General features: G+C 42.6%; 1 protein-coding gene across 1 annotated transcript; it reads left to right on the plus strand.

Moving 5' to 3' along the window:
• Window positions 1-552: 552 nt before the first annotated feature.
• Window positions 553-27,979, plus strand: SCG5 (secretogranin V). Its single transcript, XM_075283013.1, has 6 exons — window positions 553-658; window positions 3,790-4,018; window positions 17,043-17,192; window positions 18,557-18,666; window positions 25,404-25,457; window positions 27,502-27,979. The coding sequence occupies exons 1-6, from the start codon at window positions 653-655 to the stop codon at window positions 27,589-27,591; spliced, it is 639 nt and encodes a 212-aa protein (XP_075139114.1). The 5' UTR covers window positions 553-652; the 3' UTR covers window positions 27,592-27,979.
• The last annotated feature ends 44,110 nt before the right edge of the window (window positions 27,980-72,089 follow it).

Consider the following 72,089-nt stretch of genomic DNA (forward strand, 5'->3'; position numbering starts at 1 on the left):
ATTTTTAACAGATTTTTGACGGGTCGGCTCGTGTCCGTGCTAATATCTTGTAACTGACAATAGCAACAGACACTACTGAGGGTCCCCAGCGGTAGTGTGAACGCCCCCTTACATATACAACATTGCAGCCACATTCTGCCTATCCATAGACCCCCACAATGTGATCACGTGGATTCCCTTGGGTGGTAAATTGACTTATTTGGTGATCCCATATATAGTATGTTATTTGGTATATGTCCTGGAGCATGCACCTATACTTATATACTCACGGGACAATCCCTAAGGATATATTCACAAGCTGCAAATTGTAAAAAAAAAAATCTAATCTGGACATCTGCATGGGGTTGCATGAATTTCTGAAAGTTGCATTCACCTAAGGGGAACAGTTGGTAAAATTTCTGCCACAAATCAGCTGTATATGAATTTAGTCTAACCCTTCTATTCAGATGCTGGGATGAGTAGAGTTTACGGTCTACATTATAGAGGAGAGGCAATAAAGCTCCAGGGCCAGCACTGATATCCGCCCCCCCCCCCTCACCTGTCACTGTATCTCCCCGCCCACATCTCTGCTCCATCTGCATCCATCGCCCCCCTCCCCACCACTGCTTCCTCCTCTCATTTCAGATCCTGCATCTCCCAGCTGTCAGCCTCCATGTTTGTAAGTCTCCTGATTCTGTTCTCAATGCACGACCTGATGTTTTTTGTCTTTCAGCTTAGATTTCTAGATGCGGCGAGCTCTTTATGAAATTGCTTGGTCAGACACGGTTTTGCAATGTATTGCAGGGGTTTCCTATGTTTGAATTTCATTGTATTTGAAGTGATGCTGGGAACTGTTCGGCTGCTTTAACCCTTTGCTCAATAGCGATGAGTATTATGATACTTGCTTGCGTTGCTAGTCAGCAGGAGACTAAGCAGAAGAAGGCCATGTATGTATCTGATAAGAATAGTGACGGAGATGTATACATCTATCATAAATATAAATAGAATTATAGCTAAAAACATCCTATTATACATTTAACTATCACCATTGCTCATCTCGCATGTCCCCCAGTCTGCACGAATACCTTCCCAAAAGACCGCCTCTTTGGAAAAGTCGCCCACCACATTTCCTATGACATGTTCAGTTTCATCATATACAGTGTTGCATACACGGAACATCCTTTTTGGGAAGATCACCTAACCTAGAAGACTCCTTTACAATGTGATTTTAGATGGTCATCTCAAAAAGCTTTTACCGTATATCTGGCCCATCCTAATATTGTTTAGTTTGTGCATTGTAAGGTCTGCTCTCCAGTGGAGAAATAGGGAAACTACTGCTAGATTAGTCCAATACTTGTTCCTTCCTAAACTAGATACATTTATAGATACAACTAAATAGTAATATTGTATCTAAAATAGTATAGTATAATATAGCATAGCACAATAAATATCCTGTAATCCTGCATCCCGTGGTCTAGAAATGATGCCTTATTAACACAAGGTTGCAAGATTAGCTGGAATTTGAGAAATTGATAAAAATCCTAAAATATTAAACCTACAAAAATACCTAAACACTAGAGCATGGAACAATACCCATGCAAGATCCTATAGACTACCAATATCAGTACCCAAATAATGTAAAAATCTTAAACAACCATTGTACAAATTACCAAATATAAATTTTATTCTATACAAATATGAGGGAAAAAAACAAGACCTATAATACAATCATTTAAAACCAAAAAGGAGAGTGGAGGTCGCAGGGCAGTATCAAAAATCTGATGATATAAATTCATGTACTGGAGCTCTGGATGTGTAATTATACAAAAGACTATTTAGTCTAGTGAGCAGAGCAAACAATATGTGTCTTTTTCTCTCTGGAAAACCAATGTTAGGCCGGGGCCCCACGGGACGGAAAAGCAGCGCTTTTGGTTACAGATTTTTCTGAGTTTTTTTGAGCTAAAGCCAGGAGTGGATTGACCAGAAGGGAGAAGTATCAGAACTTTTTATATATTTCTCATTCCTTTTGTAGCCACTCCTGGCTTTAGCTCTATAAACTGCAGCAAAATCTTTAACAAAAAAAGCTGCATTTCCGCAATGTGTGGCCTTAGCTTAAGGCTAAGGCTCCACATTGCAGCAGAGCAGTTTTTTGTTGCAGATTTTGCTACGTTCAGAGGGACACACAATCACAATTTATCATCTATCCAGGATAGGTGGTAAATGTCTGATCAGTGGGGGTCGCACCACTGGGACCTCTACCCAGGGCCGGCGTCAGCGCACGGCATAGTCGGGCAAGTGCCGGGGCCCACAGAGCCTCTGGGGGCCCCCCGGCACTTGCCTGTCACAATTTCAGCTCATCGGTGTCCGTCCGCCGATGAGCTGGAATACATACGCGATGCAGGAGCTGTGAGATCAGCTCCTGCTTTAAAGCTCCGGCCCGGCTTGCGTGTGTAGGCGCGATGACATCATCACATCACGCCTACACACGCAAGCCGGTCCGGAGCTAAGCAGGAGCTGATCTCACAGCTCCTGCATCGCGTATGTGATTGGAGGGAGAGAGAGAGGAGCGTCGGGAGATCGATGGAAGGTGAGTGATAGAAGGTGAGTGTAAGTGTTTGTTTTGTATTACATATTAAGGTGAAACATAATGAAGGGGGCCCATGAAACTGGGGGGCAAATGAAGGGGAGGGGGGGAACGGCATGACACTGGAGAAGATGAAGGGGGTGAGGAGAGAACGGCATGAAACTGGGGACAGAGATGGAGGGGGCCCAAAGAAACTGGGGGGCAAATGAAGGGGAGGGGGGAACAGCATGACACTGGGGCAGATGGAGGGGGGGAGAACAGCATGACACTGGGGCAGATGGAGGGGGTGGGGAGAGAACGGCATGAAACTGGGGACAGAGATGGAGGGGGCCCAATGAAACTGAAGGGGCAAATGAAGGGGAGGGGGGGAACGGCATGACACTGGGGCAGAGATGGAGGGGGACATGAAACTGGGGGCAGAGGAAGGGTGTATATGAAACTGGGGGAGAGATGGAGGGGGGCATATAATTTACGGGTGACTGTAGGAGGATTATACTGTGTGGGAGCACATAATAAATGAATGAGAATGGGTGGAATCAACATAAAAGTGGGTGGAGCTAAATTTGCAGCGGCGCGCAGAGCGCGCAGCACATTTTGCCCCTCTTTCTACTCTTTAAAAGATTGGGAGGTATGGCGTTGGTGATGCCACACTCCTGCATGACGTCACTCGCTTCATCTGCAACGCACAGTGTCTCGACTCCCCCACCTCCTTTACAAGGGGGCCCACTGAGGCTCTGTCGCCCAAGGGCCCATAAAAACCTGGAGCCGGCCCTGCCTCTACCAATCAAAGACAAGAGTTGTGTATCTCCCCTCCAAATGGAGTGACGGCCACACGTGGGCACTACCACATCATTCCAACTTGATGGTACTGAAGGAGAAGGCAGAATATACAGTTTGGCTATCATTGGTCTGCAGACTTTACATGGAGCAGCAGCGTGCATGCTTGACTGTTGATCTGTCAAACAGAGGGAGACCAGACCAATGTTCTTGTGGGGAAGGGGGGTCTCTGCAATGGGACCATCAATGCTCAGACGCTTGTGGATAGGTGATAAGTTGTGAGTATGGCACAGTGTCACTACAAATTATCTATTCATCATCCTATCTCTGATGTAATATTATTTTCCATGCATTGGCTATGTTCCAAAAATTGTGACTTTTTAATGATTTATTGCACCAAGTTGTGGCATAAAAATAATAATAAATTTCCCCTTTGTGTTTGTATTCAGGTAAAAATGGAGACCAATGTTTACTCGTTGGTCTATCCCGTCCTGGCCATAATACTCTGTTCAATGAATCCAGCTATGGGGCATAGTGTACGAAGCCCAGATCGAGTGTCGGAGGCAGATATCCAGCGGCTGCTTCATGGGGTGATGGAAGAGCTGGGTATTGCAAGGCCCAGAGTGGAGTATCCTGCACACCAGGCAGTGAACATTGTGGGGCCACAGAATATCGAAGGTAACCAACAACCTGTAATATTGTAGACATCTTTTTGTCCAGGAGTTATCCAGACTAAGAAATGTCTGAATTGGTGTTCAGTGGTCAAATTGCAAAAGTTATTCTTGTATTTTAAAGTAGGTGCATTGGCCTTGCATTGACTCATGGCTACTGTATAAGTCACATATGGCAGGGGAAAGGGGGCTAGGAGGGGAGACCTAACGGCCTACTGATCACAAAAGGAAATGTAACGTCAGAAAATGATCTGTTGCTTACATGAAGTTCTTTTACAATTAAAGAAAAACAATAAGATGTTTTCACATCACCATATCATAAATATGAAAAAATAAATCCTAAAATATTACCTTTCACACACCAACCACTGATTCTCACTAGCCTGACACATCTTGTTCTGTAGAGAAGACTTCTCAGCACATCTAGTTATCGGCACAGGCAGGATTATAAAGACAGGTATTGGCTATACAGAGATAACACAGGATCCACCATTCACAATAGATGATGGTCACAGTTCCCACCCCTCCACATTGACCTCTGTACTGATCACAGAGCAATCCCACAACACTCTTCCATACACATCAATAAACGTCTCCATTCTATAGTTCCTATAGTCCAAGATTCGTTATGTGTTTAGGTTTGGCAGCTCAGATCCCCGGTTTGTTTCAGTATGAACCGCACTTCAAATTGGCTTAAAATATAGTGTAGAACATTGATAGAATGTGAGAGCTCGGGGCTGTGTGTCTGACGCTATGATCTGTAGTACGGGGGCACCACAAGGTACAGTTCTTGCCCCATTTCTCTTCACACTGTACACTGCTGACTTTAAGGTGCAACTCATCTAGTACTCCGATGACTCTGCAATAGTAGGCCTCATCACAGACGGAGACGACAGGGAGTACAGAGACTTAAACCGGGATTTTGTGGACTGGTGCCAGCGGAACCACCTCAGGATTAATGCTGGGAATACCAAGGAGATGGTGGTGGACTTTAGTTAGCAGAGTAGAGCCCCGAATCCAGTGGACATCCAGGGGACAGGCATTGAGATAGTCAAAACCTATAAGTAATTGGATGTGCTCCTCAATAATAAGCTGGACTGGGCTGAGCACCTGGAGGCACTGCACAGAAAGAGTCACAGCAAGCTGTACCTGCTCAGGAGGCTGAGGGCCTTCGGAGTCCAGGGGCCACTTCTTAAGGCCTTTTTCAATTCTGTGGTAGCATCAGCCATCTTCTTTGAAGTGGCCTGCTGGGGGAGCAGTATATCAACCAGGGACAAAAATAAACTTGACTGGCTGATCAGAAGGGCCAGCTCTGTCCTGGGGAGCCCCCTGAACCCAGTACAGGTGGTGGGTGACAGAAGGATACTGTCCGTGGTGAGCTCCATGCTGGAGAACAAATCCCACCCCATGTATGAGATGGTGACGGCACTAGGCAGCACTGTCAGGGGCACTGTCTGCTTCACCCCACTATCTTTTTTATCTGCTATTCTGAGCTGGTATGTGTTCTTTCCTGTATTATCCATACTGCTGTAACACTCTGAATTTCCCCATGGTGGGACTATTAAAGGATTATCTTAACCTTAGAAACTTGGCTACCCAATTTCTAGCTGTATGAGGCAAACAAAGCCGTGATGCCGTGAGGAGGCCCAAAAGATATAACAGAAGGTGAGTATCAATCTTTTCCCATTGGCCTCCAACTATTATACTCTGGGATCTGAAGAGACTCCAGAGTATATAGCACAGCAGCATTTTAGTTTGCCCAAGACAAATCTCCATTTCTTGGTTTTGTAAAAAAAAAAAAAAAAAAGAACAATTTGGGATGAACCCAGCTCACTATGACCCGATTCACCCAACTCTATCGGTGTAGCTGCTCTAATGCAAATCTCAGATTGCAGCCCAGGCAGGTACTTCCTTACCTATCTCCGTACACCGAAATATGAAAAGGTTACTGGTACAGTTCTGCAATGCAAATAAATTTTTCCACATTTCAAAGTTTTAAAAGAAAAAAAAATAGATATAAATTTGGTATTAGCATGAACATACTGACTTGCAGAATATGTAATGTGTCCTCATTTTTACCACATTGTGAATGCTGTAAAAACCCATAAAAAATGGCAATTATAGATTTTTCCAATTCCACCCCAATCTGATTTTATTTTTCAGCTTCCCAGTACTTTGTATAGCTTATGGTCAATGGTGACCACAAACAAGGCCTTATACAGCTCTGTGAATGTAAAATGTGAAGACAAAGATTTAGGGCTCTTGGACTGTAGGAAGGGAAAAGCAAATGTATCAGTTTTGCACATCAAGAGACTGAAATTCTTGCCCATTCTTCCTTGCACAACAGTTGGAGCATAGTGAGGTTGGATGGAGACGTTTGTGAACAGCAGTTTTCAGCTCTTTCCACAGATTCTCAATTGGATTCAGGTCTGGACTGTGACTTGGCCATTCTAACACCTGATACGTTTATTTGTGAATCATTCCATTGTAGATGTCGCTTTATGTTTTGGATCATTGTCTTGGTGGAAGATAAATCTCCGTCCCAGTCTCAGTTCTTTTACAGACTCCAACAGGTTTTCTTCCAGAATGGTCCTGTATTTGGCTCCATCCATCTTCCCATCAATTTTAACCATCTTCCCTGTCCCTGCTGAAGAAAAGCAGGCCCAAACCATGATGCTGCCACCACCATGTTTGACAGTGGGGATGGTGTGTTCAGGGTGATGAGTTGTGTTGCTTTTCCGCCTTTTTTCGTTTTGCATTGTGGCCAACAGTTGGATTTTGGTTTCATCTGACCAGAGCACCTTCTTCCACATGTTTGGTGTCCCCCGGTGGCTTGTGGAAAACTTTAAACACGACTTTTTATGGATATCTTTGAGAAATGGCTTTCTTCTTGCCACTATTCCATAAAGACCAGATTTGTACAGTGTACGACTGATTGTTGTCCTATGGACAGACTCTCCCACCTCAGCTGTACATCTCTGCAGTTCATCCGGAGTGGTCATGGGCCTCTTGGCTGCATCTCTGATCAGTCTTCTCCTTGTTTGAGATGAAAGTTTAGAGGGACGGCCGGGCCTTGGTAGATTTGCAGTGCTCTGATACTCCTTCCATTTCAATATGATTGCTTGCACAGGGCTCCTTGGGATGTTTAAAGCTTGGGAAATCTTTTGGTATCCAAATCCGGCTTTAAACTTCTCCACAACAGTATTTCAGACCTGCCTGGTGTGTTCCTTGGTCTTCATGATGCTCTCTGCACTTTAAACAGAACCCTGAGACTATCACAGAGCAGGTGCATTTATACAGAGACTTTATTAGACACAGGTGGATTCTATTTATCATCAGTCATTTAGGACAACATTGGAACATTCAGAGATCCTCACTGAACTGAAGGGAGTGAGTTTGCTGCACTGAAAGTAAAGAGGCCAAATAATTTTGCATGCTCCACTTTTCAGTTTTTTGTTAGAAAAGTTTAAAATATCCAATAAATTTCGTTCCACTTCACAATTGTGTCCCACTTGTTGTTGAGTCTTCACCCCCAAAATTAAAATGTGATATCTTTGTGTCCGAAGCCTGAAATGTGGCAAAAGATTGGGGGGGGGGGCGAATACTTTTGCAAGGTACTGTGTGTGTGTATATATATACATATACAGGAAGGGAGCAAGTCAGGGAAGAACCCCTGGGACTACCTAGATCCTGAATAGATCAGATTCTGAAAAACGATACAGTGCTATGCTGTTTTCCATTGAAACTAGGGCTGCAATGTTTCTACTATTAAACTCCAAAATACCCCTAATATTCATCTGTGCACCATGTGGATCTATCCAGGCACAGTGGGATACTATTCTTAGTATGTCTGTGAAATATTTACTAGGATTGTACCATTTCTTTTACAGTTCATCTGGGCACTGTTTGCACTATTTATAGCACGTTTCATCTGGATGTTCTATACATATGGATACTGTATGTGACCATTCACCTGGCTACTGTATGCACTATTTATAGCACTATTTATTAGGATATTATACAGTACAGCTTGTCACTGTTCATCTGACCAAGAATGCAGAATATTGTATTATATTTTTGAGACCACTGAATTCCAATGTGTGTCCTTTTCATTTGATGTTGTAAACTCATTGACAAGAAACATTCTGTGCCCAGAATTTTGGATTGTTGCAAAATTCATAATCATTTACAGATCTGCCATGAGACATAACTGCATACAAGAGGATGCAAAAGTCTTTTTTTACACTGAATTATAAAAAGGCTGTCTGAGCCCCTTTTGGGTAGTGTACCTCTTTGATGAGAGGGCGTTTTCTGCCCCAGGGCAAACTTAAAGACTTTTGCCCAGTTGACATACTTTGAGTGGGAACACATCATTGAGTCAGTTACCAACTGTGTCTGGATAGATCCACATGGTGCCTAGTAGTGACACGAGGGACACTATACAGCTTACGCTAGGCTCACACTAGCACTCAGAGTTCATTCTCAGCTTTCCGTCTTCTGCATGCAGAAGACTGAAAGCTGTCAGACCGGATCCGGCCGCGAGTGCCGGTGAGCGTTTTATGTTCTCTACAGCAAAACCGTTTTTTTTTCCGCTTTTTTTTTCCACTGACGGCCGGACATCTTTCAAACCCATTCAAATGAATGGGTTTCAAAGAGTTCTGCAGGTTTCCGTCTCCTGCTCAGTTTTGTGCAGGAATCGGAAACCTGCAGAACAGAGACTGGGCGCAGATGTGAACAAGCCCTTAGGCTCATGCCTTGTTTGCAAATAAATTATTGTATAATAATAATTAATGACCCTGCCGTTCTATAGGGGGTATGCATTATTTGGGAACTATATGGCACAATTTATTTGGGGACTTCATGAATTATTTGTCTAGGTACTATATGGAAATATTAATGGTGTAGTATTTACAGCTTTATTCTATTTAGCTCTATTTAGTTGGACATTATAGCAGTCTTATGGAACAGGTATAGCCTTACGATTAGAGAAAATCTGAACACTCAAGAAGTATAGCCAATGAATAAGACAAAAAAAGAAAGTCAAAGGCAGCACAGCAAATATACAACCTTCTCCAGTTTAATGGGTGCAGATCCAAGGAAACTGGCTAACCTCCCTCTATATTAGAAATACAAATGAAAGCACAAGTAAATTGCTTTATTCCAGAGCAACGTTTCGGTCCATGTCTGAACCTTTCTGAACCTAATGCATAAGACATTTATGGCATATTGTCAAAATATCTGGCACCCCAAAAACAAAGTACTGTATAAAGGTTTGCATTTTGTCCATGTCATTTTGACAGAACTGTAGCTAGGCTTTCTTTCCATGGGGCAAAGATTCACTGCCCTAAGCAGGGGGGTAACTTGAAGGGGTGCAGAGGGTGCAGTTGCATCGGGGCCCAGGAGCCTTAGCATCTTTCATCTGGCCCATAAGCCAAGGAGAACCACAGATTACATTAACCACACTAAGGTGGATTGAACTACTTACCACCCGTAACCATCATTATCAAGAATTCGCTGTAGGGATGAGGAGACAAAAGATTGCACCGGGGCCTATAAGACTTCAGTTATGCCACAGGCCCTAAGGGTAAGTTATGGGGAAAAAAATTATTATGGTCACTGAATAATATCATGACCTTGCATGATGCTAAGCAACATCTTTCAGTGATGCAAGAAGCCATGTTTTTAGCCCAGCCTTTGATGTTAGAGAACATACACCCTGACTACCCTTAGTCCAGAGATCAAGAGTTTAAATCTCTAACTCCATTCTACAGTTGTACTTGTACTGTACCTGTGATTTTGAGGTTAGTGTGAGTTTTTGTAGCCAAGTGGGCAGGCTACCCTTGCCAGGATGACTCTTTTACGGCCACAGCAATAGGGTCAAATATAGAATCTAAAAATGTCATTTGCCGCCTTCATACAACAAGAAAGGATTCCATCACTAATAATCTAATAATACTTCCTCAAAGACTGAACTAAGGCAGCAAAAAGCATTGTCGATAGTTACTCGACATGGTCCACATGGTGGGATCTGAGACACCGGAAGGTCTGGTAACACTCAGACATATATTTGCTTTTCATCTCCTCTCTTTTGGGAGCAGGATTGCAGTTACGTCAGGTACATTAAAGGAAACAAAAGATTATATAACGCTGTCTGAGTCGTCTTTAGCCAGTTGGCCTTTTCTACAAAGGAAGAGATGTCTTGAGCACCAATTTGAGTACTTGAGGAAATGGCAACTTCCATTTACAGGGTGGTCATGGATGAACTTCATCACAAATCAACCATCAATTCCACTTACGGAAAAGAGCTGTCGTCCAAGGATGTTCATTAGAAATGTCAGTGCCTGCGTGCCTAGGACGAGAGTCATCAAGACGCTCACCTAATTACTTAGGATTATCAGCCATTAGTGATCCGAAGCATAATTAGTGAGTCGGATTATCGGGAAACATGGCATCATCGTCACATAATGCTAGCTGTTAGTGGGTTGGATATACTGTACGTATGTCTATCATCATTTTATCGTCTTCATTTAAGTCTTATGAGACCCTTGCATCAGAGTAATAGGACACAAAATCCGGCATTTATATACTGTATGACCTATATAGTATATTATGCAAGGTTTTTCTGCAGGCAGGATTATACGCCCATCCTTCCTAAATATTTCTCAATCCTTTTGGAAACCACTTTTCTTTACCTAAAAAAAAAAAACACACGGCAAAATCTGCAATAAAAGTTGCAGCTCCTCCACAAAGCGTGAGATTAACTTTTAGGATAAGGCCCCATGTTGCAGAAAAGCAGCGTTTTTCCAGTTGTTGCTTTTTTTTTTAAGTCAAAGCCAGGAATGGGTTGAGCATAAGGGAGAATGATAAGAACTTCCTATATATTTCTCATTCCTTTTGTAGCCATTCTTGGCTTTGGCTCAAAAAACTGCAGCAAAATCTGCAACCAAAAAAAAACAGGTTTTTTTGCAATTTGGGCCCTAAGCCTCAAAGCTTGAAACATATTACTAAGGTATAAGCGATTGTGAGGGTCTGTTAACAAATTTCAAGCACGTTGGTTGAGTGTGTGTGCTGCCAAAGTTAGTCAAGTCCTATGCTTGGTTATGTGCAGCAGTCCCATAGTATTTGATACCGATACCAGGTGGGTTTCAGGTGTCCCTTGCAAGGCGCAGTTGTACTGTATATTGATAATAATCATACAGCATATATACCAGGCTATATTTCAGTATCATATACTGGATAGATAATTTGATAAGATACAATAGTAGTATAGTGAATGCTTTACTGGCACCCCAGCCCGACACTGACTCCAACGCGGCCGTGCCAGTGAGAGGGCGATTCAGGCAAGCAGAGTTGTTTTCCATTTAGCTATGTCTGAGTGAATTGGAAAGCAATGTACCTGACTGGAAGATTTTTGGTGTTGTCTGGGCTTTTTATAGCCTGTAGGCCTTTGAAAGTCTTAGATGTTTAACCATGACATATATTCTAAACTTTACATGTTAACATTAATGAGCTTTCCTGTGCAATGATCTAAGGGATGAAATCAAGAGGACCTGATGAATAGGATTCCTGGAAACCAGGCGACCTTGACTCTACTGTAAAAAATCCTGTGCGTGAGGGTCCCTCTGATCCCTTCTTATCTCCTGGGGTCTGCAAATCACTGCAGACATGGGAGGGAAAGGTTTATATACACAAGCCCCCACTCCTTACATGACATAGTGTTTTGATGAAATGCGTAGGAATAGGAACCCGTCTGCTTTGTATTATTCACCATCACGCAGGGAAGGCATTTGCATATGATCAACAAAGATATCTCATTAACTTTTATCATATGCATAGTACTAGCTGTAGTACCTCATGTTCAACACAAGGTGGAGCTGCTGACTCTATATAGTGATAGGAGTTAATAATAGGAAGGTCTAGGGTAACAGATGTTGCCAATTGTTTTTTGGGTTGTTTTTTTTTTTTTTTTTTTGTAAGCCTGGAGCCTTAAATCTTGTTCCTAGAGATACTTGTGTCAGTGAAGGATTAATAAGAGGAAAAACAAGCCACAGAATTCCCTTTATCCTAAAACACACCGTGGTTTGTAGTATGTGATATCAATGCAGGCGTGGTAGAATGACGTGTGAAGTTGTCTGTGTAAATCCCTTATACTTACAGGGTGGGCACTTATATGATAGAGACCGCTCCTTCATGACACGTTACTTTCTCTCCAGGATTAATTTGACAATTGTGTTAAGTCATTGGCAGATGTGTTTTTACCCTTGTACCAATAAAAAAAAAAAAAAAAACTTACATCAAGCCATGTATTATTATTCTTATTTACTATGATATGTGCATTACTATTCCTGACTTGCTTCTATACCTGTATTCCGCATGAAATAGCGATATAGTTTTATATAGGGGCTATGTGTGATATTACAGTTCAACCACGTTACCATGAATGGGATTGTGCTACAAACACGAATGAACGCGACATCACTGACCTGTGAAGTGGAGCGACACTCACCCAAGCTTCACTGCCACCTTGATCTGTGTTCGCTTGAATATTGATGGCCTATTCTAAAACCTCTTTAACCTCATATTGATCTCAGTTTTACAAAAAAAATTTTATTCATCCACATTGTTCAGATCTGTTTATGGCTAAAAAAACATGCATGGGGCAAATGCAACCCATACCAAGGGTGTGAATGAATCCGTTGCATTCTTATAGACATAGCCCTAGAGGCCTAGACTTCTCTCAACCATGATATTGGATATATGGCCCTTTGAGGGACTTCTGTATTGCATTAGGGACCACCATAATATGGTAACTTGTCCACCACTGATAAAAGAGCGACTATTACAAATGATAAACATATGGGACCATGACTAGGGTATGAGAGCGCAGTAAATATCACACGTATACTAAGTAATACAGAAGCATAACATGCAGATCCTTCATTGTACATTTATACCCACATCCTAATAAACCTTCACATATCAATCAATAGACAACAGACAAGTGATAGGGGATGGGAACAGGGGAAATGGCAGGCCCAAAGCTTTATTGAAAGACGGGAACGCCAAGGGGAGAAGGAGTAGGCCAGTGGTATCGGTCCTCCTTGTCATTGACGTTGGGACAGTCCAGGATGGAATAATCTTTGATCAGGATGTGGCCCTGGATGGGTGCAAATGGCTACTGTCAGAGGAGGTGCACAGGTGTTTCCTCAGCAAAATGACATCGTCCACAGGCATGCAAATCGTCCTTTGGGTCCGTCCCCATGAATGGCCGTGCATGGCAGCTCTTTGTTCCTGTTTGTTAATCTGTGGATGCAGGATACAGCAGAGTAGGGATGCCCGACTTGTAATAACCCCAATAATCAGCAGCCTGAAGCTGCCATATGCGCCAGAACTCTAATATACCCCTTTAGAGGGGTGAAAGTTCTCTGTGAAGAGACCCATCAGGTGCATAAAAGTCAATTCCTGCAAGTCTCTGGTTCGGCTGACACAAACTAACTTGGATATGCCATCTCAGTCAGACGATTGTGGGGGTGCCGAGATTTGACCATCTCCAATGTATGTGACATTGTCTAGCCTAAGAGGCCATCATTCTAAAAATTCATGAAAAACCCTTTAATGGGAATCCTGATAGTGGATATTTTCTATATTTTTTCCCCCTATCAGTATGTCTTTGGAGTGTGGGAGGAAACCCAAGCAAACATGACGAGAACATACAAACTCCTTGCAGATGTTGGCCTTGGTAGGATTCGAACCCAGGGCTTGTAGTGTAGAGCTGCCCAATTTTCTGTATTTTCTATAGATGCAATGCAATAATGCAATGCGCAAACTACCATCATCTCATGAAGCGAGCTGCCGCAGTGACCTTTTATATTTGCAGACAGCGAGAAGAGCTAAGGATTGACGTTGCAATGGTTCCTTAGCTACAGCATGGAGACCCGGCTCATCTAAGCCTTGCTGTCTTCTATTTCCAAGTGCTTTAGGAGAGATGTGTTTTCTCAGTGGAAGGAATGCTGTCACTTGGTTAAACTTTAACTAGATATGTGTTAGCACCCTGGAGCCTGCTAAGTACCTCTGTTTTCTTTATGGGCAGCTCACGGTGCCACAGGGTCTGTGATGTGAGCATGAGGGGGATCCATGTATCAGAAATGACACATTGTAAAACAAACTGCTTACAAGTGGCGCGCTGCATATTGATCAGCAAGCATCGCTCTTACAAGGAGACTGTTGCTTTTCTATTTATGGAATTCTGACACTTTATCCTGACTTCCAAAGAACTTGAATAGCCATAAGGAGCAGCCATAGAGACTCCCTGTACTGCCAGGTGCTGCCTCCCTTCAGGACTGGTATTATTTGTCTGGCCTGGTCAATTTGTATCAAATGCCGCACAGCCAGTAAATTTTTGCAATTTTCTTTTCTTTTTTTTTTATAATTTTTTTTTGTGCATTATTGACTGAAATTATGAATGTAGTAATTTCTTCTGGTTAAGTTGACTATAGGTGTACACTGAATTTTTTATAGGCTGCATAACTACAGGTTTTGTTTCTTTACTACAGTTTATTTTGTAAAATGCTGCACTATAAGTTGGCACTATAAAAATTATTCCTATTATATTATTCCTATTATATTATTCCTATTGCATCAATTTTGTATGTTACACTAAGTTCACACGTTCAGGTCTACATGGAAACCCTGAAAGAAGGAGACCCTGTCCCCTTAAAAAGCGGTTACCTGCGGACCCCATAGAGTATAATCTTTACAGGACTTTTCTCTCCGCCAAGTGGAATCAGCAGTGGAGTCTCCTACGGGGAACCTAATGCAGATGTGAATCCAGCCCAGCAAGGTCAGAATTATGTGAAGCAATTGGCAGGAGAGTATCTAGTAAGGGGAAATGTACTAAAAATGTATGTATAACTAAGGACATTATAGGGGTTGTCTAGTTCAGACAACCTATTTCCTATTATAGAATTCTAAGTTAGTAAGATCAGAATCCTTAAGGGCTAGTTCACACGTGAACTGCCCGCGCGGGTTTTGACACCGAGAGAGACGCGGTGAGACGCGTCTCTCTCTGGTCAAAACTCGCCTGCTGCGACCATCGTGGTCGCGGCTTTCCCCTCCACTGTCGGCTCAAATGAATGAGCCGACATAGGAGGGTGCTGCCGGGGGGCGGAAGCCGTGCGGCTCAGCCCGCGCAACTTCCGCCTGAAGAAAGGACATGTCGCTTCTTTTCTCTGCTAGCAGCAGCCCGCCGCTAGCGGAGAAAAGAAGCCCGGCGGTCTGCATAGACCACCATTGTAAAGGGGAGGTTTTTGACACGAAATCTGCTGTCAAAAACCTCCCCTTTGCTCACGTGTGAACGAGCCCTAACTCTTAAGCCTGATTCACATCTGTGTTTGGTATTCTGTTCGAGGAGTCTTCTTGGGACCCCCCCCCCAACGCATTAAAAAGCGGTTAGCGAAGAAACCACACGGACTCCATAGACTATAAGGGGGTCCGTGTGGTTCCACACAAATCATGGGGAGAGAAAATGTACTGCTTGCAGTAAAACACATAGACCCCATTATAGTTTATGGGGTCTATGTGGTTTCTTAGCTCACCGTTTTTTAATGTGTTTGGTATTCCATTCGAGGGATCCCCAAGTGGACTCCTTGAACAGAATACCAAATGCAGATGTGAACCAGGCCTTAGCCAGAGTGGAGAGAAGCTGCAAAGTGCATCTGTGGCTCTGTAGGACCTGTCCTGACCTGCCCTACACAGACAACACTGATTACAATGGACACGATGCAATGTGCAATCTCCCCTGTGGTGGTGCTGCAGGGAAACTGAACACTTGCTGCCAGGTTTAACCACAGATTACAACTCATTTTTGGAAGTCTCAATAGGGAGAGGAATTTTTAATCTGTGTATTGTCAAGGGACCCATATAACAAAGTAGAGATTGCCAGAAACAGAGAATTTATTTAAAAAGAATGTTTCACCGGAAAATAACCTATTTTTAAGTTTTATAGTCAAAATTATTTCAAAAGATGTTTACCTATATTTGTATCAGCTCCTGCAATTTTCACTCTAATGACTAAGCCTAATAATAGACAGACATTTGCTAATTCTGTAGAAGTTTTCTTTGCAGCTATCACCTCATTTACATCACTGAGAGAAAATAACCCCTATATCCTTAACACTACTGATAATAGATGATGTCACAGTTTATCTATTTCCCCTTGCTGCACAAAGCAGTCCCGAAAACTCTCCCATAAACTTCAATGAATTGGCTCCAGACTATTTTTGTCTACAGCCACAAGACTGCTGTAAAGCATATCACTAAATGCTGTTTCCAGAGCAGAGGAGAAGCTCAGGCTAGATGGCAGCCCCCATAATCATGTACAGAATAAAAAAAAAATACAATAGAATAAAAACTAATTTTATAAAAATTTTTAAAAATGGTGATACATTTCATTAACTCTTAAGCCCGATTCACATCTGTGTTTGGTATTCTGTTCGAGGAGTCTGCTTGGGGACCCCCCCAAAAAAAAAATGCATTAAAAAGCGGTTAGCGAAGAAACCACATGGACTCCACAGACTATAAGGGGGTCTGTGTGGTTTCGCACAAATCATGGGGAGAGAAAATGTACTGCTTGCAGTAAAACACATAGACCCCATTATAGTTTATGGGTCTATGTGGTTTCTTAGCTCACCGTTTTTTAATGTGTTCGGTATTCCATTCGAGGGAACCCCAAGTGGACTCCTTGAACAGAATACCAAACGCAGATGTGAACCAGGCCTTAGCCAGAGTGGAGAGAAGCTGCAAAGTGCATCTGTGGCTCTGTAGGACCTGTCAGAATGTACAGAATACAGAATAAAAAAAAATACAATAGAATAAAAGCTAATTTTAGCAAATTTAAAAAAATGGTGATACATTTCATTAAATACTGACAAAATTCCCTCCTTAAGAGTAAACAACTGATATATCAGATTGTAGATTATTTGACTAAATATATAGGTTTTATGGCATTAATATTTTCTTTTGTTTTGCCACAGGTGGCGCCCATGAGGGATTGCAGCACTTGGGACCCTATGGTAACATACCAAACATTGTAGCAGAACTAACAGGAGACAACATCCCCAAAGACTTTCGTGAAGATCAAGGATACCCCAACCCACCTAACCCATGTCCTGTTGGGAAAACAGGTATAGTCGATTGTCAATGAATTTAACATGGTATTATAATAAACTGAAGCCCTCGTTGAATCTGTACTTATTTCTAATACACTGCATGCAAAGAGATCTTCCTTCAGGACGTGATTTACAGATCAACCAATGGTACTCCATATGCCACAACTCAAGCCCGTATTGACATCCTCATCGTGTACTATTATTATGCACAACTTGTGTAGAGTGTACTTGGCTTAGAAACCATGGTTAACCCTACCCTTCCCATGTGTATATGTTCTTTCTGCTGGATACTCCAAGATCCATGGTCCAGTATACAGTAGAGGTATTTGTGTACACTACGTACCCATACTGCTGACACTAGTGCACTATCCTTGTACTATACAGTGTAATGCTCTGTATTTCCTGCATTGAAATAACAGGGAATACAAAATGTTTCCATTATGGATCTGACATTCACCTGCTCCGTCCATTCCTTCCCACTTTCCTCCTCCTTGTGTACTTGTTCAGTGGCGTCCCATTGTCTGTGACTAAATGAACAAGTCATTAAATGGACCCATAGCCATTAACATTTTGCCAAAGGCACAAAGGGAAAGTGTACTTGGTAAATAAGTTACCATCATAGACAGCCACAAGGTCATCGCACCTCTGTGACTACGGCTGCATAGGAGGTTATCTATAGAATCACAGTCTGGGCAATGTATGGGCCATTGAGGTTATGGAGCGGGTAGAGTCTATGACAATGTGCAATGAAATATAGTGCATTATAACATTGGTAATATCTGTAATGTGGCGGTTTTATAAAATACACTATCACTACACTATAAAATATTATTATAGGTTTCCAACCTTTTTTCCTTGCGAGTCGCAATTCCATTTGCATGAACACTTAGCGCGGGTTCACATCTGGACAGGAGAAACTGGACAGGAGACGGAAACCCGGCGGTCAGTTTTCAAACCCATTCACTTGAATGGGTTTGCAGAGGTCACCACCAGTGAGCGTCTTCTGCCTCTCTGCGGTAAAACTTTTTTTTTTTTTTTTTAACAGGACACAAAGTCCTGCATGTCCGACTTTGTGTCCGGTTAAAAAAACAGCTTTGTCGTGGAGACTCACAAGACTCACGGGCGGTCACTTTGCAAACCCATTCAAGTGAATGGGTTTGAAAACTGACCGCTGGGTTTCCGTCTCCTGTCCAGTTTCTCTCGACAGAAGATGGAAACCCGAAAGCAGAGACCAGGTCGCAGGTGTGAACCCGCCCTTAGCTACATAAAACAAGTACCAAGCAGATTATAAAGCAGCCTATGCTTCACACATCTATTGTTGCCATCTTTTATCTTCTATTGATATGATTTTAATAGAATGTTTTCCTTTTGGAAAATAGGTGAAGGCTGCTTGGCGGATACACCAGACACAGCCCAGTTCAGCAAAGAGTACCAGCTGCACCAAAACCTGTATGACCCAGAACACAACTACCCGGGAGTGAACAAGTGGGTACGTCTCGAGTTATCTCATATGTTACAAACTAGCATCCTGTTATTAGGAGAACCAACTTTAAAACCTAATAATCCATTAGCTTTATGACTAGGGTTGAGTCGATCTTGATATTTCAGGATCATTTTTAAAATCCGATTTCCAATCATTTTCCATCCGAACCTGATCCCAACTCCGATCCTAATGCCAGTCAATGGGATTTTTTAATGATCGAAAATTGGATTTTGAAAACGATCCTATTCACTACACAGCGTGGAGCCCAAAAATTGAAGGCTTCAATTTTTGGGCTCCACGCTGTGTAGTGATTAAAAAATCCACTGGTTACTTAGTCCCCCCTGCTGTCCAGTTACCTGCACAGAACCGCTGACGCCTCCCCTCCCAGTGTGTATGTCACTCCCCAATGCTCCGGGCCATTGTTCTCTGTCCGTTTCTTTCTCCTCTCATTCAGACGCCGACAGAGCACCGTAAGTGCCCCCGCCTCGCTAGTGAATCACTCACATGTACCCCCCACACTCTCCTAAGCCACAACAAGCCCCGCCTACTCTCAGCATCAGTAACACTAGCCTAGGGAGGCAGGGGGCGCGCATGGTACTCTGCCAGTGAATGAGAGAGGAGAGGACAGAGAACAACGTCCTGGGGCTCCGGAGAGCGGCAGCGGTTCTGTGCAGGTGAGTTACAGTTAAGTTAAATTATGTTGCAGGTAAGGGTTGAGCGATCGGAATCCGATCACGATTGTGAAATTTGCTCGATCACCAAACGGCATCCGATCTTTTCCGATCCCGATCGCTCAACCCTATCTATTACACATAGGGTTCTCCAGAGCATGACAGGTCCACTGCTAATAGATGTAAGCTCTGAATGGGGTACCCTGCTTTATTGGGCAAATGATATTGATGAGACATCCATAGGATAGCAGCAGCAGTCCAACACGTGGGACCAGTAGCCTAGCGATAGGGGGTGCAGGGGTAGCAGTCACTACTGGGTCCTGGAGGGTGACGGGGCCCAAAGGCTCCTCAATAGGATAATGACATCAGTATTATACATAGCACGTGGTAAGTGGGAGCCCTGTTACAGATTTTGCATTGGGGCCCAGGAGGTTCATGTTATGCCTCTATTGCCTACCAGGAATGGTCAGAAAAATGACAACATAGCCAGATTTGTTAGTACAAAATAATACAATTTTATTCCCATACAAAAAAATGTAAATAACAAAAAAACTGAAGTAGGGAAAGGTCACGGCGTCGGGGGTATGTCACAAAGAGTATACAAATATATAGATGCATCTATACTACCATATTATAAAGTGCACCGTGCAACATAAAGTATGTCATTATTACATAGATGGATGCAAGGCATAAAACCTAGTACAGATATTATGGTTAAAATATGTGAATTGCCTATAGGTTATACCAGCCAGAGTACAAACTGTACTGTATAATATAGTATAATATAATATAATAGTCAGATATAATATAATATAGCACAGTATAATATAATATGATATAATACAATGCAATACAATGTAATATAATATAATTACATATGAGCGAATAGTATTCGATCGAAAAGATATTTGATCGAATACTAAGGTATTCAAGATATTTGATTCCAAACGAATACCATGCGGTAAACGCAGTAAAAATTCGTATCCCCTCCCACCTTCCGTGGCGCTTTTTATGCACCAATAACTGTACAGGGAAGGTGGGAGAGGAAGCAGGAGAACGCAGGCATCGAAAAAAATTGGAAAAAGTCATTGGCTGACGAAATCAGGTGACCTCCGATTTATAAGAATAGTGTGAGCCATATTCGCGTCAGATGTGGTTTGGATTGAGACAGGGAGAGATGTCTGATGAGTGTCAGAGAGGATTTAGCTTCTGTTAGGCAGGAAAAATTCAAACAGCTCTTTTCAGAGCTAAACTGCTCGAAGGGTGTATATATACCATCAGCATATACACTCATCCTGCAGAAATTTCACAAAAGCCCTTTTTAGGGCTCAAATTCCCTAACACTGGTATACAGTATATACCTGTCCCAACGGGTGAGAAGCAAGCTGTACACTTTGCATCCAGTATATATGCTATGCGTCCCATTGCTTCAGCGTGGATGGGCGAAGGGGAGGAGGAAGAGGAGGAAATGGAGAGTGACCCTTCCAGTGGGGGCAGCGAAGTCATGCCAAGTAACACTCTGGCACACATGGCTGACTTCATGTTGGGCTGTTTTTCCAGTGACAAACGCATTGTCAAAATCATGGAGAGCAACCAATACTGGGTTTTTGCAATCCTCGACCCCCGGTATAAAAATAACATCCCCTCTTTCATTCCGGTAGAGGGGAGGGCCAATCGCATTAATGATTGCCAAAAGCAACTGGTGCAGAATATTATGGAAATGTTTCCATCAACCCTCGCTGGCGGCAGAGAGGAGAGTTCCTCCAAGAGGCTAACAACTGCCATCTGGTCCACACTCACCAGGGGCACACTCTCCAAGGTCTGGGACAGGTTAATGGCACCCCCTCGCCAAACTACCACCAATGAGGGGCCTAGTGTCACCAGGAGGGACAAATAGAGGCACATGTTGCGCGACCATAGTGACTATGGCTGACCGTAGCCCTGTCCTCTCCGATCCCTCTGCGCCCTACATGTATTGGGTGTTGAAGTTGGACTTGTGGCTAGAACTTGCACTTTACACCTTGTAGGTGCTGTCCTGCCCTACCACCAGCGTTCTTCAGCGCAGTCGGTGGCATCATCACCAATAAGCACAGCCGTCTGTCAGCTGACAGTGCTGACCGACTGACGCTGATCAAAATGAACAGCCACTGGATTGACCCAGGATTTGCTTGTCAAGCACCCCAACATGAAGTTCCATGTTTGTGCTCCAGCTCTACAGTTCCTCCTCCTCCTCCACCATCAGCGTTGAAAAACTCTGCTACTACTAGGCTCATTTTACCTTAAGGGCCTAATACTCTGCTCCTACAAGGCTCAACTCACTTCAAGGGCATAAAACTCTGCAGGTGCAAGGCTCAATTCACCTCAAAGGCCTAAAACTCTGCTCTTACAAGGCTCAACTCACCCTAAGGGCCGAAAACTCTGCTGGTACAAGGCTCAACTCACTTCAAGGGCATAAAACATGGCTGGTGCAAGGCTCAACTCACGTCAAGGACCTAATACTCTGCTGGTACAAGGCTCAACTCACCTCAAGGACCTAATACTCTGCTAGTACAAGGCTCAACTCACCTCAAGGACCTAATACTCTGCTGGTACAAGGCTCAACTCACGTCAAGGACTTAAAACTGTGCTCCTATAAGGCTCAACTCACCTCAAGGGCCTCAATCTCTGCTGGTAGCTCAGCTTAAGGGCCTCTAACTAAATTTGGAATGGTTCACCTGAAGGGCCATAAAAGTAATTTTTGGAGGTCTCAGCACATCACACACACATACTTAATTACAGTTAAGGGTGGGGGCTCTTGGATTTCCCATTGCCTAGGCCATCTGTAGTTGTCATGGGCAACATGATTTCAAGCGGTGCATGCTAATGTTTCTTTAGCTTAAAATTTGTGTTTCTGTCCATACTAATGGAGAGGAAAGAAGGATTCCAAGTATTTTTCCACTTTCATAGAGATTTTATTGAGTTTGGAAAGTGTCTAGTTGATAGACTGTGATAGTCGGGTAATACTGGGACTTGGGAGTGTTAGATGCCCCCAGGCATGTTTCCCCTGCTGTCCCAGTTGCATTCCAGAGGTGTTGGCATCATTTCCTGAGGTGTCATTGTGGACTTGGTGACTCTCTTTAGTCGATTCTGGTTTCCCCTGAACGAACATTTTCCCCCCACAGACTATAATGGGATTCGATACTCGGTTGAAACGATTATCGAATATTTGACTACTCGCTCATCTCTAAATATAATATAATATATAATATAATATGCAGTCAGCAAAGGTCAGTAATAATAACCACATCAATAGTGCTGGCAAAAAACTGAGATGGTATAGCCAGGCAAGTATTCATACCAAAATAAGTGAATTGTGAGTCCACACATAGGGGATGCCACGACCTCCACCTGCCACCCCTTGTGTGTTTCACCCTCACTTCATCAGGGGTCTGCACTGTTATGCCTCTGCCTGGGAATCCATCTGTTCTTAGCAACCGTTATACGGAGAACAGAGATGTAAGCAGATAGTTCTGTTCTCCGCCTAGTGGCCGTGCTGAGTTACTGCATCTCCTATACAAGTGAACAGGACCTAAGGTGCAGTAACTCAGCACAGCCACTAAATGGAGAACACAGCTATCTGTTCTAGCTCTGGTCTACATATGATGACTACTGAGAACAGCTCAACAGGGGGCATTACGGGTAACGCAGCGCTTACCATTGAGCCACTGCACCATTTATATACCATGCCCATATGTAATAACATTCTGTTAATTTAAAAAAAAAGTAATTATAAGTTATATTTTAAGAAAATAATAAATTATAATTATAAAAAATATTCTAAATAATAATTTAATAATATTGTTTAGAAAATAATTCTAAATAATAATTAGAAAAAATAACTAATTATATAAAAATATATTTTTTTATAAAAATAATTCAAAAAATTAATAATTGCTTACATAGGAATCCATTAATTAAAGTAATTATTTTACAATGTTATCATTCGATAAATCCTACAGCACACATAGTCAGTATTAAGAAATGTCTGTTGTCACTTATCTGTAAACCTCTATCGGTTTTCTAGTCCTCGTACGTGTGGAAAACCCCTATTTCTCCAGCATAATCTTTAAGTCCAGACGCGACGGCGAGAATTACACAGATGTGAATCCCCAAGGCCAAAAAAAAATCCTCTACCCTTAAAGGGAAAATTGTTGTGAGCATTTTATAATGATCCCAAATTATGGAAAGTATCCCCAGATCTTAGACTAGATCCAGATTAGAAAGAGCAAATCAATGAGATCAGGAGACTGGCTCCAGATCAGTCAGACAAGGGGGATATAATGAGAGAAAATGCTCTGCCCCACACTCCATCAATTCCTATCTGCCATTGATTCTCTCGGGTAAATGGCACTATTAAACTATTTTAATAATTGTATAGACTTTCATTTTCTGGAGTATTTTCTGCAAATGTTTAGGAGAAAAACGTGCGCTGAAATCTGAGAATATAAGTAATTATGCATCCGAAACTGGCCTGTACGTAGAAAGTGGAGAAGCTAGAGTGGTCAAAGAATTTTAATATTTTTATGCATTTTTATGCAGATTTTTATAGCGTCTTGGTCTTGGCAATATATGAAGAAAATGTCAGGAAGATTTAGGCCTTAATAAGCAATCCCTCCAAAATATATAATCTGTGGTGTGAAAGAAACGTACATGAGATAAATTGTAGGGAGTGTAACCTTACCGATGGCTGTATGTGGGATTTACTGACTCTCATCTGGTCCTCAGCTGTGTCATGTGACCAGCAATAAGGACCCATTCATATGACAGAATCTGCTAATCTACTAATTTTGAAGCAGATTCCACCTTGATTCCATCTCCCATTGTATTCAATGGAAAATAGACATTACCAGGGGACACCAATTCAGCCGCAGCTCAAGATTACTGGTTCCATGGCTCAAGGCCTAGTGAGCAGAGCTTCAGCATTCGACTAGGGGATGGAAAATGAAGAAGAATCAAGGCGGTTGTCTACCTCAAATTCTTCTTTATTTTCCATTGTAGAACAAGTGCTTAAGCTCTTCATGAAGTTAGTTTCTTTATTCATTCCCACAAGACTCATTTTCATAGAAATAAATTGGGAAACTGATTTCCTGTTATCACATCAGATGTGGGTGTAATTTGGAGAGCCTTATTGCTGACACAGCTGAGGACCAGAGAGTAGTGAATAACTCACAACCACCGGTAAGAAGATTACCTTCATTACAATCCGTATATACTAGAGTATAAGCCAAATTTTTCAGCACAGATTTTGTGCTGAAAAAGCCCCCCTTGGCTTATACTCAAGTCAGCAAAAAATATATATATATTTTTTTTTTACGAGGGGGGGAGGGGTCTATGACCAGCCACAATATCAATATATAGAATCTCCCATAAAATAGTGCAAAAAAAAAGAGGGTTTAAAAAAAAAAAAAAAGTTCTAAATCCCTCCATTCCCTAGAATATATATAAAAGTAGAAAATTACTGTGAAAAACACACACATTAGGTATCCCTGTGTCTGACAGTGCCCGGTCTACTGAATATAGGGGATCTGCAGTGCTCCTGTTCCTTCGGGAAGGGGTTAATAGGAGCACTGCAGATCCCCTATATTCAGCCAGACTGAATTCCAAGTGGGGGAAGAAAAAAACAGTCCTCAAGCTCAGGGAAGGGGCAGACAGACAAACAAAACACCCCCTCCCCTTCCCCAGCAACTACTGCACCCAAAAACTCCGACCATTTTATTTTTTTGAATATTTCCAGTAGCTGCTGCATTTCCCCCCTAGGCTTATACTCGAGTCAATAAGTTTTCCCAGTTTTTTGTGGTAAAATTAGGGGGGTCGGCTTATACTCGGGTCGGCTTATACTCTAGTGTATACGGTATATGATATATCTTTGTAATGTACCAGAGATTACGTTATGGTAGGAGTGCTTCTTTAAAGACCATATATAGCATAACGAGAAAACTATTTCATATTAGCAAAAACAGATATTTACAATCCAAAGATATATAAAATGTTGTCACTGCCATCATTGTAATCTCTCATTTCTCTTTTATGCAGAATAAAAAACTACTTTATGAGAAGATGAAAGGCGCCTCACAGAGAAAAAAGAGGGTAATGCGGTTTTGGTTTTGCAATTTTATATGACATTGATAATGTTGTATTGGTATGGTTGTGTTCACACATCTTAAAGAGGTTTTCCCAAAAGGACAACCCCTTTAACAGTTTTGAGACAGCCTCTCACTCCTAACTGAAGATGTTAAAACTTGAAAACAGGACATGAATCTACTAGGGCAAGAGAGGGGTGTGGATATTTTGACCACACAGTTCAGTATTTGCCATTGACAAGTCAAACCATAGCTATAAGGATGGTAAAGAAGCCAGTGCTTATCAGCCCTTCTTACAAGTTTTGGAGGAGGGATGCTTTGGCACCTATGCACCCCTTCTACATCTTGCCTGGCATTGTTTCAGCATGTAGTGTCACCTTAAGGATGGGGCCCCTCGTTAATGAAACAGCTTTTTTTTATTGCTGATTTTGCAGTTTTTCCACAATGTGGGGCTTTAACCTAAAATAATTTCATGGTAAGGCCCTTCTCTATGTACTTGACTATAGGCAAAGCCACTTAAGATATTAAATTGAAAATATTGAGAATTACATATTCCAACAATATGGTCTTTCTATAGTTTTCTTGTATCCTGTACCCCTATGGGCCATGCACAGGTTTAACACTTTAAGTTACACTACCTAGAATGTTACAATGACTGAGTAATGGGTAACCAAACCGAATTTATAGTCACACTACCTGTGATACTAGAGATGATGTATCAGCATCCTGACATATCTGGTTTAGCATTCCCTATATTATAACAATTCTGGAGCCTATTTTATAACTCTACAATTTCTGTTATTCTACCTAGAAATTTACAAATAAATTGACAACCGGGAGTTATAAATTGGAGGAAATCTCTACTTTGCGTGAAATTATCCAGAGTTCCTAGTATCAGATTGTGCAGGGACACATCCCTTTAACAAGGGGAATGGTAACACCCAGTTGTCAATTGATTCATAACTTTCTAGGAAGAATAATAGAAGAACAGCACAACACAAAGATCATCCAGAATTCTATTTTTCATGGTGAATGCAAGTGTTTACTTAAAAAAGATAAGTCAGAAGAGGTGACAGATCCCCAGTAAAAAAAATTGTATCCTGATGAAGGGCAGAGGTCACCTTTTTTTTTTTTTTTTTTGCACGAAAAGTAGAATAGGTCAGATTTTTGTTAAAATAAATGTTTATATACGATAGCAATAGTGAGCACAGAGCAAAGCGGCTAGAGCGAGGTTTTATTTGCTAAGGGATCCATTTCAGCCCATCAATAGGCTACAGACTGTCTTAGGGAACTATTTTTAGTCTGTGTCCAACAGTACACAGTGAGAGTCCTCAGTTTGCTTCACAATGTATTGCAGGGTTTGTGTGACCCACTAATATTACGAGCAGCAGTCTATAGCTTGCCTAGGAGGCTAATTAAATTTTTTGGATCATTGTGTCATGGGTAGCTTCTTGGCGCTAGCAGTTTGTTAGATCCTGTACTACTGCAGTTTTATCTATCTATCTTTCTATCTATCTGTTTAAAGAGGACCTTTCACCATCTGGGGCACATGCAGTGTAATACACCACTAAAAAGCCGACAGTGTACTGAATTCCCTTTCGGCCTTCCTGTTCTGTGGCCCCGGTGAAGAGCTATCGGTGTTGGCACCGTAGCTCTTCACCATCAGAAGGGCATACCTAACAGTCTGTCTATCTTATATCTATTAATTTATCTAATATCTATCTATCTATCTATCTATCTATCTATCTATAATATCTATCTATTTATCTCATATCTATCTATCTATCTATCTATCTATCTATCTATCTATATGTAATATCTATCTATTTATCTCATATCTATCTATCTATCTATCTATCTATCTATCTATCTATCTATCTATCTATCTATCTATCTATCTATTTATCTATCTCTATGTAATATCCATCTATTTATCTCATATCTATCTATCTATCTATCTATCTATCTATCCCCTATCTATCTATCTATCTATCTATCTATCTATCTATCTATCTAATTTTCCCTCTCACCACCCACCTTTCCTCTTACAGATGGTGAATCCATACCTACAGGGACAGAGGCTGGACAACGTTGTAGCCAAGAAGTCTGTTCCGCATTTCTCTGGCGAAGAGGAAGAATAAGCAAAACCAAATGAGTGAGCGGTCTTTGCTGTGATCCGGCTCGGCGTCCTATCTGCTGCTCCAGAGCCCCACTGACTGGCAGCATGTTTATTATTTATAGACCTGTGAATGGGAACCAGCTGGATTTATAACATTATGTTGTCATAGGTAATAAAAAATATAGACTTCTGCTTTCTGTTAAATTAGGGGAACGGTATCTTTTTCTTGTGCATTTTCTGTGATGCTTTGAGAGGAAGTTTAACCAATTGCTTGCTGCCACATACTGTCAGTGTTAAGATGTAGTTACCAGTAAGACCCCATCTCCTCTTCCTGGCGCAGAGATCACTCACTATTTTCATGGATTAGTACTGTATATTAGTAATATCTGCAATAAAGATTTATTTCCCCCCATGTTTAGTAGAAGTTCACAAATTGAAATACAAAAAAATTATAGATAGATAATATTTATGTAAGCTTAAGGGGGTTTTCAGGTTTTTTTTTTTTTATGGTCTATTGATAGCATCAATATCTAACTGGTCAAAAGTTGGCACCTAGTTCCTGCATCAATCAACTGTTGGGGACTACTGCTGGACCCGGGACTATGCAGCGTACAGATGGCTCTGTAGATTGTATAGTGGCTAAGGCTAGGTTCATACTTCTGCCAGCTTAAAAAATGTGGAGATAAGAGTCCTGCAGGGTTACCGAAAAACGGCAACCTAAACGCAAGTGTGAACCTAGAGTAAGGGTCCATTCACACAGAGAAAGTTGGCGTGGATTCTGGCGCAGAACCTGTTTCAGAATCAGCGCTGAAAAGAAAAAAAAGACTCCCATTGACTTTGATGAGTTCAGTTTTCCTTGCGGAACCCATTTAAATCAATGGACAGCTTTTTTTCCCCATTGATTTCAATGGGTTCCGCACAGAAAACAGAACCTATTGAAGTAGGATGGGAGTCTTTTTTTTCAGCGCTGATTCTGATGCGGGTTCCCCGCCAGAATCAGCACCAACTTCCTATAATTGGACCCTAAGGAGGGGAGGGGTCAGCCCTCACTGATCTATTGATGGCCTATTCTATCAATAGGTCAAAAAAACTCCTGGAAAACCTCCTTAGGCTAAGTCCCCACGGGCCGTAATCACAGCGCTAAAGCGCTGCGGAAAGAACGCATTGCGGTTCTTTCTGCAGCGCTTTTAAGAGAAAGTTCACAGAGTTTTCCTCTGCGGACTTTCTCTTAACATTATATCTATGGGAAAGCCATCAGCGTTTCCATAGATATAATTGATGCGCTGCAAGTTGCAAAGCTGCAACGGCTTTGCAAATCGCAGCATGTCCGCACTGCGATCTTTTCCGCAGTCGGGATGGGATTCGCATGAATCCCATCCACTTTGCCTGCACTGTACAACGCTGTGATTTTTCCCGCTGCGGGCAAATCGCGGCGTTTACGTCCCGTGAGGCCCTGGCCTTAGGGTCCATGCAAACAGAAGAAAATGGTGTGGAATTTCAGCGCTGAAAAAAAAAGCCTCCCATAGACTTCAATGGGTTCCTCAGAAAAAGGAACCCATTGAAGTCAATGGGCGGCTTTTTTTTTTTTTTTTTTCAGTGATGAAATTCCACACCAAATTCCTCACTATTTTCCTCCGTGTGAATGGACCCTTAGCTTTCAAGAGGACATTGAACCTAATTGTATGAAAACTGGAACTGTGTCCTATCATAATTACCACAACTCTATTCACGCTAGGTTCATGGCCTAGTCATGACAACTATACTGACATCTGCTTTTCTGTTTTTGTATGGATCCTTATGAATTTTTAATGGATCCTGCTCTTTTAATGGGATCCATAAAGTTTCAAGTTTTGTTGCAGACAGCGCTATTCTTGGTAACACTTTTAGGATACAAGTGCTGTTTTGTATAACATTAGTAGAACTACATGACTATACCTTCCAGGACACCCCAAATTCTCATGGCTAAGTAACAGGACTTGTATACATTACTTTTATATATACATTTACTACAGAGTTTCCTAATTCTTCTCTAAGTACGGTACGCAGATCTTTCCGGTCACAGGTCATCTCTGTTTGACAAGGTTTTCTAAACACTAACACCTTTTTTTCTGTAGAAAATAATAAAAGTGACAAATAGTTAGCCGCACTATTTTATGGTCTTCACCAGTCACCGCAGCAGCTGCCACAGAGGTAACAAGCCAACAGATAGGACCCGGCGAGTTGTCTGTACGGCTGAGATTCAGGGATAATTTCTGATGCTCTACAGAGGGTTGAGATGTCAGAGACTGGGAATTGATGTTTTAGTTTTTTTATTTTTGGTTGTAGTTCTGTTTGTTGCAAACCTTCCCATCTGGCTTCAATAAGAGAACAACAACATAAGGGCCGATTCACACGGAGTAAACGCGCGTGTATTTTGGCAAAATACATGTGTAAAAATAAGACTCCCATTGACTTCAATGACATTTTTTACACGTGTAAAAAAAAAACACGTCAAAATACACATGTAAAATTTCATTGAAGTCAATGGGAGGCTTATTTTTATACGTGTATTTTTTACACGTGTATTTTGCCAAAGTACACGCGCGTTTACTCCGTGTGAACGGGCCCCAAGACTATACACATTAGGGCACATCTATCAATACTGTCCAACTTTGCACTATGAATCCCATTCACAGTTTTAGACATATTAAAAGGATTCTATCATTAGTTCCCGTTTTACACTAAACACACGTCGGAATAGCCTTAAGAAAGACTATTCTTCCCCTACCTTTAGATGTCTTCTCTGCGCCACCGTTCCTTAGATATCCCGGTTTTTGTCCATATGCTAATTGGTTTTCTTGCAGCACTTGGGGCGGTCCCCAGTGCTGTGAGAAAACTATCCAGCGCCGCCTTCGTCTTGTTCGCCTCCTCCACCTCTTCTTCTTTGTCCCGTCACTTCTTCTTCTTCAAAAAGCGCTGACTGCACATGTCCGTTTCCATTTTCCTGTACAAGAGGCAACAACCAGTCAAAAGAGTGCTGTCCAGATATGGGAGTCCCGGATTTCTGGTTTCTCAAAATCTCTGGTTATGTTTCAAGACTGTTTAGTATGTTGAAAATTTTGCAACCTATGGTAGCTACTATAGATGGCATTAAAGGGGTAGCTAAGGTTAGGTCAACAATATCAGATCTATAGGCGTCTGACACCTAGCATCCCTCCTGATCAGCTGTTAGCACTCACAGAATGGGGGATGATGCAGATAGCGCCGTGCTCTGTGTACTGTACACAGAGAATAGAGCTGTCTGCTTCCTTCTCCTTTCTCTGTGTATCAGCTGCTGAGAACAGCTAATGAAGGTGCTGGATGTCAACCCCCCTTATATTCTGATATTCGTGTCCAATCTTAGGCTAGGTCATCAACATTTTTAGCCTCAGAAACCCCTTTAAAAATAAGTGAATAAAAAAGTGAATTTAATGTCATACCAGAAAGTTTCATACAAGCTGCATTTGAGGAATGTGAGTTTAATACATAAAACAAATCTCAAAATCCTACTAATATTATAATCCTACTAATATTATAAATGTGAATGTTTGTGTGTTTGGATGTTTGTTCCTCAATCATGCAAAAATGACAGAACGTATTTGAATGAAATTTGGCACAGATAGTTTATAACCTCGATTAACACATAGGCTACTTTGTATCCTGATAAATGACATGGCTTAACAACTATTATGAATTTATGTTCACATACTATATTACACTGCTCTTGGCAGCAGCTTATCTCAGTTAATTGGAGATTGCTGATAAAGCTGCTCTGCTATGTCTGTATGTAAACACTCAGCTAACCCTCAGTCCATTCTGTACATGCATTTGCATATTATCTGATCTGCTCCAGTGCTGAGACTCTGGATGGGAAAACACCTTTAATCCAAATTGGCAGTTTGCCACTTTTAAACATCCGGGGGGAAAAAAATCTAATTTGTTGCAAAATTCTAAAACAATGAGAGCTATGAAGGTATCCAGAAGTCAACAGAGTTCTCCTCAAGTGGAGCTGATGGAGATCATTGGCACCAACAACACACTCATTATGTGGTGTCCCAGCTAGCTGCTGAGATGCCGGACAATCACAGGCACAGCAGGAGGAACGAGTTTAGCGGCAGGCCTGCTTGACAGATGCTGAAACGCTGGAGCAGGTGGATTATCACGCCAACAACACACTCATTATATGGCTTCCCAGCGAGCTGCTGAAATATCAGTACAATCACAGGCACGGCGTGAGGAACAAGTTCAACAACACGCAGGCGAAGTCGTGGGCAGAGGTTAGTACTATATATATACCTGGATGGAAACCATTGGCTATACTGTATAAATATTAGCTCACCAAATTAGCTTTTTGTAGGTTAGACATCTAGTTGCTTATTTTGAAGATGTTTTTGTTAACAGCATTTATCAATTTTGCTTAAAAACCAAAAGACCAGAAGATATATTCAGTGTATTTCTTGTATAAACCAAATTTTAAAAAATGTCGGCCTGAAAAGCTAAAGCGAAGGAAAATATGACAAAGATTGTCCGGGATTCAACCTAAGTGCATGCAGCAAAAACACTTTGTTGGGTTAGTATAAATTGAAACCACCAAAACAATTCATCTTAGTATTTTCAAGTTTGAAATATATTTCATCCTCTGTAAATTGTGTACTGGCGTCAAGATATCTGCTCTTGGTTTCCAGTTCTAGAGTATTTTTGGCATGTTTGGGCGCATAGATGACCAATGAAAGAAGGCAAGATTGTAAATAGCAATGACTCAAGCCATGAGCGATGAGGAGACGTTGTATACGACTACACAACACAACGGTCTCATGGCACCATTTCTATTTGTTATAGCACATTACTTAGTTATATGGGTATGTTTGTTTCTGGGAAAACTGGGTGACAACTTCATTGGGGACCTGTAAGGGCAAGAACGACTGTCCAGAAACCCTTACACAATTATCCTAAGTCCTATCACTGTCCAGTGTAAGAAAAAACAATGGTACCGCACACTCAAGATTGTTCTAGCGTGGTGCTAGCAGAAATAATGATCGGAAGCCCAGGAGAAGTAAGGGAACATAAAAAGCACTGTTACTTACCTCTCTTGGCTCCGGGCAGGCTTCGGCCCTACTTCTCCGGGCAGGCCTGCGTCCTGGATCATGTGACGTCCCGGACATCATTGAAGATGCCCGACACCACCAAGGAGTGCAGCGGAGGCAGGGATAGGTAAGTAGGTGTTTTTTATGTTGGTATCCCCTCTCGGTCTCCAAATATTGAAAAGGGTCTTCAACATCGGGGTGGGGGGGAAGTCCATGTCAAAATGTCACGGGGCCCCACCATTCCTAGTTAAGCCACTGGCTGACAGATACTTATACTTCATACATCATGGAGGTATCTATTTGAGTACAAATTTATTTTGCATCAGGACCACAACCACAAACTTACAGCCAACGCCATTAAGAAGTCCTGATGGCGGCATCATCCAGTCTGTATGAGATTACATGAAGAAAAAGACAGCTTGGAGCAAGCATACATCCACAGAAGATCTGTGCTTAGTTCTCCAAGATGTCTGGAACAACTTCCCTGCAGAGTTCCTTCAAAAACTAAATGCAAGTATACTGAGAAGAAACTTTTGCACAATACTGTATGTGTACATCGATAGATAGTTAGTCCAAATTACATCATACAGTGTTGGCCAAAAGTATTGGCACCCCTGCAATTCTGTCAGATAATACTCATGTTCTTCCAGAAAATTATTGCAAGCACAAACTCTTTGGTATTAATAGAAAATTAATACCATTTGCTTACAATGAAAAAAACACAAAAGAGAATGAAAAAAAAGTCAAATCATTGATCATTTTACACAAAACTCCAAAAATGGCCCGGACAAAAGTATTGGCACCTTCAGCCTAATACTTGGTAGCACAACCTTTAGACAAAATAACTGCGAACAACCGCTTCCGGTAACCATCAATGAGTTTCTTACAATGCTCTGCTGGAATTTTAGACCATTCTTCTTTGGCAAACTGCTCCAAGTCCCTGAGATGTGAAGGGTGCCTTCTCCAAACTGCCATCAAGAGATCTCTCCACAGGTGTTCTATGGGATTCAGGGCTGGACTCATTGCTGGCCACTTTACAAGTCTCCAGTGCTTTCTCTCAAACTATTTTCTAGTGCTTTTTGAAGTGTGTTTTGGGTCATTGTCCTGCGGGAAGACCCATGACCTCTGAGGGAGACCCAGCTTTCTCACACTGGGCCCTACATTATGCTGCAAAATTTGTTGGTAGCCTTCAGACTTCATAATGTCATGCACACGGTCAAGCAGTCCAGTGCCAGAGGCAGCAAAGCAACCCCAAAACATCAGGGAACCTCCGCCATGTTTGACTGTAGGGACCGTGTTCTTTTCTTTGAAGGCCTCTTTTTTTCCCCCCTGTAAACTCTATGTTGATGCCTTTTCCCAAAAAGCTCTACCTTTGTCTCATCTGACCAGAGAACATTCTTCCAAAACATTTTTGGCTTTCTCAGGTAAGTTTTGGCAAACTCCAGCCTGGCTTTTTTATGTCTCTGGGTAAGAAGTGGGGTCTTCCTGGGTATCCTACCATACAGTCCCTTATCATTCAGACACCGACAGATAGTACGGGTTGACACTGTTGTACCCTCGGACTTCAGGGCAGCTTGAACTTGTTTGGATCAATCTTGCGTTGAAATCTCTCGTCAATTTTTCTTTTCCATCCACATCTAGGGAGGTTAGCCACAGTGCCATGGGCTTTAAACTTCTTGATGACACTACGCACGGTAGACCCAGGAACATTCAGGTCTTTGGAGATGGACTTGTAGCCTTGAGATTACTCATGCTTCCTCACAATTTTGCTTCTCAAGTCCTCAGACAGTTCTTTGGTCTTCTTTCTTTTCTCCATGCTCAATGTGGTACACACAAGGACACAAGACAGAGGTTGAGTCAACTTTAATTCATTTCAACTGGCTGCAAGTTTTTTTAGTTATTGCCACCACCTGTTAGGTGCCTCAGGTAAGTAACAGGTGCTGTTAATTACACAAATTAGAGAAGCATCACATGGTTTTTCAAACAGTGCTAATACATTTGTCCACCCCCTTTTTTATGTTTGGTGTTGAATTATATCCAATTTGGCTTTTTGACAATTCTTTTTGTGGTTTCCATTGAAGACAAATTAAATGAAGATAATAATACCAAAGAATTTGTGATTGCAATCATTTTCTGGAAGAAAGTGAGTATTATCTGACAGAATTGCAGGGGTGCCAATACTTTTGGCCAACACTGTAGGTACATGTAAAGTGTTACAATACATATTAAAATATATTGATCAAAAGATAGAAATATTGTTGTCGCTCACCAAATAAAGTCAAGAAGTCTTCAGGGTGTGCAATCCGTGCTCCGGGACTCAACAGAGCTTAGTAATATACATCAAGGGAAAAGAAGTACATTTTCCACAGCCCGGCTTCTTAAAATTTAACTTTTAATCCATAAAGTTTTAAAATATAATGTGCAAAAACGGTAGAAAATACATACAAAAAATGAACATGGAAGGGTTAAAATAACGCAACTGACGCGTTTCGAGATTAAAGATCTCTTAGTCTTAGCATGATTCAATCCTCAGCTCCTGAGAGTTATCAACAGACTGCACTATATATCCCCTCCTTGAAACACCTGATACAGATAATTGGATAGGTTAACTCCCTATGCTCTTGTCGACCTGGTGTGACATAATAAAGATTTTATAAACCGTCTATATATTCTTTACACCAACTTTATACCAATGACATAATAAGCAAATGCTACGCAACAGCTACGCAATAGTGTAACATGAGAATAAGGGATGACTTAGATTCAAACCCGTTACATGGGGCTGTCATGGAAATGTAAACAGAACCAACTCCGAGTTTTCCAGTAAAGTAGCCCTATAAACATTTGAATGTATCCCATACTATATTTATATCTACAAAACATCACTTATCCATCTATTACATAAAGTTTGGGTAGATCCAACTCACCTATGGTTATGAAGATATATATTCCTTCGATCTTTTAATCCTAGCCTGTTTATGAATCCCCCATCAAAGCGTATACTACGCATCAGCGTCTACAGGTCACGTGTAAACGTCAACCTGTACGTACAACGGTAGGTATCCATGGAGTCGTATGGATACAGACAACCTTACGTATTAGCGTCTCCTAAATTCACGTGATGTAAAACAGGACAATAGAGGAGTGCCAAATACGAGAACATGCGAGATGAAGAAGGACAAGTACTACATATCTACTTCAACTGATCAAAGGATGACACTGATGAATGGAATTTTAATTAAGCTATATATGGACTATCCTAATGTAAATTCTGGGATCTACCAAAATAAACAAGATAAGACAGACAATTATATATGTGTGATATGTGAGATTTTTATCTAAGTGTCATATATTAATCCTATTTAGTTATGAAAGCTATACACTGTGTCACTGAATTAGACTACTTTTCAGATATTAATAAATGTAAGATAGGTCTGTGCGTACATTCATTCCCTGTGGTTGTCTACAATCAAACTTAATGATCCACGAGGCTTCTATAATAAAGAGTTTTTTTCTGTTATTGCCTCCCCTCACAGATTTAGGGATTATATCAATACCCCAAAACCGTAGGTTTTTTACGGGGCCGTCATGTTTGATACAGAAATGCTTTGACGCCCCCGACATATATTCTCTGAATGGTTTAGAGCTGTCCAATATATGCTCCAAAATCCTGGTTTTAAGGGGTCTAGATGTACACCCAATGTAATCGACTTGGCAGTCCACACATTTGATACAGTAGATCACATCCATTGAGTTACAATCTATGTGACTATTAATTCTATAGCTTTGGTTCTTTCTATATGCTGTAATATCACTAAGATTATGAGTGTACTTACAGACCCTACATTTAGGGTCCCCACATTTTGAGAAACCCACTTTAGATGGAAATCTTTTGGGGTTATCAAGGGGTTGAAGATAACTAGGTGATAACATATCACCCAAACTGGTACCCCGTTTAGACACATAACGTAAACCTTGTTTTAGAATTTTTTCTAGCTATAGGATTCGTTTCCAGAATAGGAAGATTCCTATTAATGATGTTCTTAATCTTTTTAAATTCGAGGCTATATGAGGTAGAAAATGTAAGTATATCATCCTTAGATTTTTCAGATCTAGTCTTATTCAACAGATCCTCTCTAGATCTCAGTCCTACTTTTCTAGACGCTCTATTGAGCATCCATCTCGGATATTCACGTTTTTCAATCTGTTAACTATTTCGGTACTACTTCTGACGTAGTCCTCCTCCCTATTACACGCTCTTTTGGCACGAGTTAACTCCCCCACGGGCATGCCCTTGATAGTTGAAAGTGGGTGGCTACTCCCTGCCTTCAAAACAGCATTGCCAGTGGTCGGTTTTCTATAGAGGCTCGTGATGACACAACCCTCCTCCACAGAACCTCTTAATTCCAAGTCCAAAAAATTAATGCAAGTTTTATTTTTTTTTCATGTGTAAATTTCAAACCAAAAGCATTACTATTTAAATAAAAAATGAATTCTGGTATGGGCGCTACATCTCCGAGCCACACAATGAGTATGTCATCGATGTAGCGCCCATACCAGAACAAATGTGTGTAAAAAGGGTTATGGTCCGAAAAAATGTATCTCTCCTCCCAACTAGCCAAAAACAAATTTGCTAGGGAGGGAGAGAACGGGGCTCCCATGGGAGCCCCGCAAACCTGCAAATAATAATTGTCCAAAAAAAGAAAAAAAAATATGACTTAAGAGGAATTTGGTCATTTCCAAAATGTATTCACATAACTCACTGGCAAAATGACTGTATTTGCATAACTGATACGCTAATGCGTCAAGGTCATCCCCATGGGGGATACTCGGATATAGGGTGCACACGTCACAGCTTAGCCATGACATGTCATTGTTCCAAGAAAATTTATCAAAACACTTCAAAACTTCTTTGCTGTCCAGGATATGTCCACTTGTTCTATTAACTAGAGGTTGCAATATGGAGTCCAGCCACATACCAGGTCTTTCTAATAGGGAATTGTTCCCTGAAATAATGGGTCTTAGTGGTATAGGGCGATTAGTTTTATGGAGTTTAGGTAACCCATAAAGGGTCGGGACTGTGGGTGTAACATTTAACAAATATTTTAAATCCACTTCGCCAAAAATCCCAAGAGCTAATCCCTCTTCTAAGAGATTTTTTAACTCCTCAGTATATTTAGTTGTGGGATTGAAAGTTAACCTTTTGTACCTTTTTTCATCATTTAGGATCTCCAAACAGCTATGGACATATTCAGAGCGGTCCATTATCACAACCTTTCCCCCTTTGTCGGCCCTTTTTATAACAATGTCATGCCGACTTTTTAACTGTTTAAGAGCTCGATCTTCCTGGGGGGAAAGGTTGTGACGCATGGCCATGGATCTGAGTTCCTTATCCAGAGCCTTCAATTCCTCTTCGATTTTTTGTTGAAAAACGAGGAAATTAGAATTCCTGCTTTGTATGGGATAAAAATCAATATTAGATCTGGTTACAGTCACCGTATCCAACCCCCGAGATTGGTTGGATTGACTGTACTCCAGATCTATGAGGCTCTGTGTAACCATATGTTCCCTAACCGTATGGTCCAAAGGTAATGATTTTCTATCCTGGACGATACCATCCTGAGCAGTAGGATTGACAACCATAATAGTATCAAACATATCATCACTTTTGAAAAAATGTTTATCGTCAGGGACCTAACACAACGGTTAACATCCAGGAGTGTCCTAAAGAAATCGAAGTGTTTATTAGGTACAAAATTTATGCCTTTGCTCAAAAGATTCAATTCAGCCTCTGTTAGGATTTTAGATGACGAATTTTCCACGCTGTTGTCCTTAGATGATAATTGTTCCACTGTTGGAGAGTTAGGGATGTCCATACTCAAAACTGTTTGGAGCGGGTGACATAGCGGGGTCTTTTCCGCCTTGTGTCTAATTCTTCCTCCCGCTCCTCTTCCCCGTTTTTTGAAAAAGAATCACTATTGAGAGTAGATTTCCTAACCCTCCGTGAGCCAACTCTAGACTCAAAAATATCAGAAGAGTGACTTGATCTTTCATTCAAAAGAGATGATGTAGATAAATTCGAGTCATTAGATGTAAATGAAACATTTAGTTTGTTGTTCGATCGCACACCCCCTTTCCCTCTGCGGTTATTTTTTAGAATGGATCTAGGAAATGAGGAGGAACCATCCATGCGTTTTTTGTATATATAACCAGTCGCATAATCCTGCGAATCACGCTCAAATTTTGCGGTATTTTACCAGCATTATGTTTTCCTCCAATTTTTCCAATTTAGTTTGAATATTTTCATCCCATTTTTTTAGGGATTCTGAAAGGTTAATTTTATCCAGCTGACCTTGTATTTCAGCAATCTCGCTTTGTATTTTAATAATCTTTTCATTCTCATGTTTCACAATTAATTGCATTAACCTCGTAGAGCAATCGCTGAGTATTCGTTCCAATTTTCCATGAAGTTTTCATCTGCCTGGAAATTGGGACTCTTATAAATACGCAGTCCTCGCGGGATCATTCCCTTATCAATATATTGACTTAGCGTAACTTGATCCCAAAAAGTTTTTAATTCCTGTGTCATTAATTTCTCTTTCTTGCGAGTGAGTTCCTTATTATTAGCAAAATCATCTGTATCAGCATTTTCAATTTCCCCAAATACTGAGGCAATCTTCTTTCGTCTGTCACTCTCCATATGATACAACTATGAAAAAAATCTGCGCAGGAGTGTACAACAATCAAAGAGTCCTCCAAAGTATTTATCAAAAGATAGAAATATTGTTGTCACTCACCAAATAAAGTCAAGAAGTCTTCAGGGTGTGCAATCCGTGCTCCCGGACTCAACGGAGCTTAGTAATATACATCAAGGGAAAAGAAGTACATTTTCCACAGCCCGGCTTCTTAAAATTTAACTTTTAATCCATAAAGTTTTAAAATATAATGTGCAAAAAAGGTAGAAAATACATACAAAAAGTGAACATGGCAGGGTTAAAATAACGCAACTGACGCGTTTCGAGTTTAAAGATCTCTTAGTCTTAGCATGATTCAATCCTCAGCTCCTGAGAGTTATCAACAGACTGCACTATATATCCCCTCCTTGAAACACCTGATACAGATAATTGGATAGGTTAACTCCCTATGCTCTTGTCGACCTGGTCGGACATAATAAAGATTTTATAAACCGTCTATATATTCTTTACACCAACTTTATACCAATGACATAATAAGCAAATGCTATGCAACAGCTACGCAATAGTGTAACATGAGAATAAGGGATGACTTAGATTCAAACCCGTTACATGGGGCTGTCATGGAAATGTAAACAGAACCAACTCCGAGTTTTCCAGTAAAGTAGCCCTATAAACATTTGAATGTATCCCATACTATATTTATATCTACAAAACATCACTTATCCATCTATTACATAAAGTTTGGGTAGATCCAACTCACCTATGGTTATGAAGATATATATTCCTTCGATCTTTTAATCCTAGCCTGTTTATGAATCCCCCATCAAAGCGTATACTACGCATCAGCGTCTACAGGTCACGTGTAAACGTCAACCTGTACGTACAACGGTAGGTATCCATGGAGACGTATGGATACAGACAACCTTACGTATTAGCGTCTCCTAAATCCACGTGATGTAAAACAGGACAATAGAGGAGTGCCAAATACGAGAACATGCGAGATGAAGAAGGACAAGTACTACATATCTACTTCAACTGATCAAAGGATGACACTGATGAATGGAATTTTAATTAAGCTATATATGGACTATCCTAATGTAAATTCTGGGAGCCCCGTTCTCTCCCTCCCTAGCAAATTTATTTTTGGCTAGTTGGGAGGAGAGATACATTTTTTCGGACCATAACCCTTTTTACACACATTTGTTCTGGTATGGGCGCTACATCGACGACATACTCATTGTGTGGCTCAGAGATGTAGCGCCCATACCAGAATTCATTTTTTATTTAAATAGTAATGCTTTTGGTTTGAAATTTACACATGAAAAAAATAAAACTTGCATTAATTTTTTGGATTTGGAATTAAGAGGTTCTGTGGAGGAGGGTTGTGTCATCACGAGCCTCTATAGAAAACCGACCGCTGGCAATGCTGTTTTGAAGGCAGGGAGTAGCCACCCACTTTCAACTATCAAGGGCATCCCCGTGGGGGAGTTAACTCGTGCCAAAAGAGCGTGTAATAGGGAGGAGGACTACGTCAGAAGTAGTACCGAAATAGTTAACAGATTGAAAAAACGTGAATATCCGAGATGGATGCTCAATAGAGCGTCTAGAAAAGTAGGACTGAGATCTAGAGAGGATCTATTGAATAAGACTAGATCTGAAAAATCTAAGGATGATATACTTACATTTTCTACCTCATATAGCCTCGAATTTAAAAAGATTAAGAACATCATTAATAGGAATCTTCCTTTTCTGGAAACGAATCCTATAGCTAAAAAAATTCTAAAACAAGGTGTACGTTATGTGTCTAAACGGGGTACCAGTTTGGGTGATATGTTATCACCTAGTTATGTTCAACTCCTTGATAACAGTAAACAATAGAGGCAAATATAACAAATTATGTGTGGGTAAATGACCATAGCAACAAAGTGAACCAGCCACACAAAATATATGAATAAAAATTAACTTTTATTAAGTGCTCCTAAAAAGGTGTAGCAACATATATACATACAAAATATATAAACAAACATAAAACAAAATCATATAGGGGTAGACAATGCTACAAATACCAACTTGTCAGCCATGGAATGTACACTGGATGGCAACACTAATATCATGGTACAAAGGGCTCAACCATAGCTAAAACTGAAAGTGTCCAATAATAAAGTGTTGTAAATGAAAACAACAAATAATCAGTGTAATAACCCACAGATAGCTATGAGACTGCCCACATAAGATGATCCAAGATTAGCCTCCATACATACCAACAGTAAAGGGACCCGACGCGCTTTTCACCTGTACTTGACAGGTTTCGTCAGGGGACAACTACTAGGTATCAAATGCAATCTTATATAGAAGTCCGGCAATAAGAGAAGACTTACCGCAGGTGTGTATCAAGTAAGAAACAAACACAGCAGCTATAATCACTATGCACAAAAGGATTACTACGGAAGCCTAGATGGTCCAAAAAGGTAATGACGCAAAGCAATGGACTTGCTGATAAAGATATACCCACGTATATATTGTTATATCCATATAAGGATAAGTGTTGTATGCGGTTTAAGCTTCAAGATATAACTAGCCACATCTATATAAGAGTGCATCAAATGCCATAAATAAAAATAGAAAGATAAAAGCAGGCTTCTATCATTGCATATAAAAGATCCTTTGAAAAACACCAACACCATATTTTACTGAAAAAACCGCAAGTACTCAAAACCATTATGTCTGCACATAGTTCTATCTCAAATAGCAATACACACAATGTAAGTGATAAATACATAGAGTAAAAACCTTATATATGTCTAAAAGTGAACATATTGATACAAAATATAAAGTGTCAATAATTTCATGCAATACATAGTATAAAAAAAAAAAAAAAATTAGAAAAATATAAATATATATAGAGGCATGATATATAATTAGTCAAAAACATGATATGTGGAGCAAGTAAAAGTGAGAAAATAATGTGCCAAGTGCGCAGTGCGGTAAAGTGAAAAAAGTGATAGAAAATGAAAAAACTTTTTGAAAAAATCTTGTCAAAACAATAGAGGATAGATCCAATTCATATAGGTAGGTAGTCTTCCAAGGAATTTTTTGAAGCAGCCATGTAATAATGATGTCTGTATTCACCGAAGTTCGAATAACACGGTAGCAGTTTACCTTACAAAAATACAGAGCATAAATAATTATAAAGCATAATGAATAATGATACTTATAACCAGTAGTTAGAACAAAATTAGAGACATCAGACCAACATAAATACAAATAAACAAAATATAACAAAAAATAAAAAATGAATGAGAGAAAAAAAAATAATAATAATAATTTTTCTAAAAAGGAATAACTTATAAAAAAAAAATTTAAATTTTTTTTTCAGTATCCAATCAGTGAAGAGACACACCATAAGTCACACATTATTAGAGCGGAACATGTGGTTCAAAGAAAAGGGGCAAAACTTATACTCTCATTGAGACCAAGCGGTTGAACTGTCTTTAATCTATAGATCCACTTACTTTCTAGTTGGCCAAGGCGTTTCCTCCAATCTCCCGCTCTAGGACCCATATTGACTTGATCTATCGCCCAGATGCGGAAAGATGTGGGGTCCGCATTGTGATGGAAGAAAAAATGTTTTGGAATTGTTGTAAGCAGATTTGCGTCTGCTGTATCCTTTGCGTTTTGAATCCCGAGAACATGCTCACGAATAGAGATGAGCGAACACTAAAATGTTCGAGGTTCGAAATTCGATTCGAACAGCCGCTCACTGTTCGAGTGTTCGAATGGGTTTCGAACCCCATTATAGTCTATGGGGAACATAAACTCGTTAAGGGGGAAACCCAAATTCGTGTCTGGAGGGTCACCAAGTCCACTATGACACCCCAGGAAATGATACCAACACCCTGGAATGACACTGGGACAGCAGGGGAAGCATGTCTGGGGGCATAAAAGTCACTTTATTTCATGGAAATCCCTGTCAGTTTGCGATTTTCGCAAGCTAACTTTTCCCCATAGAAATGCATTGGCCAGTGCTGATTGGCCAGAGTACGGAACTCGACCAATCAGCGCTGGCTCTGCTGGAGGAGGCGGAGTCTAAGATCGCTCCACACCAGTCTCCATTCAGGTCCGACCTTAGACTCCGCCTCCTCCGGCAGAGCCAGCGCTGATTGGCCGAATTCCGTACTCTGGCCAATCAGCACTGGCTAATGCATTGTATTGGCGTGATGAAGCAGTGCTGAATGTGTGTGCTTAGCACACACATTCAGCTCTACTTCATCGGGCTAATAGAATGCATTGGCCAGCGCTGATTGGCCGAATTCCGTACTCTGGCCAATCAGTGCTGGCCAATGCATTCTATTAGCTTGATGAAGCAGAGTGTGCACAAGGGTTCAAGCGCACCCTCGGCTCTGATGTAGCAGAGCCGAGGCTGCACAAGGGTTCAAGCGCACCCTCGGCTCTGATGTAGGAGAGCCGAGGGTGCACTTGAACCCTTGTGCAGCCTCGGCTCTGCTACATCAGAGCCGAGGGTGCGCTTGAACCCTTGTGCACACTCTGCTTCATCAAGCTAATAGAATGCATTGGCCAGCGCTGATTGGCCAATGTATTCTATTAGCCTGATGAAGTAGAGCTGAATGTGTGTGCTAAGCACACACATTCAGCTCTACTTCATCGGGCTAATAGAATGCATTGGCCAGCGCTGATTGGCCAGAGTACGGAACTCGACCAATCAGCGCTGGCTCTGCTGGAGGAGGCGGAGTCTAAGATCGCTCCACACCAGTCTCCATTCAGGTCCGACCTTAGACTCCGCCTCCTCCAGCAGAGCCAGCGCTGATTGGCCGAATTCCGTACTCTGGCCAATCAGCACTGGCTAATGCATTGTATTGGCGTGATGAAGCAGTGCTGAATGTGTGTGCTTAGCACACACATTCAGCTCTACTTCATCGGGCTAATAGAATGCATTGGCCAATCAGCGCTGGCCAATGCATTCTATTAGCGTGAACTGAGTTTGCACAGGGGTTCTAGTGCACCCTCGGCTCTGCTACATCAGATTGCTACATCTGATGTAGCAGTGCCGAGTGTGCATCAGATGTGTAGTTGAGCAAAACTGACTCAGCACTGCTAAGTCTCTGCATTCGCATAGGAATGCATTGGCCAGCCTTCGGCCAATCAGCGCTGGCTCTGCCGGAGGAGGCGGAGTCTAAGGTCGGACCTGAATGGAGACTGGTGTGGAGCGATCTTAGACTCCGCCTCCTCCAGCAGAGCCAGCGCTGATTGGTCGAGTTCCGTACTCTGGCCAATCAGCGCTGGCCAATGCATTCTATTAGCCCGATGAAGTAGAGCTGAATGTGTGTGCTTAGCACACACATTCAGCTCTACTTCATCAGGCTAATAGAATACATTGGCCAATCAGCGCTGGCCAATGCATTCTATTAGCTTGATGAAGCAGAGTGTGCACAAGGGTTCAAGCGCACCCTCGGCTCTGATGTAGCAGAGCTGAGGGTGCACAAGGGTTCAAGTGCACCCTCGGCTCTCCTACATCAGAGCCGAGGGTGCGCTTGAACCCTTGTGCAGCCTCGGCTCTGCTACATCAGAGCCGAGGGTGCGCTTGAACCCTTGTGCACACTCTGCTTCATCAAGCTAATAGAATGCATTGGCCAGCACTGATTGGCCAGAGTACGGAATTCGGCCAATCAGCGCTGGCCAATGCATCCCTATGGGAAAAAGTTTATCTCACAAAAATCACAATTACACACCCGATAGAGCCCCAAAAAGTTATTTTTAATAACATTCCCCCCTAAATAAAGGTTATCCCTAGCTATCCCTGCCTGTACAGCTATCCCTGTCTCATAGTCACAAAGTTCACATTCTCATATGACCCGGATTTGAAATCCACTATTCGTCTAAAATGGAGGTCACCTGATTTCGGCAGCCAATGACTTTTTCCAATTTTTTTCAATGCCCCCAGTGTCGTAGTTCCTGTCCCACCTCCCATGCGCTGTTATTGGTGCAAAAAAGGCGCCAGGGAAGGTGGGAGGGGAATCGAATTTTGGCGCACTTTACCACGTGGTGTTCGATTCGATTCGAACATGGCGAACACCCTGATATCCGATCGAACATGTGTTCGATAGAACACTGTTCGCTCATCTCTACTCACGAACTCTCCTTCGGAATTCTCTAGTTGTAAGACCTATGTAAATAAGTCCACATGAGCATGTTGCAAAATACACCACACCTATAGATTGACAGTTGAGGTGTTTCCTGATCTCGAATGTGTGTTTTTTGCTTGAATCCCAAAAAATAGAGGTAGTCTCTACATTTTGGCAAGCTACACAGTGACCACACGGTCGACATCCAGGCTTAGGGCCTTGTCCAAACACGAATTTCTCCTTTCTTTCCTCAGCAAAGTGACTGTGTACTAGGGTGTCCCTGAGGTTTTGAGCTCTTCTATATGTGATAGACGGGGAGGGACCAAGCGATTTTGCAAGTATAGGGTCACATGTCAAAATGTCCCAGTATTTTCTAAGGATGGCACGTTGTCGTGTCCATTGTGTACTGTATGTTGTTATGTACCGTACCTTATCCTGGACAGTCGTCTTTTTATTCTTTTTCTTTCTAATCAAGTCGGTACGATTGGAAAGGCGCGCCCGCAGATAGCCCTGTTGAACAGATTGATTACTGTAACCCCTTTGTGAAAATCTGGATTTAAGATCCAGTGCTGTTTTTTCAAAACTTACCTCCGTGGAACAAACCCTTCTGGCTCTGAGAAACTGTCCTGTAGGGATGTTGTGAATCAGGTGCCTAGGATGTGCAGACTTATAATGTAAAAGAGAGCTCGTAGAAGTGGGTTTTCGATACAATTCTGTTTGAATATAACCCTCTGCATCCACTGTCAATAATATATCCAAAAATTCAACTGAAGTATTACTATAAGACCATGTAAGTTTGATGTTTCGATTATTTTGGTTGAGGCACTCTATGAAGAGCTCTAAATCTGAGATGGTACCCTGCCAGATAAACAGAACATCGTCAATGTAGCACCACCAATATTGAACATAGTCAACTAAAAAGATGGGATCAGTTAAAAAGGTCTGTCTCTCCCACAGCCCCAGGAACAGGTTGGCATAGGAGGGGGCACAGGTGGCCCCCATCGCTGTCCCCTGGAGCTGTAGGAAGACAGACCCATCAAAAAGAAAAAAATTGTGGGTTAGTGCAAATTCGAGTAATGTCAAAATGAACCTACCTAGGGCATTATCTACACCAGACATCTGAAAAGACGCCTGTACTGCTTCAATTCCATTTTTATGTCGTATTGATGTATATAAGGATTCCACATCACATACCACAAAATACATATCCTTATCAAGATGGAGACCATCCACTTTTGTGAGTATATCAGAAGAGTCCTTTATAAAAGAAGGAAGTAATTCTACATGTGGCTTAAGATGGTGATCAATAAAGCGACATATTGGTTCGCATAAGCCCCCCACCCCTGAAACAATTGGCCTACCTGGGGGGCAGATCATATTTTTATGTAATTTCGGCAACATGCAGAAAGTGGCACAAGACGGATGTTCTGGAAGTAAGTATTTAAGTTGCTTTGGGGTGATGATGCCCTCCTCCACACCTTTCTGTAGTATAGATGAAAGTTCAGAAGAAAATGAAGACAATGGGTTAAATGTGAGTTTTTTATAGCAGATGGGATTCTTAAGTTGTCTCATGGCTTCTTTTTTATACATTGTTTTAGGCCAAACCACCACATTGCCCCCTTTGTCCGATTGTTTAATAATGACATCCTTTCTCTCAGTTAACTCTTTAAGGGCCTCTTTTTTTTTTCTTTTTTTTTTTTTTTTTTTTTGGCGCCGCCCCCTGAGAGGCTGGCTGCCTTTGATGCAGTGCTCCAAGCTGGGAGCAAACTTTTTCTTTCCTTTTTCACTATTTTTCTCTATATCTTCAAGAATCCGGTAACCAAGCAATCTAGCACTATGAATTTAGCAACTATAAATCGAATGGAAGACCCTGTGGAGTTTTTTGTTCCTTTTGTTTCCATTGTAAAGCATGGACTCAAGACCTGGTTCAGCTGGTTTCCACATGTGCCTGTTACCATCCCCCCCAGCTAGGACAGCATGGCTCAACATGCGGCATGGAAGAGAAACCTACATGGAAATGCGGACTTCTTCGTTCAAGGAGATGATTTCTGGCGTCAATTGCTGATGTGTGAAGATGCTACAGCTGACTGGTATTTCTTTCTATTACTGTGGACACGTGGGACACTGTTACAACCTGGGAACCTACCATCACCCACCTACCCCAGGAGTTATGGAAGCTTGGCAAGAGAGCAGCACCCTGTATACCTGGATGGTCTCTGACTTCCTTGGGGCAGTAGAACACTGTGGTAAGGAGGAGGAGGAGGGCTTGTGATGAAGGACAATTGGGGCATTTTTTGTGGTTAAAAGGACAATAGTGCTGATGCAAGATACCGAACTATCAGCTGTGAGCAGGAGATCTCACCACCTACCAAAGGAACTGCCACATGTTATCATGATAGCTGCATATGTCCCACACCTATGCAAAAATTTCTGCTTGTTATATCCACATGCTGTGACCCCCCCTCCTCGTGTCCTACAACCAAGTCGGCTGTATTATTATTATAATTATTATTATTAACATCAATCCGCACAGAGAACTAAATGATCCTGCAGTATGTCTGTGTTTCTTTATTTTTTAGTTGCTATGATTCCTAGGATTTCTCTATCTGCCATGAGCTTCTATGTGTTTCTCTCTTGTTATATACTACTGTACCATCTATGAAACTGTATCACTGAAATTTCCCCATTGTGGGACTATTAAAGGAATATCTTATCTTATCTATGTCGGATTGAGATGTTATAATATCTAGGTTTAATTGGTATTTTCTCAAACTCTTTGGTAACCAATTGAACAAACAATTCAACATTACTCACCGTGGTAAGTGGAGGAAATTTCTTAGAATTAGGGATAATAGACGCTGGAAGAAACTCAGAGGGTACAGGAAGATCTTGTTGTTCCACCAATAAATCCTCTAAAATTTGAATAGCATTGCGTTCCTCTATAGTAGACAAATCATTTGAAGACGAGGACCGATGTAATAATTTTTTGAAAATCAGTTTACGTGCAAACAGGTGCAAATCTTTGATGGCCAAAAAGGTGTCAAACCTGGGGGATGGAATAAAATTTAGCCCCAATGCCAGTACTTCCTCCTGTGCTTTTGTTAATTTAATATTAGATAAATTAATTACCTTAAGTATATCTCCACCGTTTGAAGATTCTCCTATTGAAGCATGGTTGGCTTTCTTTTTATATTGCTGATTATTAGTTTCTTCCTGTTTGCGTTTATGCTGTCTCGTGAAATGACGATCACGTCTGAAATAAGATTGATAACCCCAAAAGATTTCCATCTAAAGTGGGTTTCTCAAAATGTGGGGACCCTAAATGTAGGGTCTGTAAGTACACTCATATTCTTAGTGATATTACAGCATATAGAAAGAACCAAAGCTATAGAATTAATAGTCACATAGATTGTAACTCAATGGATGTGATCTACTGTATCAAATGTGTGGACTGCCAAGTCGATTACATTGGGTGTACATCTAGACCCCTTAAAACCAGGATTTTGGAGCATATATTGGACAGCTCTAAACCATTCGGAGAATATATGTCGGGGGCGTCAAAGCATTTCTGTATCAAACATGACGGCTCCGTAAAAAACCTACGGTTTGGGGGTATTGATATAATCCCTAAATCTGTGAGGGGAGGCAATAACAGAAAAAAACTCTTTATTAAAGAAGCCTCGTGGATCATTAAGTTTGATTGTAGACAACCACAGGGAATGAATGTACGCACAGACCTATCTTACATTTATTAATATCTGAAAAGTAGTCTAATTCAGTGACACAGTGTATAGCTTTCATAACTAAATAGGATTAATATATGACACTTAGATAAAAATCTCACATATCACACATATATAATTGTCTGTCTTATCTTGTTTATTTTGGTAGATCCCAGAATTTACATTAGGATAGTCCATATATAGCTTAATTAAAATTCCATTCATCAGTGTCATCCTTTGATCAGTTGAAGTAGATATGTAGTACTTGTCCTTCTTCATCTCGCATGTTCTCGTATTTGGCACTCCTCTATTGTCCTGTTTTACATCACGTGGATTTAGGAGACGCTAATACGTAAGGTTGTCTGTATCCATACATCTTTAATCTCGAAACGCGTCAGTTGCGTTATTTTAACCCTGCCATGTTCACTTTTTGTATGTATTTTCTACCTTTTTTGCACATGATATTTTAAAACTTTATGGATTAAAAGTTAAATTTTAAGAAGCCGGGCTGTGGAAAACGTACTTCTTTTCCCTTGAAAAATATATTGATATTAGAGATTTGCTTAACGAGAAAGAAGTGAAGATTACTCCGGATTTTCCAAATATTGTGTTAAGAAGATAAACTATTTCTTATGTCGTTTTCTTGTATAAAAACTTTGGTAAATTGATCCATTGAGAAAGCTGAGCGCTGATTACAAATCCAAACAACAATTCCAGGAGGTAAGCGGTCATCGCACTGATTGCCACCGCTCCTGGACCAACCTGGAGACGTTTGTTATGTTTAACAGCAACTTTTTAGCCATGTTTTGCTAAAGTTTCAGATCCTGTTATGTTCAAGCATCAAAACTGGTTACATGAAGACATAGAGGAGTGGAAATAGACAGGATCCGGAGCCTCCCCGAGCAATCCCAGCATTGAGAGGATAACATCAATATAATGCATCACAATATTCTGGCGCTTACATTCGCCAGCTAAAACAATTTAGACAAAGCCTTTGTATTGTTGGCTTCATTGCGTTTTTATTTTGGCATATTTTTAAAAAATGTCTGGAGGAAAATTTTTGTAAGATATTGTCATTTTTTTTCCCTTAGGGAATGTACACGACGCAAAAAGTTGAAAAATTCTGACGTGGAGCCAGTTGGAGAAATCGGAGGCTGAGTTACATGTTTCTGCCCCTGTTGTTACTACATTCAAGGCTTATAGTAGGTTCACACCTGCGTTCGGGCTATTAAAAAAGCAGTTACCCGCAGAAAGCCACGGACTCCATGTACTATAATGGGGTCTGCCAGGTTACTGCCCAGTTTCTTCACAAAAAATTCTTGCAGTGCTTTTCTCTCCACAATGGGAGCAAAACACCCCCGTTCTCAGAATCAGCCTCAATCTTAGGGGTCAGACACTCAGCTATTATATGTTTATCCTCTATCCTATGGATGGGTTGGGGTCTCAGCGGTCAGACAATTATCCTATAACCAATGGGTAGATGATAAATATTCTACATGGCATAACCCTTTTTACTGTCTTAGGCTAGGTTCACATCTGCAGAGTCTTCATTGGTTTAAACCTCAGAAACCCAGCAGATCCCAGTTTTTAAACAGACAAGCTCTCCATCTTTTGTGCAGACCTGAATGACGCAGACCCGAACACTAGCATTAGACACTTTCTGAAACTCTATATATAGAGCTGCATTCACAATTTTGGAGACTCCAGAGCATTCCTTGCAAACTTAATGGGTAATTTTTCTAGATAAACTAAAAAAATAGCAGTCGTGATATGCAGACCATGGTTCCACAACTCAAAGGGTTTACATGACCCCAAAAAATGGAAACACTGGTATTTTCCATATAAGTATGATAGAAGAAGAAAATGTGCAGAGGTGTTTCCACCACAGTCTTTTCTTTCTTTTTCGACTGCGGCACACTACATAGGGCCTTAGCTTAAAGGGGCATTCCAGTAACAACATGCTGCTCATTGTAGTGGATACAACCACCGATCTTAAAACTGGGGTGTTTGGAGTGAAATGGCCAGTTGGAACTTCATGCTGCCACTTCAATCATTTGAGTGGGAACAACCAGAGACAGCCAAGTGCTGTGCCACCTACTGATGGGTGCGAGTCCTAATACTCCGACTGCAACCCATCAACAAGTTACTCTAAATTCTTTGGATAGGGATAACTTGTTGTTTCCAGAATCTCTCTTTAACCTACTTATAGAAAGTCCATTTTTCTTATCATCTGTACTTCGTCAAAAACATCAATTCGACACCATTACATTTTACTCCCAATGTTTGAGGAGTTCAACTATGGACCCTACAAATCCATCCTCTATAATGACTTGGCTGAAAACTGTCTTAGTGTTTGTGTGCAGATTTGTAATTCAATGTGGATGGAGAAAGAGGATGTAGTGTCTGATCATGTTTATTTATGATGTTAGCTCTTCTTTGACCCAGAGATGATGCCCATATGTTGAACACATGTCGTCCTGGAAAAAAAAAAAAAGCACTAAAGGTGAGTAGTGTGGATATTGTGATCTTTACAGAAGAAACTCAAGTATGGAAAGCTCAGGATTGCTCAGTATTTGGATCATGCTACTGCATTTTCACTGCCAGTATGATGTTTCTGTAGACCTCCTAGTGGTTGACAGGGTGCAACCTATGGTCTTCTGTCCATATTAGCAGCAGTAGAGTTCACAGCCACATTTCTGTTCAAAAAAACTAGTTGAAAATCCTAAAAATTCAGGCATCACCTCTTCATAAGACTGTCATTGTGTTGGATATTTCTACATATGGCATTTTAACGGTACCGTAGCATTGTCCTGAGGTCAGACACTGTGTATCAGCCAGTATGGACCAGGGTTGTCAGTGCTGGAGTGGAAGATCTGTACACAGTTAGTGAGCTTATTTTTTTTTTTATTATTCAGACCATTTCCCAGCATGATTTTTACCAGGAGTCAAAATAATGTCAATCCAAAAATACATATTAAGAAGGTTGTCTTTCTGAGATGATCCGTATCCATACACCTTTTTGGAGCGTCTGGTTGTCATCATAGGTACAATAGAGGGTGGTGGGCAGTTCAGGCTCTCCTCTATAGACAAAAAAAGTTCTATGTTATATTCAGCCAGTTATTGTATTACACAAACGATAATTCATTTAAAAGAAAACTGAGCAGACAAAATAGGAGACTATAGAACAGGCAGAGAGAATTAGAGAAACAGGAGCTATTAGCACAATATTATTTCACTCTGGGTTTATATTGGTGGAAAACCATCACCTGGTTGACCCCTTGTCTACACTAATAGTACCTGCACTTCCATATCAAACTGGAAGCTGTTTGGCTGCTGTTATACCAGTAACATATCAACCTGGTTTCACCTGAACTTGTGTATCCTGAATCTATTCCTGCCTTCTCCATGAAGGGGCCTTGCAATTTCCAACTGGCTCAGAGAGTCTGAAGATCAAAAGGAAGAGCTCCGGGGGAACTAATACCACCAGAACCAGGTACTCTCTAGGCCCCCTCAGCTCTGCACCAGCCCAGGAGGTGAGCTGGCTGAATTGGTCGAGGCTAATGACCACCTGGCTTGTAGAACTATGTATTCATTCACAAGGTGTTCCTGAATTATCATCCATCACATGGGCAGGAATTATGTTGTAATTGATGTCTGCAAATGAAGACAGGTCTCCCAAGACCATGACGTACCCTGTCCAAGGTAGACTATCCTTGTACCTCCCAGGCAGCTGAAGATGGACAGTAGACAACCTCTGAGTAGGTTGTTTTCACAGTCCCAAAATGGTTTAAAGTTTTCTAACTTTGCCATATGTGAGAGAGTGAAGGGTGTGGTCTGGGATGACAGATATGTCCCAGCCAGGCAGCTAAAGGGTGTTTGGTAAAGGCCCACACCAGGGAGGTCAGCTGACTAATCAAGGCCTGATAATAGTTTGTGTGTGAAGACTAGGAGGGTGGCACCACACTGACAGAGCTGACCTGTTCAGACCAAATCTACAGAGCAGGTACTGTGACACCCGTTGTTGTTCCAAGGTGGGAGTCTGATAGCCAGTTAGTTCTCAGCCGAGAAGGTTTTTGTTTTGGTTATTTGTGCCTTTGTAAAAGCAGTTAATGTGTAGTGAGCAAGGGGGTGCACGATGGCGGTGATAGTCCAGGGCTGATAGGGGTAGTAGTCACGGTTGTGTCACAGGCCTGAGTGCTATACAACCCTGTTCCCATCACATACATGTACCTTTCCATTCACTTTAGCTGTTACTTTTCTACAGTGTACAGGCTAGAATGACTTCTGTGACAAAGAGTCCAGTAACAACAGGTTTGAAGAATTTTACTCGAAAAATCTCTTGTGCATGCAAAGTACAGATAACACAGTCTCTTTAGTAGCAAATAGCAGTATAGTTTTTACAGTTATGACAAGTAATTGCAGCACTTCATTCACAGTCCCATATCTTCTGCACTAGCAGGTATACAGATTCTGGGTAGGTAATAGTTAAATGATATACAGTCCAGTGCAGCTTTAGCTCTACCTTGGAAGATGTGTCACAGCTTGGCTATACTGTGCAATGTGATGCAAGAGAATACTTACAGAATAGGTGCTAGAGCAATGCCCTATAGCAGGGTGCTAAAGCCGTGAATCAACGACGTGGAAGCCACTTAGGTTAGATCCAGCTGGGGAACCCATGAGAAGCGTGGATTCAGGCAGAGGACTTCTTTATCCAACAGGTTATTCCTCTGACAGGCCAATAGAACAGGAATAGACTTTTAGATGATCTCCCAGGCCTGGACTGGCAGGAATTCAGTAGTTGGGATGGACTGGTAGCTGTATGAAGCCCATTTGAGGTTCTCAACAGCCTGGGACAATGCTGGCAGACATGTAAACTGGCTGGAAGCCAGGCTTAGACTCCATTATGCAGTCACCTCTTTCTGTGAACGCAGGGGCTGGATTGGGACAAGTCTCAGCTCACCCTAGAAGCAGCTTGTGCTCCTATAGGCTGAGAGCAAAACATGTGATTGAAGTTGCAAGATGCTAAAACATGTGGGTTTGCAAAGTTAAAACAAGGTGCAAAGGGTGCAAAGCTAGTTAACCTCTAGCTGCTGCAGACAATGCTAACTGTATGCTAAGTAATGCAATACAATACAATATACAGCACACAAATAGAATGGCTGATATCAGAGATTACCACCTGACAATATAACAGATAATATGGTGACATAATGACCTTTTAAACAGAACATTAACATCTTGTTCTGGGACACTGCAAATGCACTACAAGTGAATAAAGCCTGAACTTGTGTGCAACCCAGTGTCTGTGTCCCTGTTTCCTGCACTGCTGCAAGCATCTACCTGAGCGATTTCAGCACACATTACAGTGAACAATCTTGAAACTCTCATATAGTAGTCAGTTCTGTGTCCATATTCCTTCACATTATGACGGTGCATGCTCAAATGTCAGCAACGTGGAAATTGTTTCAGTTGGTGCAGCACCCTCAATGACAGATTCTTATTGAAAAGATTTAGTCTTTACTGTCAAATAAAAACATGAGAACAACACGTTTCATGCCTGAATGAGACCTTCCTCAGGTTGTGGATAATAAATGCTCTGATCCAGCATGAAACACCCTGAAGATCTACTAATCACAGTGCAAATTTAGACTTTCAGCATCCATTCACATCTAGCACAATCACACATGAATAGTGCCCTGCTTTTAAAGGCAAACAAAACTGTCGTGAGACATATAGGGGTTCACCTGGGAACCTCACACCTCCCAACCGTTCCGATTTCCGCGGGACATTCACGATTTGGGTGACATGTCCCGCGGTCCCGGTTGGAGGGAGGTATGTCCCGATTTCAACTCAGATCTGCGTCCAGAGGACGCAGATCTGAGTTGAACACATATGCGGCTGAAGCAAGGAGCTGACACAGGTCAGCTCCTTGCTTCACCGCTGCCGCCGGCTACTGGCTTGTAGACGCGATGTGATGACACATCGCGTCTACAACTGTGTCAGCGAGAGAGAGAGGCTCGCAGAGAGCTGCGAGAGAGCGAAGGAGAAGGTAAGTGTAATGTGGAACGTGAAACTGGAGGCAGATGAAGGAGAGGACAGCATGACACTGGGGGCAGAGATGGAGGGGACATGAATCTGGGGGCAGAGATGGAGGGGACATGAATCTGGGGGCAGAGATGGAGGGAACATGAATCTGGGGGCAGAGATGGAGAGGACATGAATCTGGGGGCAGAGATGGAGGGGACATGAATCTGGGGGCAGAGATGGAGGAGACATGAATCTGGGGGCAGAGATGGAGGGGACATGAATCTGAGGGCAGAGATCTGGGGGCAGAGATGGGGGGACTAGAAACTGGAGGCAGAGATGGGGGGACATGAATCTGGGGGCAGAGATGGGGGGACATGAATCTGGGGACAGAGATGGAGGGGACATGAATCTGGGGGCAGAGATGGAGGGGACATGAATCTGGGGGCAGAGATGTGGGGACATGAATCTGGGGGCAGAGATGGGGGGGACAAGAAACTGGAGGCAGAGATGGGGGGACAGGAAACTGAGGGCAGAGATGGAGGACATGAATCTGGGGGCAGAGATGGGGGACATGAATCTGGGGACAGAGATGGAGGGACATGAAACTGGGGGCAGATGAAGGGTGTATATGAAACTGGGGGAGAGATAGAGGGGGGACATATAATTTACGGGTGACTGTAGGAGGATTATACTGTGTGCGGGCACATGAAAAATTAATGAGTGGGTGGAGTCAACACAAAAGTGGGCGGGGATAAATTTGCCGCGACGCGCTATGCGTGCCGCACATTTTGTCTCTCTTTCGGTTCTTCAAAAGTTGGGAGTTATGGAACCTATATCCCAAGCGTTGGGTGTCAGAGGATGTCAATAAGCCACCCTGCCATTGTTAGGGTGCTTATATACAGGGCTAGGGCAATGACCTGAATCTTTGGCCTAGGTGAAGTAGTGCCTAGCTGTGTAATGTTTGAATATATTTTTTATTTTATTTTACAAATAGAGGGAGAAGATCAAAAAGGGAAGAGAAAGTGTTACTCACTGTAATCCACCATGTGAAGCACAATTTACTGGACTGCATTCCATTGTTAAATGCTCCATTTACTTTACTGATCTTCTACTGATTTTCACTTACTTGATTCTTTCTTCATCATTCATGTGTGCAGTGTTCAAGAGGAAGGAAGGGGGGGGGGGGGGGGTTGCAGGACTTAAAGGAGTATTCCCATCTTGGTCAAACATACATAGCTCAACTTTGGGAGAAATGGCAATAGCTGAATGTGGCAATCCTACATTGTTTCCTCAAAGAGGACCTTTAATATCCTTGAACATTATGAGTGCTATATATTGCTGCAGAGCTACCAGTGCTCTGAATACAATACACCAATACACTGTTTTGCCACTATCTGCCCTATTTGCAGAGATATTAGTGCCATTACAACTCAGCATCATTGCTGGGCGGTGAGGAGCATCCGGGGGACAGTACAAATCTATAGAAGTGTATACCGTGATACTGAGCTGTGAGTCCTGCCCCTCTGACATTGCAGTGATAGTGGTAACAATGTACATTTTTTTTCCCCTATCAGTATGTCTTTGTAGAATGGAAGGAAATCCACGCAAACACGGGGAGAACATACAAACTCCTTGCAGATGTTGTTCCTGGTGGGATTTGAACTCAGGTCTCCAGTGCTGCAAGGCTGCAGTGCTAACTAAAGTTGATTCAAATAGTATTTGAAACATAGTTTCGACTACCTCGCTCCCATAGGAATGAATGGAAGCAGACAAACAGCAAGGGGTTAAGCGCCGGCCGCTTCTATTCATTCCCATGGAGCGAGGTTTTCGAAACTATAGTTTTGCATACTATTCACTCATCTCTAGTGCTAACCCCTGAGCCACCGTGTTGCCCCAGTGATTTTCTTTTGCAGCTTGTCATATCAATTTTTTACATCTGCTAACACTAGGTGCACATCAATGCTACATTGGAGATGGACCACTAAAAAAGAGGTTACAGACAGAGCCTGGCGGATCCCATTGACTATAATGGGATCCGTCGGGTGTCTGTTTTCAAACTGAAAGCAACAACAAAAAAAGGACCTTTTTCTCTGCTGATTTTCGGCAAGCTCTGCAATAGTATATCACACTTTAACACTGACCTCTATGTAAGCAGACAGACACCTGTTTGCATCCGGTTTTTTGCAATTGTTAAAAGGATCGGTTACACTGATGTAAAAATCTTGATGCAAATAGAGCCTTATCCAATAACATAGGATCTGCCTATAATATATCTAAGAAATAAGTACATCAGGATGACTATGTGGTGCTTTTATTATTTATTATAATATATTGATAACATGTTATATACTCCGTATACTGTAGTAAACTCATTTGTATATGGAGTTATGGAATCCTGCTGCCGCCATATAGGATCAGATCACTGAGGTGAAAAAGACTGATAATAAGTTATGGTTTCCATATTTTTCTTTCTAATCTTCTTTGTGATTTATGGATTACAGAGGGTAAGTGCAGCTTTTCTCTTATACATGACTCTAATGTTATCTCTTGTCTTGGGTCTTATTCACACATCCACTTATCACGAAGGTTTTCCACTTGACAGCACATGGACAGTTTGATTTTGTGGTCGTGTTGTCTCAGCAGTTCTTCAAGTCACAAAAACAGATCAACCAGTATGAGAAAAAAAATGGTATGCTTTGTATTGAGTTTGATCTATGAAAAACAGACAGAATGTCATAGGGGTTTTTATTTGGGATTTTTTTCACTTTAAGGGAACCTTCACATGGAGTAAACGCGCGTGTATTTTTGCAAAATAAAAATAAGACTCCCAATGACTTCCAATGACATTTTATAGAGCGTATTTTTACACGTGTAAAAATATCATTGAAGTCAATGGGAATCTTATTTTTACATGTGTATTTTGCAAAAATACACGCGCGTTTACTCCGTGTGAAGGCTTCCTAATGGGAATCCACGATCCGTAAAATGGTCCAAAATAGACCAGGTCTCCGCTTTTAAGTTTACAGACTCGAAGTCTTTAACCCCTTCCCGCCGATGGCATTTTTTGATTTTCGTTTTTCGTTTTTGACTCCCCTCCTTCTAAACCCCATAACTTTTTTTATTTCTCCGCTCCCAGAGCCATATGAGGTCTTAATTTTTGCGGGACAAATTTTTCTTCATGATGCCACCATTAATTATTCTATATAATGTACTGGGAAGCAGGAAAAAAATTCAGAATGGGGTGGATTTGAAGAAAAAATGCATTTCTGCGACTTTCTTACGGGCTTCGGTTTTACGGCGTTCACTGTGCAGCCAAAATGACATGTCCCCTATATTCTGTGTTTCGGTACGGTTCTAGGGATACCAAATTTATATGGTTTTATTTACATTTTGACCCCTTAAAAAAATTCCAAAACTGTGTTAAAAAATTTTTTTTCTAAAAGTCGCCATATTCTGACGGCTGTAACTTTTTTATACGTGCGTGTACGGGGATGTATAGGGCGTCTTTTTTTGCGGGACCGGGTGTAATTTTTAGTTCTACTATTTTCGGGAAATGTTATTGCTTTGATCACTTTTTATTCAAATTTTTATCAGAATCAAAACTGAATCAAAAATATTTTTATAGATTTGTAGAGCGGGCGATTTCGGACATGGGGATACCTAACATGTATATGTTTCACAGTTTTTAACTACTTTTATATGTGTTCTAGGGAAAGGGGGGTGATTTGAACTTTTAATACTTTTTATATTTTATTTTACTTTTTATTTTTTATTTTTTTTTTGCATTTATTAGACCCCCTAGGGGTGTTGAACCCCAGGGGATCTGATCACTAATGCAATGCATTACAATGCTAATGCATTGCAATGCATTGCAAAAAATCATCCTCTCTTTTGCAGGCTGCATAGACCAGCCTGCAAAAGAGACAATTTGCAGACAAGCCTGGGAGCCTTGTACAGGCTCCCGGCTGTCATGGCAACATGACGTCGGCCCTGGAGCATGCTCCAGGAGCCGGCGATCCCGGACAAAATGGCGGCGCCCATGCGCCACCGGGAAAATGGCGCCTCCGGCGCCTTTGACCGCGGCGCCGGAGGGGTTAATGCCTCCGATCATTCCGGGGACCGAACGGAGGCATTAGAGCCGGTTGTCTACTGCTTAAAGCAGTAGACACCCGGCGGCTATGGCGGCCGCCCGGCTCCCGGGCGGTCGCCATAGTTACAGACCCGACATGCGCCGTACTATTACAGCGCATGTCGGGAAGGGGTTAATAAAAAACTGACATGTAAATTATTACTTGGTAATCAATTCTATAACGTCCATCTTTGCTCTGCTACATATCATATGTTTTCCCAGGTCGGTAGTCCATTCTTACCTGTCCTGGGACAATTCTATTGATATACATTGATATAAGGAACATTACACCACACAGACACTCACAATCTTCTCTTACAGATACAAAGACTGGTCCCAGGGAAGGAGGACCCATTTCTCATAGAGAAAGTCGTCGGGTAAACCAATGTCCCTCTAGTAAGTGAACGGTCCAGTGGGTGGTCTCACATAATGATTGACAGTCTCCTCTATATGAATGTAGTTATCTGGAAATCTCTAATTAGAACCACCCACTGGACTCCTAACCCTAGAATGAGCAGAGGTTTACATTAGGTAGTTACAGGTTATCCTGACTGTAAAGCCTATATATATAGAAGTTACTTAAGAGTATATCCTGTGTCATGTCTATCTAATATTCTGCTACTTCGTGTTCCGTCATAATTAGTTCTATGTATTGTTTCCACTGACAACTATTTAGGAGCGGGGTCTCGCTGTGTTCCCAATGGGAAAATAGAATCCAGCTGGAGATGATGTCTCTACAACACATCAATAACATGGTGGACACCATGTTATAATCTGAAGACCTTTGCTACAGCAAGACGAGGCAGATTCCAGGCTAGATCTCTGTTCTCAATAATGGTTGTGACATTTACCTGACTTCCTCAGGAGACAGATTCTGCACTCAGCTTCTGTTCTCATCATTGGACTTGACCTTTCACTGGACTTGCCTCAGGAGACGGATTCCACACTTGGTTTCTGCTCCTACCACTGGATTTGACATTATATTGTACTGAGGACAGACAGATGTGTTCACACCTCAAGTGGATACTCTGCTGCCATCAACCTACCTCTAGGAGGAGAACACCTGACGGAGTAGAAGAAAGTCAACATTGGAATGGATAACATTGCTGTGCTCAGAGCGCAGGGGGAACGCACAATGAATAATGAAAAAAATTACAATTTGTTTGACCGTGTACCGCCTGTACTATGATTCTTTACATCCTTCTCTGGTCCCTTTGAAGTTACCAAAGTGTGAAGATGCTGAAAATATTCTCAAAATTAGAAAAAAAAAACATTTGACACAGTTGAATGAAGAACAGAGTCACAGGCAGTGGTGTAACTACCACCATGGCAGCAGAGGCAGCTGCCACAGGGCCTGGGACATTGGGGGCCTGGTGACAGCCGCTACCGCTGCTATCATTATACTCGGGGGGTCTTTGCAGACCCCCGAGTATAATGATTGGCGGACCGGGAGAGGTAAGGGAACGTAACAAACACGGTTACTTACCTCTCCACGATCCTGCCAGGCCTCCTTCCTTGTTGTCTGACGTCACATAAACCTGGCCTGCGTCTCGGGTCATGTGACGTCCGACATCATTGCAGAAGGACGGCAGCGTAGGCCGACAGCGTAGGAGCTGGGGGACAGGTAAGAAACATTAGTTTTTTATGTTTTTATTCCCCCGGGTCCCCGATTATTATACTCTGGGGTCTGAAAAGACCCCAGAGTATAATGATTGTTTATGGGTGTCCACAGTGGGCCATAATACTGTGTGCAGGGGCCACTATGGGGGATAATACTGTGTGCAGGGGCCACTAAAGGACATAATACTGTGTGCAGGGGCCACTAGCGTCTTTTTTAACGCACCGTGTGTTTTTCTGCTGGACACCCTTTGTATACTATCTTTTTAATCTACTATGGAATAAAGAATCTGATGTTTTAAGGCTCAGGAGTGTCTGCAGACCATCTCTTCACATTTAATCCTCATCAGCTGATTTCTTCTTCAGTCCAGAGGCAAGGTCTTGCACCTCTAACGAAGCCATAGGAAGTGGTAAGACGCAGCTCCTTTACTATATATATATTACTATGTGCAGGGGCCACTATGGGGGATAATACTGTCTGCAGGGGCAACTATAGGACATAATACTGTGCGCAGGGGCCACTATGGGGGATAATACTGTGTGCAGGGGCCACTATGGGGGATAATAGAACGCGCAGGAATGTGGAGGTGGGGGTCGGTCAAGGTTTTCGGCGTCGGTCGGGGGGGCCCCGTGTCAAAAGTTCGCCACGGGGCCCCGCCATTCCTAGTTACGCCACTGGTCCCAGGTTTTGCACTGCTTGCCATTTTTGTCTATCTTTAAGGTAATAGTCATTGTAAGTCTTAATATCTCCCACATGCAATGGTGTAAACATAGGGGTCGGAGGCCAGGGTCATCCTTACAACATTAAGCTTGATTAAACTTCTTGGATCCCCTCTCTGATCAGCTTTGATGGCTGGTAGTCTGTATTACACCCCTGCCATCTGTAACACTGGCGTGAAACAGGTAATGATGATTTATGACAATAGAATAAAAATAACCTTTTTATGCCAAAAGCAGCAGTCAGTAGTCTAGGAGGGATTCTGTGTATGGTGGCTGGGGCTCAATTACCATGTGAGGGGAAGTGAAAGGATTAGGAATGATAGGGAGCTTGTGTTAGGAATCTCAATCTGCAGCACTGCCTGTGGCTGTTGCCATAAGGTGCCAACTAGAGATGAGCGAACAGTGTTCTATCGAACTCATGTTCGATCGGATATTAGGCTGTTCGGCATGTTCGAATCGAATTGAACACCGCGTGGTAAAGTGCGCCATTACTCGATTCCCCTCCCACCTTCCCTGGCGCCTTTTTTGCTCCAATAACAGCGCAGGGGAGGTGGGACAGGAACTACGACACCGGTGACGTTGAAAAAAGTAGGCAAAACCCATTGGCTGCCGAAAACATGTGACCTCTAATTTAAAAGAACAGCGACGCCCAGCTTCGCGTCATTCTGAGCTTGCAATTCACCGGGGACGGAGGTTTCCGTCCAGTTAGCTAGGGGTTAGATTCTGGGTAGGCAGGGACAGGCTAGGATAGGAAGGAGAAGACAACCAACAGCTCTTATAAGAGCTAAATTCCAGGGAGAAGCTTGTCAGTGTAACGTGGCACTGACGGGCTCAATCGCCGCAACCCAGCTTTCCCAGGATCCTGAATGGAATACACTGACAGTGTATTCCCGTATACCCGATATATACCCCTGATACCCGTTCCAACGGTGTGCCCCCCCACCTTCACCCCAGAAATACCCTGCAAGTCCCCTAGCAATAGAATTGGGGCTATATACACCCACTATTTTTGCTACTGCCATATAGTGCCATTGTCTCACTGGGAATTCAAAGAATATATTGGGCTTACATATAACTTCAATTCCAGGGAGAAGCTTGTCAGTGTAACGTGGCACTGACGGGCTCAATCGCCGCAACCCAGCTTTCCCAGGATCCTGAATGGAACACACTGACAGTGTATTCCCGTATACCCCATATATACACCCCAAATCCCCGTTCCAACGGTGTGCCCCCCCACCTTCACCTCAGAAATACCCTGCAAGTCCCCTAGCAATAGAATTGGGGCTATATACACCCACTATTTTTGCTACTGGTATATAGTGCCATTGTCTGACTGGGAATTCAAAGAATATATTGGGGTTACGTGCACCCACAATTTTTGCTACTGGTATATAGTGCCATTGTCTCACTGGGAATTCAAAGAATATATTGGGGTTACGTGCACCCACAATTTTTGCTACTGGTATATAGTGCCATTGTCTGACTGGGAATTCAAAGAATATATTGGGGTTACAAATACCCTCATTTCTTGCTACTGCCATATAGTGCCAGTTTCTGACTGGTAATTCAAAGAATATATTGGGGTTATGTGCACCCACAATTTTTGCTACTGGTATATAGTGCCATTGTCTGACTGGGAATTCAAAGAATATATTGGGGTTACAAATACCCTCATTTCTTGCTACTGCCATATAGTGCCAGTTTCTGACTGGTAATTCAAAGAATATATTGGGGTTACGTGCACCCACAATTTTTGCTACTGGTATATAGTGCCATTGTCTGACTGGGAATTCAAAGAATATATTGGGGTTACAAATACCCTCATTTCTTGCTACTGCCATATAGTGCCAGTTTCTGACTGGTAATTCAAAGAATATATTGGGGTTACGTGCACCCACAATTTTTGCTACTGGTATATAGTGCCAATTTCTAACTGGGAATTCAAAATGCGCAAGGCTCCCGGAAAGGGACGTGGACGAGGCCGTGGGCGAGGTCGGGGGAATGGTTCTGGGGAGCAAGGTAGCAGTGAAGCCACAGGGCGTCCCGTGCCTACTCCTGTGGGGCAGCAAGCATTGCGCCACTCCACAGTGCCAGGGTTGCTTGCCACATTAACTAAACTGCAGGGTACAAACCTTAGTAGGCCCGAGAACCAGGAACAGGTCTTGCAATGGCTATCAGAGAACGCTTACAGCACATTGTCCAGCAGCCAGTCAGACTCTGCCTCCTCTCCTCCTATTACCCAACAGTCTTGTCCTCCTTCCTCCCAAAATTCCCAAGCTTCACAGAACAATAACCCCAACTGTCCCTGCTCCCCAGAGCTGTTCTCCGCTCCTTTCATTGTCCCTCAACCTGCCTCTCCACGTCACGATTCCACGAACCTAACAGAGGAGCATCTGTGTCCAGATGCTCAAACACTAGAGTCTCCTCCATCTCCGTTCGATTTGGTGGTGGATGACCAGCAACCCACCCTCATCGACGATGATGTGACGCAGTTGCCGTCAGGGCATCCAGTTGACCGGCGCATTGTGCGGGAGGAGGAGATGAGACAGGAGTTGGAAGAGGAAGTGGTGGATGATGAGGACACTGACCCGACCTGGACAGGGGGGATGTCAAGCGGGGAAAGTAGTGTGGATGTTGAGGCAGGTGCAGCACCAAAAAGGGTAGCTAGAGGCAGAGGCAGAGGTCAGCAGCTTAGGCGAAGCCAGGCCACACCCGGAATCTCCCAAGATGTTCCAGTTCGTACCCAGCCCCGAAAAACTCCCACCTCGAGGGCACGTTTCTCGAAGGTGTGGAGTTTTTTCAAGGAATGCGCCGAGGACAGATATAGTGTTGTCTGCACAATTTGCCTCTCGAAATTGATTAGGGGCTCTGAGAAGAGCAACCTGTCCACCACTTCAATGCGCCGTCATTTGGAATCCAAGCACTGGAATCAGTGGCAGGCAGCAACGGCAGGACAAAGGCCGCCTGCCGTTCACGCCACTGCCTCTGCCTCTGCCTCTGCCACTGCCACTGCTGACTGTGCTGGCGATGCACTCCAGAGGACGAGCCAGGACACCACTTCATCTGCCTCCGCCACTTTGTTGACTTCTCCCTCATCCTCCCCTGTTCCTGTCTTATCTCCTTCTCCTGCACCATCAAAGGCACCATCAGGCGCTTCTTTACAACAACCCACCATCTCTCAGACATTGGAGCGGCGGCAGAAATACACTGCTAACCACCCACACGCGCAAGCCTTGAACGCCAACATCGCTAAACTGCTGGCCCAGGAGATGTTGGCGTTCCGGCTTGTTGAAACTCCCGCCTTCCTGGACCTGATGGCAACTGCGGCACCTCGCTATGCCGTCCCTAGCCGTCACTACTTCTCCCGGTGTGCCGTCCCCGCCTTGCACCAGCACGTGTCACTCAACATCAGGCGGGCCCTTAGTTCCGCGCTTTGCACAAAGGTCCACTTGACCACCGACGCGTGGACAAGTGCATGCGGACAGGGACGCTACATTTCACTGACGGCACACTGGGTGAATGTAGTTGAGGCTGGGACTGCTTCCCAAACTGGCCCGGTGTACCTCGTCTCCCCGCCTAACATTCCTGGCAGGGACACGAGAAGAACACCCCCCTCCTCCTCCTCTACCGCCTCCTCCTCCACCACCGCCTCCTCCTCCGCCACCGCCTCCTCCTCCGCTGTTAGATTGACCCCAGCTACGAGTTGGAAACGTTGCAGCACTGGCGTTGGTAGACGTCAGCAGGCTGTGCTGAAGCTGATCAGCTTGGGGGACAGACAGCACACTGCCTCCGAGGTGAGGGATGCCCTCCTCGATGAGACGGCAATATGGTTTGAGCCGCTGCACCTGGGCCCAGGCATGGTCGTTTGTGATAACGGCCAGAACCTGGTAGCAGCTCTGGAGCTTGCTGGACTCCAACATGTTCCATGCCTGGCCCATGTCTTCAACCTAGTGGTGCAACGTTTCCTAAAGAGCTACCCCAATGTTCCAGAGCTACTGGTGAAAGTGCGGCGCATGTGCGCCCACTTTCGCAAGTCGACAGTAGCCGCTGCTAGCTTAAAATCTCTCCAGCAACGCCTGCATGTGCCACAACACCGGCTTTTGTGCGACGTCCCCACACGCTGGAACTCAACGTTTCAGATGTTGAATAGAGTGGTTGAGCAGCAGAGACCTTTGATGGAATACCAGCTACAAAACCCTAGGGTGCCACAAAGTCAGCTGCCTCAGTTTCACATCCATGAGTGGCCATGGATGAGAGACCTTTGTGACATCCTACGGGTCTTTGAGGAGTCCACAAGGAGGGTGAGCTCTGAGGATGCGATGGTGAGCCTTACAATCCCGCTCTTGTGTGTTCTGAGAGAATCCCTGATTGACATCAGGGATAACTCAGATCACACAGAGGAGTTAGGGATAGCATCCGATCCGTCACAGCTGGAGAGTAGGTCCACACATCTGTCCGCTTCACTGCGTTTAATGGAGGAGGAGGAGGAGGAAGAGTTGTCCGATGATGTGATGGTGATACAGGAGGCTTCCGGGCAACTTCGAATCGTCCCATTGTTGCAGCGCGGATGGGTAGACATGGAGGATGAGGAGGAAATGGAGATTGAACTTTCCGGTGGGGCCAGAGGAGTCATGCCAACTAACACTGTGGCAGACATGGCTGAGTTCATGTTGGGGTGCTTTACAACCGACAAGCGTATTGTCAAAATCATGGAGGACAACCAGTACTGGATCTTTGCTATCCTTGACCCCCGGTATAAAAACAACATCTCGTCTTTTATTCCGGTAGAGGGGAGGGCCAATCGCATCAATGCTTGCCACAGGCAATTGGTGCAGAATATGATGGAGATATTTCCAGCATGTGACGGCGGCAGGGAGGGCAGTTCCTCCAGTAGGCAACCAAGTTCTCACCGGTCCACACAAACGAGGGGCACACTGTCTAAGGTCTGGGACACCTTGATGGCACCCCCTCGCCAAAGTGCCGCCACGGAGGGTCCTAGTGTCACCAGGCGTGAGAAGTATAGGCGCATGTTGCGGGAATACCTTTCCGACCACAGCCCTGTCCTCTCCGACCCCTCTGCGCCCTACACGTATTGGGTGTTAAAGTTGGACCTGTGGCTTGAACTTGCCCTATATGCCTTGGAGGTGCTGTCCTGTCCTGCCGCCAGCATCCTATCTGAGAGGGTGTTCAGTGCAGCTGGTGGCATCATCACTGACAAGCGCACCCGTCTGTCAGCTGAGAGTGCCGACCGGCTCACTTTGATAAAAATGAACCACCACTGGATAGAGCCTTCATTTTTGTGCCCACCTGTGTAAAGCACCCCAACATGAAACTCCATGTCTGTACTCAACCTCTCCAATTCCTCCGCATCCTCATACTCATCCACCATAAGCGTTGCACAATTCTGCTAATACTAGGCTCCCTCCACCCTGATTTCCCCCAACTCTGCTGGTTAGAGGCTCCCTCCACGCTGATTTCCACCAACTCTGCTGGTTAGAGGCTCCCTCCACCCTGCTTTCCCACAACTCTGCTGGTTAGAGGCTCCCTCCACCCTGCTTTCCCACAACTCTGCTGGTTAGAGGCTCCCTCCACATTGCTTTCCCACAACTCTGCTGGTTAGAGGCTCCCTCCACCCTGATTTCCACCAACTCTGCTGGTTAGAGGCTCCCTCCACCCTGCTTTCCCACAACTCTGCTGGTTAGAGGCTCCCTCCACCCTGATTTCCACCAACTCTGCTGGTTAGAGGCTCCCTCCACCATGAATTGGTCCAAACTGGGCTGTTTAGAGGCTCCCTCCACCATGAATTGGTCCAAACTGGGGTTTTTAGAGGCTCCCTCCACCATGAATTGGTCCAAACTGGGGTTTTTAGAGGCTCCCTCCACCATGAATTGGTCCAAACTGGGGTTTTTAGAGGCTCCCTCCACCATGAATTGGTCCAAACTGGGGTTTTTAGAGGCTCCCTCCACCATGAATTGGTCCAAACTGGGCTGTTTAGAGGCTCCCTCCACCATGAATTGGTCCAAACTGGGGTTTTTAGAGGCTCCCTCCACCATGAATTGGTCCAAACTGGGGTTTTTAGAGGCTCCCTCCACCATGAATTGGTCCAAACTGGGGTTTTTAGAGGCTCCCTCCACCATGAATTTGCCCAAACTGGGCTGTTTAGAGGCTCCCTCCACCATGAATTTGCCCAAACTGGGCTGTTTAGAGGCTCCCTCCACCATGAATTGGTCCAAACTGGGGTTTTTAGAGGCTCCCTCCACCATGAATTTGCCCAAACTGGGCTAGTTAGAGGCTCCCTCCACCATGAATTGGTCCAAACTGGGGTTTTTAGAGGCTCCCTCCACCATGAATTGGTCCAAACTGGGGTTTTTAGAGGCTCCCTCCACCATGAATTTGCCCAAACTGGGCTGTTTAGAGGCTCCCTCCACCATGAATTTGCCCAAACTGGGCTGTTTAGAGGCTCCCTCCACCATGAATTGGTCCAAACTGGGGTTTTTAGAGGCTCCCTCCACCATGAATTGGTCCAAACTGGGCTGTTTAGAGTCTCCCTCCACCATGAATTGGTCCAAACTGGGCTGTTTAGAGGCTCCCTCCACCATGGATTGGTCCAAACTGGGGTTTTTAGAGGCTCCCTCCACCATGAATTGGTCCAAACTGGGGTTTTTAGAGGCTCCCTCCACCATGAATTGGTCCAAACTGGGGTTTTTAGAGGCTCCCTCCACCATGAATTTGCCCAAACTGGGTTGTTTAGAGGCTCCCTCCACCATGAATTTGCCCAAACTGGGCTGTTTAGAGGCTCCCTCCACCATGAATTGGTCCAAACTGGGCTGTTTAGAGGCTCCCTCCAACATGAATTGGTCCAAACTGGGGTTTTTAGAGGCTCCCTCCACCATGAATTGGTCCAAACTGGGGTTTTTAGAGGCTCCCTCCACCATGAATTGGTCCAAACTGGGGTTTTTAGAGGCTCCCTCCACCATGAATTGGCCCAAACTCTGCTGGTTAGAGGCTCAATCCACCCTGATTTTCAAAACAAATGTTGGTGCCAACCTCAACTTACTACAAGGGCCAAATTCACTGCTGGTGACAAGCTCTCCTCACTGCAAGTGCCAAATACACATGTTTCAAGGTGTTTTCCTACTGTCAGAGAGGTGGTATTGAGTGTGTACACACACACACACACACACACACACACACACACTCAAAATGACAGTTAAGGGTGAGGGCTTTTGGAATTCCCATTGCCTATTCCATTTGTGGTTGTCATGGGGAACGTGATTTAAAGGGGTGGTTGTTACTGTTTGTTGAGCTTAAATTGGGGTTTGTGTCCATCCATTTGGGGAGTAAAGAAGGTTTCCAGGTATTTTCCCACTTTGATAGAGGTTTTTTTGAATGTGGAAAGTGTGTAGTTGTTAGGCAGTGATGTTGGGGTAATAGAGGGTCTTTGGTGTGTTAGATGCCCCCAGACATGCTTCCCCTGCTGTCCCAGTGTCATTCCAGAGGTGTTGGCATCATTTCCTGGGGTGTCATAGTGGACTTGGTGACCCTCCAGACACGGATTTGGGTTTCCCCCTTAACGAGTATCTGTTCCCCATAGACTATAATGGGGTTCGAAACCCGTTCGAACACACGAACATTGAGCGGCTGTTCGAATCGAATTTCGAACCTCGAACATTTTAGTGTTCGCTCATCTCTAGTGCCAACACATGAAGCTTTCTCTAACTGTCAGAGCTCTGAACCAACCAGCACTTGAGGAGGGATATTTAAGGGTTGTTTGCATAGCCTTAGTCCTATCTCCCAGTGAAGCATGAGATTTAGGTAACTTGTTCTATTGCTCTCTGGTGTCTACCAGTTCTTGCAATGTTTTTGGAATTAATCCAGTGGCAATTCCCTAACAGCTTGTGTGCACAGACATGTTGTGAACAAGTCTTCAATGCTTTTTTTTTTAAATTCAGCTCAATTTATTAGAAAATCTGCCTAGTATAAAATATGGCACAAAAACTAACTTTTGTAGTAGCCCTTAGATAACTTTTAGATTCAGAGACACTACATAATTATTTACAATTGGATGTTATAGACACCAAGACCAAAACTTTTTTGACCACAGAATTTCCAGTATCTTTTTTTTTTTTTTTTATTATTATAATTTACCGAAAGTTCACAAAAACTGGCATAATCCACCAGGTAGGCCAATTGTGGCTTCAGCGATTTACTTGAATAAGATTCTATCTCCTCTTATCCATTGGACTCCATCCTTTTTGTTAGACAATTTCGATTTTCTGATCAAAATTAATGTGGTGGAAATTTTGCTGGTCAACAGTATCCTGGTCACCATGAATGTAAATGGCTTGAACACAACATGGTCTGGGTATTGGAGCTATGAAACATCTTCTCAGTACTTATTCGTCACAAACAAATATTCAGATATATTTTTGTCTTGATTTGTTAACACTTATTTTGGAAAATAAATTTTTTCCTTTTTGGGGATTAGTTCTATGTACAATGGAGGGGTCAAATGTGGCCCCCCACCCATTTGCAAATGGATTTATGGCCCAATTGGAGGAGGAATGTGTATATACATGAGTCATTTACTAGCTATGTGATGGTTTGGTATCACTATATACCGTAAGTGACATTTTTTGCAGATAGGTGGGACCCGTTTCCCTTCTTCAAGAATTCTATGACTACATTAATGATACGACACCTGATTTCTCTTTTGCGATGCATATGAGCACTACAGGGATTAGTTTTCTTGATATGATAGTTAGGTTAAACAAATATGGTATCCCGTCCTTTGATTTATACCGTAAACCGAATGATAGAATTGGACATTTACATTTTTCAAGTGTCATCCTAGGTCAGTCAAATACTCACGTCCTAGGTCACAGTTACATCATGTACGTAGAATTGTATCAGACCCTATTGTTCGTAAAACTAGATCATCTGAGATGCTAGTGAAGTTTTCCGATAGGGCCTATCCTTTGTCCCTTTACCAAAAGAGTTGACATTTTCTGTGAGTTCATCTGACTCTCCAAAACATAGAGAGAAATTGCCATGACATGCATTAATTCATAGCATCCAGTGGTACCGAAGGTATATCAGATTTTACATAAACACTTTTATCTAAGGCTTACCCTGGTATACTTGAATTTCAAAGCCACTTTATGCCCTGTTTTAACCTCTTCAGTACTGGGCCAATTTGTGGTCCAGGACCAGACACATTTTAGGTTTATTTTGTATGTGCGGTTTTGAGGGCTGTAACATTTTTCTCGTATGTCTCATTCAACTAATTTTTGCGTCTTTTTTCGGGGACACATAGGGCTTTATTTTTATGTTGTATTCATTTTTGTATGTGTTTTAATTTTTTTTATAATCGGTAAAATATAAACATAATAGGAGGGAAATTGTGTCTGGTCTTCACTTTATTTATTTTTTTTATTTAATAACACAAAGCACTACTAAAAAACTTAATAAAATAGTTTTTCGTCTCCGTTACGGTAATTTTTATTTTGTATGGTGTTGTCGGGGGCGGGGCTATAACCTTTAATAACGGTGTTTTATTAGCGTTTTATTTTATTTATTTTTTTAAATTATTTTATTTTCTTTTTTTTTTTTTTAAACTTTTTTATTATATTTTATTTTCTTTTTTTCAGATTGTGTCCCCATAAGGTGATAAAAGACCTTTGGGGACATCTGATCACTTTTTTTTATTTGTTAGGGAGGCTGATTTCCCCTATAACTGAGGCTGCTACATTTAGCCTCCGTTGCAAGAGGAACCCAACCTCCTGCACACTGTTCTTTAGACTTACAGAGCTGATCTGGGTCCTGTAGGACCCAGCAGCTCTTGTAAGACACTGAACTTGGCGGATCACGTGACTGCCAGGTCAGAGGGTGGCCGTATCATGGCGGCGCCCATAGCCGTGTATAGAGCGCTCATTGAGCGTTGTATACACAGCAATCGAGAAGGCAGAGAAAAGAATAAACCTTCCCTGTCTTCTCTCTGGGAGCTACGGCTGAAGTTACAGCCGGCTCCCAGTTTCAGTAGCTGCACGATCTCCGTGCAGCTACTGTGTTCTGATTGGACGTACCAGTACGTCCTGTCAGAACTAGGCAACCACTATCCGGACGTTTATAGTCTATGGGCGGTCCGGAAGTGGTTAAATTAGGTAAAAACTTTAGGGATAAGCTAGTTCGTGTGGACATTGGCCCCCTAACTGAACAGTTATTTCAGACATTTTTACACACTCCTAAAAGGGCTACTTTCCACTGTTTGCCGTGCGGTCAATGTACTAGGATTATCAAGGGACATAGTGTTCAACACCCACACATCTAGATCTATTGGAATTAAGGGTTAACCCACTTGTGGTTCCT

Source organism: Leptodactylus fuscus, chromosome 7, assembly GCF_031893055.1.
Source record: "Leptodactylus fuscus isolate aLepFus1 chromosome 7, aLepFus1.hap2, whole genome shotgun sequence".
NCBI lineage: Eukaryota > Metazoa > Chordata > Amphibia > Anura > Leptodactylidae > Leptodactylus > Leptodactylus fuscus.

Coding starts and splice junctions, on each gene's coding strand:
- SCG5 (XM_075283013.1), top strand. Junction 17,193..18,556: donor ATGTCCTGTTGGGAAAACAG/GTATAGTCGATT, acceptor TTTGGAAAATAG/GTGAAGGCTGCTTGGCGGAT. Junction 25,458..27,501: donor CCTCACAGAGAAAAAAGAGG/GTAATGCGGTTT, acceptor TTCCTCTTACAG/ATGGTGAATCCATACCTACA.